This window comes from Gorilla gorilla, chromosome 17, assembly GCF_029281585.2.
Source record: "Gorilla gorilla gorilla isolate KB3781 chromosome 17, NHGRI_mGorGor1-v2.1_pri, whole genome shotgun sequence".
Classification (NCBI taxonomy): Eukaryota; Metazoa; Chordata; class Mammalia; order Primates; family Hominidae; genus Gorilla; species Gorilla gorilla.
The window spans coordinates 95,307,556-95,379,644 of record NC_073241.2 but is presented as its reverse complement, the minus strand read 5'-3'; the positions used below and the strand labels follow the sequence as shown (position 1 = coordinate 95,379,644).

At 35.1% G+C, this 72,089-nt stretch overlaps 1 long non-coding RNA gene across 1 annotated transcript; it reads left to right on the top strand.

Annotated features, from left to right (window-relative positions):
- Positions 1-43,268: 43,268 nt before the first annotated feature.
- LOC129528211 (uncharacterized) lies at positions 43,269-71,806 on the top strand. Its single transcript, XR_008673434.1, has 3 exons — positions 43,269-43,650; positions 48,426-48,521; positions 70,550-71,806. It is a non-coding gene; the product is annotated as an uncharacterized lncRNA (long non-coding RNA).
- Positions 71,807-72,089: the final 283 nt, after the last annotated feature.

Below are 72,089 nucleotides of genomic sequence, written 5' to 3'. Positions count from 1 at the left end.
GGAGGAGTTTATGGGGATCTTGGTCAGTGTGGTTAGGCCATCTGTGTTTACTAATTGCCACTCATGACATTAGGCTCCTACCCTCCCACAGGGATGGGAAGACAGGGATTCTTTCTTGATTATTATATTTCAAGGGGATGGATTCCAAGTAAATGAGAAAGAAAATCTTGTATTGTAAAAATGGCAACAGATTATTTTATATTTTAAAGGAGCCAAGAAAGGATTTGTAATAATAAGTTTTATAAAGTAAATGCTCTCAACAAAAGAGAGGTAGGAGCCTAGAGTCAGAGGGGGGGAAAAAAAAAAGCCTGTCTAAAATTTAGTCAGGCCCAAGGGAATGGTCAGGCTATTTTGATCAAAAGGAATGGGAAAGAAACGAATATTCAAGTTTCCTTGCCATTTATTAAATGATTTAAAAGTATTATGTCTAAAAAAGTTTTTAGAGCTTCTAAATTTATCATCAAACTTAGACAATGTTTAACAGATCACATCAATGCTGTGGAAAACTAATTTTAGTGACCAAATCTATTGAATTACATTTTTTTATGAACATGACAAAAAAAAAAAAAAAACCTGAAACAAGCAATTCAGAAAATATCCTTTTAAAAACCTATTTTGACAAGTGCCATTTCATTTCCATTATTTTTAACACTTGATGATATATTGCTAAATGTGTTTAAGTATACTTGATGCAGTTATGAATTCTCACTCTAAATTTTTACAGCTAGTTTTCTGCTGTCAAGTATTTTTGAGGAGGTTAGCTGACACTTTAAGAATGTGTAATAATAGCCCAGAGCTCAGGTTAATGAACTAAAGTCATTATATTGGCACAAATTCGTGTATACTGTATTGTATGTCTTTCATTAGAAAACATTGAGAAACACAGAATGGTTCTTTTTAGTCTATCACAAAAGAAATATTCTCTTTTCCTTATGGACTTAATTGATTTGGATGGTCTGGTCTGTGTGTACCAATGCTAGATATTGTTTACAAAAATACAAGATTTGAAAATCTAAAACTTAAAAAAAAAGTCTAATCCATACTTGAAGAGCCATTTAAAATGCAAGCAGTGTATTTCAAATTGATCAGTAGCAACACAAAAAGAATGGCAAAAAGGAAATTTTCATAAAACTACTCTAATTACCATGTTGGATGCTTAAAATGTAAAGTCAGTGTAATATGTGCACACAATACCCAAGGTAGTGCACTACTCTCTGCCTTGAGGAAGAGTCAATTATTTTGTTGCTCTCTTACCCTAGTAGTGATGAAAAACTTTTCCTAAGCTGTCACATAAAAGGTTGGTAAAGTGGCTTAATAAAATCCTGGCCAACGGGCCACTTCAGATTGGATGAATCCTAGCAAAAGAAATACACAGAAAAGAGAAATAAGGTAAGGCTCTTATAATTGAGTTTTTTAATACATTATCTTGGGTTTCTTCCAGTGATTTGGGAAACGATTGGAATCACAAGGTTAAGAAAGAATGAAATCAAGAGATCTATAGAATTTGATTTTTAGCTGAAAAGAAAATAGCATTTTATATGCTAACACACTCAGTCATTCACTTGCCCGTTTATGAATTATTTTATCAAAAATGCATAAGTTTCTCTTATTTTTCTGGCACTGTGCTGGGTGTGTGGGGCCCTTGTCTTCATCCTCCAGAAACTAACACGTTTATTGAGAGAGATAGAGTGTCCATGCCTTTGAGGATGACTACTGCAGTGGACATCAGCAACTAGGCAGGGAGCCAGGGGAAGGGCACATAACTAAGCTGGACAAATTAAGAAAAAGACAAATAGCAAAACCTGAAAGGTTATTTAGAAAAACTGGAAATCTGCCCTTTTCACTTATAACACTTTAATATATGGAAGGATAAGGCTTCTATGGACAGATCAGATTTTAATAATAGTGGCCTAAAAATGAAGTCAATGTCCCTAATGTTAAAAGTGGCAGAAAGAAAAATGACAGTATATTTGTCAATTTTTGTTTGCTACATAATGAGTGATCTGCTTTGCATTTTAGTCCTGTGACGTTCTGTTGGGACATTATCTGACTGAAAACGTTGGTGGGAAGTTGAGCTGGAGTTGACTGTAGTGTTACCAGCAGCAAATCTATATGGATGTGCAGCAATCTCAATTCTTGCCTCCTCAGAAGAAAGAACTCAACTGAGGAGCATGAAGCAGAGTGAGAGACCAAGGCAAGTTTTACAGCAGAAGTTGACTGCAGATAAGTGAAACCAAGATAAGTGAAACCTAGAATAAGGAGAGACTACTTACATTGTTTTTAGTTTTTAAGATTTGGTTTTGTGTGCAAAGCAATTCCCACCCTAGTAGGTCTGTCAGTGTTTCCTGCAACGCTTTTTACATTATGTTCATGCTCCAGGTAAGCAGGAAGCTCAGCAAATCTGCCTATACTTCTTGGCCACTAGATAGCATGACCTTCCTGCTCTTGCTACGGCCCTGCTTTTGCTTAAAAGGGATAATGATTAACTCCGACTCAGCCAAGTTTCCAGGTGACAGATACATAGATCTATTTTAATCTTACAGCATATGTATTAAACAAAAATGACACTAGAAATGCAAACATATGACACTCTATGAACCAGATATCAGCTGAGGATGATATAATTTCTTACAGTACCAAAAACTGACCTGAAAGAAACTGTCATTGTATGAGTATAGAAACATTGTCTTGAGACCTGAGTAATGTAATGCACATAAGTTTGGTTAATGGCCTTTATTTCTTATGAAAAGATACCAAGACAAGCTCCATTGCCTTGTTTTTGTTTCTGCTTAAACAGGTTGGAAGTAAATTTAAACACATGAAATAAATTGAAAAGAATATTCTTTATTGAATTTGTTGAATATTTCTTGATTGAAATCAAGTTTAGTGATAGTTGGACTTAAATTTCTATTTTAGTCATGCTAATTCTAAATGTAACAAGCAACGATCAAGGTTGCTTGGAGTCTGTGACTTTTGAATCCTTATAATAAATAGTAAAATTGAAAACTCATTTACTGGTATAGGCACTAGAAGGTTTAGAAAGGTCAAGCAAGACAAATATTACCACCATGGATATATGTGTAGATACACATAAAAATAAAATCTAATATTCTTATTGGATCTTTGAAAATATTATTTATTCTGGGTATTATGGTAGGGGGTTTTACAAATGTTCTCTCATTAAATCCTCACAAGCATTCTGTCACTTAGTGATATCTAAGCGAGGAGACTGAAGTCCCAAGAATTTAAACGAATTCCCTAGTTGTAACATATCCATATAATGCTAAGCTGGGATTAAAAGCTAATTTTGTCTGTTCATAGAATCAATGTTTTTTGGGTTTTTTTGTTTGTTTGTTTTTGTTTTGTTTTTAATTACACAGGTTGCTTGTAGCACATTCTTTGACAATGCTTTTCCTGCATAAATTGTTAATGTTCTAATACCAGCTCTGTGTATCTAGCCCCACTGAGCTTTCTTACTTTGTATATTGTTGTTTGGAACTTTCCAAAATGCTTTCCATATGGAAAAAGCAAAACAGTAAGCACTTCATTATTTTTGTTTTATTGATTTAAAGGTCATTATGAATTCCAGTTATTTTCTCTACAGTTTTGCCTATTCACATGTAACTTTCCAGTCATTTTTAACCTTTGAAAAACTTATGAAACTTACTATAATTTTTATCTGATTTTATAGTCTTTGAAGCATGGCTGTATTCCATCTCATACATATATAACTGTTTAAATAGTTTAAACCAAATATTCTCATGTTTAAAATAAGTTGAATCCAATTAGAAACAGGCAAGTTAATTTAAACATAGTTGGAGGCATTACCCCACTCATTTATTAAGCTGATTTTATGGATTCTGAACTGACTTAATTTTGCTGTTGCCTTTTATTAGAACAGTAACCTATTGATATGGAATATATTGAAGAAAGAAATTTGGATACTGTGCTGCTGGGCAGAAACACTAAAGGTTGTTCTCTCCAAATTCAGATTATTGAGCAGCTTTTTTATTTTCAATTTTTCTATTTGCTCAAAATGATAACTGTGTGCAGGGCCAAATGTAGAACAGGATCAGCTTCCACAGCTCACTTTCCCGCTTAGGAAAATAGTGCTATATTTGGAGACTAACAATCAGTATTGGTTTGAAGGAAGCTTGGACAGAGAGTTCAGTATATTTGCCACAGTAAGTTTGCTGGCAGCCAGCAGTTTTGTTATAGAGAACTAGGATTAATGACACATCCTGAAAGATTTACCATTAAGGTATTTAATTATATACCAGAAAGAATGAGGCCTCCAAACTAAACAGTTCTTAAGTTATGAATGCCGAAGGCATTAAAAAGAAATGGCTATTATTTTCTCTTTGACTGGTGTTATTTGACTTTAAAGGGCAACCGCAACACTTATGCACAGAGCCTTTTTGACCGGTGGTTGTTGACTATGATTTAGTAGATTGGACAAATCTAATGTTTCTATTTTTTTTCCTAATTGGACTTACGCAATTTATGCATTGATGCAAACTGTCTTTTTAAGTGCTTAAAAAGTTTCCAAGCATTTAGAAAACTGAAGAAAGAAATCCCAGTTTTATTTTTTACCTATTTTTACAACTAGTCATAAAGTGGCTTCTGTATAGAGTCATACAGAAACATTTAGAATTTTCAGTTACATAGTTTACTTCTTTCAACTTGTTGACTTTAGGAAAAAGAATCACTGTAGCACTCTGTGATTTAGATTTTATATCTTTAAGATAGAAAAATAAAAACAAAATTTAAGGTAAACAAAGTCACATTTATAAATGAAGACTCTAGTTACTGATGGTGATCACATATCGATTTTAACATACCCATTGTAGAAGCAAGCAAAATAATAATTAAATTAATAGGTCAAATATAAACCCATAACAATGAAAAGAGTAAGAGCGGGGCTACCAAAAATTAGATTCAACAAATATTTGGTGGGGAAAAGCAGAAGTAGAGTGGTAAATGATGGAGACTTTTAAAAGAAACCAAAATCTAGAATGAGTGTGAAGATTGTCAGCTAATGCCACAAAAATGCACACTTAATGCCCATTTATTTTGTGGTAAGCACTGTTCTAAGTGTTTACCAACAATTAACTAATTTCATCATCAAAATATGCATTATACCTGTGCACTGAATCTTGTTTTTTTGTTTTGTTTTGTTTTGTTTTTTTGAGGCAGGATCTCTCTCTGTCACCGAGGCTAAAGTGCAGTGGATAATTGGCAAGCCACGTGTAGAAGAATGAAACTGGATCCGCATATCTCACCTTATACAAAAATCAACTCAAGATGGATCAAAGACTTAAGTCTAAGACCTTATACCATAAAGTTGTAGAAGATAACATCAGAAAAACACTTCTAGATGTTGGTTTGGGCAGAGTTCATGACCAAGGACCCAAAATCACATGAAATAAATAAATAAATAAATAAATAAATAAATAGAACCTAATTAAAATAAAAAGCTTCTGCACAGCAAAAGAAATACTCAGCAGAGTACACAGACAACCCACAGAGTGGGAGAAAATATTCACAAACTATGCATCTGACCAAGAACTAATATCCAGAATCTACAAGGAACTAAAACAAATCAGGAAGAGAAAAACAAATAATGCCATCAAAAAGCGGGCACAGGATATGAACAGACAATTCTCAAAAGTACATACACAAATGGCCAACACACAAAAAAATGCTCAACATCTCTAATTATCAGGGAAATGGAGATGAAATACCACCTTACTCCTGTAAGCCGCAGGTTTTAGATGGATATTGAAAGTTCAGACTTTGACATGTTGTATTTAAGTGATAACGACATATAGGTAATTTCAAAATTCAATGAAATCACACAGGATGTGAGTGTAGGTAGAGATTAAAAAAAAGGTGTTATGGTCTGAATGCTTCCCCTCCAAAATTCAGGTGTTGTCAATATGATAGCAGTAAGGGGTAGGGTCTTTAAGAGGGGATAGGGCCATGAGGACTCCCCTTCTATGGAAGGGAGTAGGTGCCTTTATAAGAAGAATTGACAGAAGGAGCTTGTCCTAGCTGCCCTTCCACCTACTGCCATGTGAAAATGACAGAAGAAGACCATCACCAGATGCTGGTGCCTTCACTTTGAACTTTGCAGCCTCTAGAGCTGTGAGAAAACAAATTTCTGTTCTGTGTAAATTACCCAGTCTCATTGTTTTGTTGTAGTAGCACAAATTAACCAGACAAAGAGATTCAAGCACTGAACTCTGAGGTATTCCAATATTCAATACCCAATGTTTGGATTAGAAAAGGGAGAAAAATCTAGCTAAATATTTTGAGCGAGACTACGTAGTGAGGCAATTCAAATGCCTAGAGAGAATGACATAATTTAAAGTAAAAACAGAAAGGAAGAGCAGATGAGTATCTGTTTCAAGACTCAGGCAGCAAACATTAGTGTGGTAGGATTGTCAGGTAAGATGAGGACAGGTAATTAATCATACAGAAGGAATAAAACAGTGTCAATACAAATAACCGCTTTGAAAAATTTGCAATTAAAGATAGAAGATAAATTGGAGAATAGATAGAAATATTAGGTCAGGATACTTGAAGATGGGTGATATACATCTCATTTTGAAGAAAAGAAAGAATTAGAAGATGCTTTTCAAAGTAAGGAAGAACAGTGACTCAATTATAAGAGCAAGATTCAGGCCCAGCGCATTGGCTCATGCCTGTAATCCCAGTACTTTGGGAGGCCGAGGCAGGAGGATCATTTGAGTCCAGGAGTTTGAGACCAGCCTGGACCACATAGCAAAATCCAGTATCTACTTAAAATACAAAAACTATCATGGTGTGGTCGTGGGCGCCTGTAGTCCCAGCTACTCAGGAGGCTGAGGTGTGAATATTGCTTGAGGCTAGGAGGCAGAGATTAGCCCTAACCTCATCATTATAGCAGAAAACCAGTAAAATTAGTTCAAAATTATAATTTTAAAAAACAGTAAAAGCATATTATTTAGACATATGAAGGACTCTACCTAAAAGAACTGCTAAAAATAAATGTAATGGTTTCTGAGGGTCAAACCAGGAATGTAATAGGATGGTGCAAGAGACTCTTGATTTTCATTATAAACACTTTTGTTTAATTTTTTGACCATAAATGTATATTAATTTGAAGAATGTTTTTATTAATGAAATCTCTAAATATATATTTTGCACACCTACTACTTGCTTAACTCTGTTTATGAGGTTGGGAATAAGATAGAAAACCAAAGAGAGAGATAGTCCTTGATTTATAATTTTATTCTTTAAAACAATCCTGTGCTTAAGGTTTGCATTATTTCTCTCTCTCTTTCTTCTTTTATTTTCTTTCTTTCCTTTACTCTTTTAAAACATGAATTAAAGGAATTAATGAAACTCAGTGAGATTCAATAACTTGCAGAAAAGCATATAGATATGTGGTTGACATAGCTTTGGGTTCTTAGTAATCCAAGGCAGATCTATGAATACATTTTACTCAAGAAATATTTTTATCTTTAATGGTTTGATTGTCATAGGGCTATTATTTCAGCCCTATATATCAGAGGTTAGATATATTTTGAAACTAGTGTGGGCTCCAAACTTTCTTAAAATCCATTGTTTTCTGTGTGAAAATGCTTTTTCCTGACTTGTAATATGATGTGGTATTTAGAATTTAGCCTGTGGAAAAAATTGCACGTTCAAGGTAAGAAAATATTTTTTTTTTTAAAAAAAGACATTCATCTCACTTAGAAAGCAAAATGTAAGTGCATTATTGAAGTTTTTATACATTAAACAATCTTTTAAAATATTTTTATTCCAAAATATGTTATGTAGTTATAATATTGTTATGGGCTGAGTTGTGTTGGTAAAAACTTAATATGCTGGAGTTCTAACTCCTCATGTGACTGCATTTGGAGATACAGCATTTTGTTTCAGTGATATTTTCTAGTGCAGCCTGAACAGACTAATACACACAGCAAATGCAGGAAAAAAAGCTGTAAATTTTACCTGAAAAATCAAACAAGATAATCTTTATAATATTCTTCATTCATCAAAGTTACAGAGAGTTGTAAAAGCAGTTTCTATATAAATTATGATTATGAAGAATAAGGAATAAAGTGATTTATATTCTGTAGTCTTTGGCTATTCTGAGAGTATCTTATGATTCCTAAATGGGCTCTGAATTCATTTTAGAAGTGTAAGGTCCATATGTAGATAATGTCAGGGGTAACATTACTGTCTCTCAGTTACCTTTACCCTAGAAAGATCTGAAGAAGAGACAATACTTTTACTTGGGGGAAAAAAATAGTAACTGATGATACCTGTTCATTGTGTCCTTTTATTTAACAATTTAGCTAGAATCACTTGAGCTATCAAAGCAAAAAAAAGTCTTATGAAAATATAATTTTTCAATTCAAAAATTGCATTTCCCTTCCTTTATCTGAAAAGAAATAAAACAAATTTTGTTTGGAAAGAAATACATGTTAAGAATTTTCAATGATTGATGTTTTCTTTAATTTGGCAAAAGTAAATAAGTCTAAAAGTAATGAAAAATGGTGAAATATACTTTATTTCAAAATCTCTAAACATTCTAATTTATTTATTTATTTAATTTATTTATGTGAAGTCAGTGAATAAGGAAAAGAAGGAAACAGCCTAATAGAGCATCCTTTATCTACTGTTTCATTACTGGACTAAGTCAAAATATTCTCAAAGCCAAGGCCTTCTGCATCAGGATTGATGTGCATGGCAATAGTTCTGAGGTGAAAGGTCTTTGTTAGAATGAGATTTGAATGTTGCTGGACTGCTATTTTTTGTGAGAATAATAATGGTGGTCAAGCTATAATTCATCTTCTGAATTAGAAAGAGAGATAGTAAAACCATCCCACCCTTTGACCAGGAATCAGAGGCCTCACAGAAATTATTCCACATGTACTTTTCTACAGAACAGTAGCTCTCAAGAGGCAGCCTCTAGACTGGCAGATTAGTATCACCTGGGAGATTTTTAGAATTGCAAATTTTTAGGTATTGATGCAGGACAAGCAAGCTCCAAAGTTGGGGCTTAGCCCAAGAGGGTTCTTGGCTTCACTCGGGAAAGAATTGGAGTGTGAGCCAATGGTATTAAACAGCAACTTTTCTTGAAGTGGCAGTGCATAGCAGCAGCAGAGGCACTGCTCCTTGCAGAACAGGGCTACCGCATAAGCAATGTGCCCAGAGTAGCAGCCCAGAGATAGTTCTGCATTCGTATTTATACCCACTTTTAATTATATGCAAATTAAGGGGCAGTTTATGCAGAAATTTATAGGATGATAGTGACAACTTTCAGGTTATCAGGTTGTTGGTATGGAAAGGAGCAGTAACTTCCAGATGTTGCCATGGCAATGGTAAACTGACATCGGACCCCAGTCTTTTGTCTTATGGGGAGGTTTTTCCACATCAGACCTGTTTTAGCTGCTCCTCAATTTGGTCAGTGTTCAAGCCCAATGTCTGGAGTCTAGTCCTAACTTCTACCTCAGTACCACCTTGATCTATAACTAAATCAGAAACTTTAGGAGGTGGAGCACAGCCATCTGTATTTTAATGAGTCCTCCAAGTGATTCTGATATACCTTAAATTTTGAGAATCACTATTGTAGAGTAAATAGTATTCCCAATGGTTAGATGGTTATTAAATCAAAAAGGGAAACCTATTTCCATTGGCTTATCTTCTTTTGAGACTTAGTCAAAAAAAATAGAAGCTCATGTAGTACCAACTACATTTCTTTATCTTGCAAAAAATGCTTAAGAAAATTTGGGAAAATATAAATAATCACTGCATAGGAATTAATGTGTTCTGTGATTCAGATTAAAACTATTGTACACTGTGTAGGAGAAAGTTCTGTATTTTGATTATTTCTAAATGGAAACAGACTCAAGAACACATTTAAAGATATGCAATGTGATTTCTATTTTATTTCACAAAGAGATGATGATATTGTTCTTTTCAAAAATCCCCCAAACTAAGACCAATATTTTGTTATTGTTCTTCTCTCTTATGTTAAAGTAATTACAAATAGCATTTTGAGAAATAGCCCTTATACAAGTCACTCCACATCTCAGAAGCCTAAACAGGCAACATGTACACAAGGACTCCTTAATTTAATATTGCAATATGGCCTTGATGGTTCTATTTCTGCGTCAAAAATAAGATTTTGTACTGTAAGCTAGGATTTGAAAGTCCCACTGTCTACTACGAAAATGACAAAACCAAACAAAAAAACCTATTTGAACAAAAGTCTCTGTATAACTCTTCCTGCCATTGATCTGATTGCCCTATTTTATTTTTGAAAATTACTCATAATTGATTATGTTGGAGGCTAGTTGCTGCCAAGAAGTATACAGGCACAACAATTCAAGGGTGGGAAAGAAATTTACAAGAGAGTAAATTTGTCCAGGATGCAGGTAACTTCCCCAAAGACCAACTGAAGAGAAATCTCTGAAGAAAATCTTATAATCTAAAAAGGTAGCAAGCAAGGCTTTGAAGAGATTTCCTTTCTTTTTATTTTTTTTCTTCATTCATTTATTCTTTGAGAGGAGTCTCGCTCTGTTGCCCAGGCTGTTGTGCAGTGGCATGGTCTTGGCTCACTGCAACCTCTGTCTCCCAAGTTCAAGAGACTCTCATGCCTCAGCCACCTGAACAGCTGGGATTACAGGCATGCACCACCACGCCTGGCTAATTTTTGTATTTTTTAGTAGATATGGGGTTTCAGCATGTTGGCCAGGCTTGTCTCAGAATCCTGGCCTCAACTAATCTGCCTGCTTCAGCTTCCCAAAGTGATAGGATTACAGGTTTGAGACACCACGCCCGGCTGAGATTTTTTTTTTAAATATGGTTTAAATTCTCTTGCTCCTCATGTTATTTGCTTTGAGAAAGAAAAATTGTTACTTGTTCCTTTATTGCAAATCTTTTGGCAAGGCCAGGATCATTTGAGTAGTGTCTATAGAAGAAAAATGTGGGTAGTTTAAACTCATGCTTAGGCAAAGAGTTGCAGAGGAAACAAGAGCTGATCAGCTTTGAGCTTTCTTCTCATCCCTCCCTCCAAACTCCCATAGCTGCTAGATGAGAATCTAGAATGCTTCCTTCCATGCAGCTTCTTCCTGAAATTCCAAAGCTCATGTGCCGAGCATAACAGTAGCTTAATGAGTTGACACAAAAGAGGAGGATAAATTCCACATAACAGTAAATCTGTGCTGTGACTTTCCACCCTGTATTTCACTCAGTCATGTTTCCTTGAATTATTTCAAGGTGATGCAGATCACCCTTTAGTCTTTGGCCCCTCCACAATATGTACTGCGAGAATAGCCAGTAGACCCAAGGAATAGGAGCTTAAGCAAATAAACAAACATGAAATGACAAATAGATTATACATGCCACCCAGTAGCAAACATGTTAGCATAGAAAGACCTAGATTTTAAAACAGGTGTAATAAACCCACTAAAAGAGGTAAGGAAAGATGTTAGCAATATGAAACCAAAACAAAGAATCACCAAGACCATAAGCAAAAATAATAGGTACAAAAAATAATGGCTAAAATAGCACCGTAGATAAGATGTATAATACAATGGATAAAGAGTTCAATTCTCTCAATTCCTACCTAAATGAACAGTCAACCACTGAATTAATTCAAGCTGGGGAAAAAATTTTCCAATTGCATTTTTTGTTTATATTAATCGTTTTGTCACCATCTCCCAATTACCCTCTCCAAGATCCCCTAACATCTCTGTTTTTACTTAATATAACCTAGAGTTTTATTTAGAAGTTAACGTTTAGATCATTATTTTTGTCTTACATGCATATTCTCATATGATTGTTTTAAATTTCCGATTATTATAGAGACATGTACAATTTTGATTTTTATTATTTTAGAGCTTTACTTTTTTTATAACAGATATTATAGCAGTTTCAGATCCTCATCAAAATTGGCTTTTTTAATATATTAAATTATACATTCATGTTTATTTTATAATTTCACTGCTAACATATTCTACACTTTGAGGAATGATTTCAAGAGTGATTCTAGATGCTGAGAAGGCTATTAAACAACTATGAGCGAAAACAGCCCCTGAGAGTTAACCAAGAAAAGAAGTCTGAAAGGAGAAACACTCTAAGGAACTTTAAGGCATCTATGACAGGAAGGAGCAAGGTTTGCTTAAGAGCTAAAGGAAAAAAAAAAAAGAGAGAGACAGACAGAGAGGGAGACCACGATAGCTGGCATGAGAGAAAGGCAGGAACCTCCTTATACTATACAAAGGCTTATAGGATATTTGAAGTTTTATCTTATTCCTAAAACAGTGGGAGCTGTAAATAGTTTTTTACAGGGAGAAGGTTGAAAGTACTACAGATATCTTTTCTAAGCCAAGAAATATTTGGAAATGTCATTCAGACATGTATAACGTAGCTGAAGAATAAACTCAATAATACTAAATTCAATAACATAAATATAAATATAATCTTATACCTTTGAAATATATAATGAATCTACTTCCCGGTGTCCCTGGGGCATGTAGGAATCATTGCTACACACTATTACACCATGAAGAACAAACCTTCAAAAATAAAAAACAAATATGCAAACAACAATTTGACAGCAGAAAAAATATTCCCATATAAATAACACTTTATTTAAAAGGAAAGTCAGAATAGCAATATCAGCCTCTTCTCATGCTATTCCTTTCCATTGCCAGAAGCTGCTTCAGAAAGAAGCATGCATTCTTTGTCTGTTTTTCCTCATTTCTGACTCACTGAACTCTGGTTTATTGCTCAAATTATTTAAATTAATCTCTTTTTGTTACTAACAACCTATTACAGGACAAATTAATTGGTCTCTAAATACTTACAGTCATTGACCTTCTGGAGTATGAGTTATTGATAACCATCCAAAAATCTTCAAAATCCGTTTACCTTTAAATTTCAGAGTATTGCTTTATCTGAGAATATTTTCTTTGCTTATTCTGATTACTTTGCTAATTTATTTGATGTATCCTGCTTCTTCTTCGAGCTCAAAAATTTTTCCCAGATTTCAGATCCCTCTTATTTTAACCCTATATTTATTAAAATAAACACTACCTGCTTATCTGGATTCATTTGACTGTAACTCTTTTGGCGATTAAATGACTAGGATTTGGAATATAGCTAAATTGTGATAGATTAACAAAGTAAAAATATTATGCAAATGATAGAGATAAAAAATATGTTCACATATAGATAAAGGCTTATTTCAGAATATAAAAGTAATTCATATATCAGTAAGATAAACGCAGACAACTCAATAAAATTGGTCAAAATACTTGAACAGGCATTTTGTGATAACCAGAGAACCAAAACACATATGAAGATATGCTCAATTTTATTAGCCATTGGGGGAAATGCAATTGAAACCCCACTGAAGAATGGAAAGGACAGATAAAATGAAATATTGGTGAAGAGACAGAGCAACCGAAACTCTCATATACTGCTAATGGGAGTGTAAATTTGTACATTCTTTGTGGAAAACTGGTAGGCAGTATCTTCTAAAGAAGAAGGTACACATAACTTGTGATCAGGGGTTCATATATATTTAAATGCATTCAAAATATATTCACAGTGCAGAGATATTTACCAAAGGAAGCTATAAGAATGTTTAGCACAACAATATAGGCAATTTCTAAAACACAGTAAAATTCAGGTGTCCAGGAATGGTAAAATGAATAAACAGATTATGTTTTATTTATGCAGTGAAATAAAAAGAAAGCCAACAAGAATGATCGATCTAGAATTACTGGCAAAAATGTAAGAATTCCACAAACACAATGTCAATATAAAGAGTCCAGACACATTCTCAACAACCTGGAGACTGGAGACTTTTATTCTAAGTGAAGTAACTCAGGAATGGAAAACCAAACATCATATGTTCTCACTCATAATGGGAAGTAAACTATGAGGAGGCAAACGCACAAGAATGGCACAGTGGACCTTGGGAACTGAGAGAGAGAGCATGGGAAGGGGGTGAGGGATAAAAGACAACAAATTGAACGCAGTGTACACTGCTTAGGTGATAGGTACACCGAAATCTCACAAATCACCACTAAAGAACTTACTCATGTAAGCAAACACCATCTGTTCCCCAATAACCCATGGAAATAAAAAATAATAATTTTGAAGAGGGCAGACACATGAATTTATATGATATATGATGGTATTTGTATGACAGCATTCAAAACAAGCATAATCAATCTATTATATTAAAGGACTGTTTTACCCCTTTGGACAGAAGTTTAGCTATTAATGGAACCCCAATTCTAACTGCTTTTCCAACTCTGTTACCACGTTTTGAACTTACAATTGAATGAATACATCCCTTATTATCAAAAAATCTTTTCTATCTTGACTCACCTATTTCAGATGATGTAATTCCATTGACATTAAAGCAAAAGACAGACAATTTTGCTCATTTTCCTAGCACCTCATCCATGCCATTGCCAAATAAAATGTATTTGAATAAAATAGCTATTTATTTATTTATTTATTTATTTATTTATTTATTTATTTATTTATGTCTTCCCTCAGTCCTATTTATTTTATACACTAATACCAGATAGCACTTCCTAAAATACTACCTTGATTATATAAGTCCATGCTCACAAAGAGGAAATGGATCACAACTTTATTCAGTATCTAGACTTTATTCTTCACTTTAATGTTCAGAGCTCATCACAGTAATGTTTCAATTTGCCTTACCTGCCTGATTCATGATTCTCCCACATATAGCCTGTAACACGTGGGAACTGGCCACTGGCACATGAATGTAAGCCAGCCAACTGTGTCATTCTTTCTGCCTAAAGTGCATTATAGATTTCTCAGTTTTACTTCTGCAGTGTAAATAGTGCTCCTTACACAGGTATTTTCTGATTCTTTCTAATAGAAATATAATTGGTATTTTAAATCACAATTCTATTATGACTGTCTTACTTTTAGTAATATAGTTTTCTATAATTGTTATTTTTATTTATTCTGTTAGAATAGTATTTCTCAAACTTTATCCTCTATCACAGTGACCTGGAGAGCTTGTAATAAAACATATCATTAGGTTCCACCATAAAAATTTCTGACTTAATAGGTCTATGGTGATATTATGATATTTTCATCTCTAGCAATTTCATAAGTGATGCTTTTGCTGTCTGTGCACTACACTTTGAGAACTACTATATTAGCATCAGTCACAAAGGCATAGGTCATGTCTTATTAGCATTTGTTTTTCCTAAATTTATAACATAAATTTGCCTAAATTTGAATGCAAATTTTAGATAAGCACATACATACATGCCATGCAAAAATAACTTGAATTATAAAATATTTCATCCCTTATAAGCATAATCATAATTATATTGAAATGAGATCACAAAAGCTTTGGAATTTGTGAAATAAAATTAAAATAAAACTTAACATAATATATGATTTCCATTAAAATCACATTCAATTCTATTTTGTTTATAAGACTTTTGATGAAATAGTACACCCATTTTAAGATTACCTAGAATGGAGTAGAGTTATAAGCAGTTACACGAAAAAAAAGAATCTTTATGAAAGTAGATGTGTGTTTACAAAAGCAGACTTTTACTCTATTTATTAGAGTCTAAGAACAAATATCCAGGTACAAAATATTTCTCATACATAATAAAATATTTTGTGCAAATAACAGGAAATCAAATTAGTACTGAGGATTCAAAAATCAATATTGAGTAATATGGCAACTTAAAATAAATATATATTTTGTGAGTGTTTTATTTTCAGTACTAAGTTAAATTACAATTTGTAGTCTACTTATGTAATGAACATTCATATGTTTGCATCATCAGTTTCAAAATAAAACACAAATAATTTTAACAGGTTATAAAGAGAGTGGCAGTAACAGAAATAAAATCAAATAACAATGATATATAATAAAAACAAGTGAAGATCGTGGAAGGAGTTTTCCAAATGTAAATATGAAATGCTTAATAATTCAGCATTGAATCTAAATTACTTTTTAAAAATTGTGTGCCAAAAGTCCATGAACATCAATTCTAATGGCAATATAAAGCCAAAAGAAAAAAAGAAAAAAACAAACAAACAGAGAAACAAAAAAAAACTTTTAGAACTGTGTGTGTGGAAGGAAAGGCAAAAAGGTGAATTTGAAGAGAAATAGCACAGATCAACTTAAAAAGACAAGGCTCTCAGGCAGTGGCTCATGCCTGTGGTAATTTGGGAAGCTGAGTCAGGATTGCTTGAGGCCAGGTGTTCAGGACCAGCCTGTGCAACCTAGCAAGACCCCATTTCTACAAAAAATTTATAAACAGCTGGGAATAGTGTTCCCAGCTACTGTAGAAGCTTGTGCCCAGGAATCCAAGGCTGCAGTAAGGTATGATCATACTACTGCCCTCCAACCTGAGTGACAGATTGAGACAGTCTCTAAAATAAATAAATAAATAAATACTTTGTTTAAAAAGCCAACATATATTGGAAACTTACTCAAAAATTATGCCCAAATGTATCTTTTACATAAAACATATTTTTATTATTCATGAACTTTTTCTGGGCTCCTACTTTATGTCAAGTATCATACCAGAAAAGGGAAAGATAACACTGAGCAAAATCCACATGCTTTTATCTCATAGTGATAGTGTCCCATTGTAATTGAAGAATTTACATTGAGATCTAAAGAATGAGTTAGAATCAATGCACTAATTTTCTAATACTTTCTTTGTCAGTAAATTTGAATTTCATTAATGAGCTAAATAAGCTGGAAACCTTGGTTTTCTTATATATGTCTCAATTACCCCATTATGCCAATATTTTATATTTAATATGTGTGCCTGTGTGTGTGTGTTATCTCTTCACCTCCATTTTTACATTTTCACAATTCTGGAACAATTTTCTGTCATCTTTGCCTGGTCTAATGCAATATTACTAATAAATCTTCATATATTCTGGCTTCCCTCCAATGTTATCTACAAATGTAGCGAGAGTATAATTTTTTTTTTTTTTTTTTTTTTTTTTTTTTTTTGAGACGGAATCTCGCTCTGTCGCCCAGGCTGGAGTGCAGTGGCGCGATCTCTGCTCACGGCAAGCTCTGCCTCCTGAGTTCACGCCATTCTCCTGCCTCAGCCTCCCGAGTTGCAGGGACTACAGGCGCCCGCCACCACGCCCGGCTAATTTTTTTGTATTTTTAGTAGAGATGGAGTTTCACCGTGTTAGCCAGGATGGTCTCGATCTCCTGACCTCGTGATCCACCCGCCTCGGCCTCCCAAAGTGCTGGGATTACAGGCGTGAGCCACCGTGCCCGGCTGAGAGTATTATTTTTAAAATGAAAGTGTGATCTTCTCGACAACTTCTGTTGAATAGTTCCAAGTGCAAGTCTTACCCTTTTGATAGCTTCCTATTGTTTTTAGAAAATGCTCTACAATGTCTTAAGACTTGCACGGTCTCCATTGCATCTGTCACGCCAGGCATTTCATGTGCTTCTGTTGCCTCATTCTTTTAGATATAGCCAAAGGAACCTATTCTTTAGATTTCAGAACCCTTTGCTTTCCACAATATCATAATTCTTACTTCTGTTCATATTTTATATAGAAATAAGTATTTGAAAGATGATTTTCCATACCTCTGGGCTTAAAGTTATTTTAAATGGCTGCCTGCAAAAAGGAAGCCATTCGATTTTTTCTCATTTAATTTTTAAAAATACTTTTATTTTGTTAATTTTTTTATTTCTAAGTATTATGGATACATAATAGTTGTACCTTATTATGGGGTACATGTAGTATTTTGATACAAAAATAAATATATAATGGTCAAGGTAATTGGGATATTCATCACCTGAAGCATTTACTATTTCTTTGTGATAAGAATATTTCAATTCCACTCTTTGAGTTATTTTGAAATGTACAATAAAAAAATTGATAATGACATTCCCCATCGTGCTGCTGAACACTAGATTTTATTCCTTCTATCTAACCATATTTTTGTACCCAGTAAGCTTCCCCTTATTGTCCCCTTCTCCCCACTACCTTTCCCAGCCTCTGGTAGCCATCATTCTACACTCTATCTCCATGAGTTCAACAATTTTTTTTTTTTTGCTCCAAATAAATGAACATGCAATATGTGTCTTTCTGTGTCTGACTTATTTCACCTAACATAATATCCTCCAGCTCCATTTATGTTGTTGCAAATAACAAGATTTCATTCTTTTTTAATGGCTGAATAATATTTCATTGTGTATAGGTACCACATTTTCTTTACCCATCTTGGCTATTGTGATTAGTGTTGCAATAAATATGGGAGTGAAGATACCTTTTCAATATACAGATTTCCTTTTTTTTGGATATATACACAGCAACGGGATTGCTGGATTATATGATAGTTCAATTTTTACTTTTTTGAGGTGTCTTCATACTGTTCTCCATAGTGTCTGTACTAATTTACATCCCCACCGACAGTATTTGAGGATTCCCCAAATAATCCAACTAAAACATAGGCCAAAGATCTGAATAGATATTTGTCAAAAGATGACATACAAACAGCCAATGAGTATATAAGAAAATGTTCAACATCACTAATCATCAGAGAAATGCAAATCAAAACTACAGAGAGATATCATCTCACTACAGGTAAAATGGCTTTTGTCAAAAAGACATGAAATAATCGATGCTGGCAAGCATGTGAAGACTTTGTTTTTTAAGAACAGTTTTAAATTTACAGAAAATTGAAGAGATAGTAGAGAGTTTCCATACATCCCACACAGTTTTCCCATTATTAACATCCTACATAAATATAATACGTATATTACCATTAATGAAACAAATTTGATATATTATTATTAACTGAGATCCATGGTTGTTTCTAATTTCTTCACTTTTCACCTGCTATTTTTTTTTTCTGTTCTAGAATTCCATCTAGGATCCAAACTGCCATTAGTTACCATGTCTCCGTAGGCCCCTGTTGGCCATAGAAGTTGCTCAGACTTTTCTGGAATGAAAAATTCTAGGCTCATTTTTTCTATTTCTTGCCCCGGTAATAGAACCAGCAATTTTTCCAAGGAGCCCTGGATCCTTTTAGTGGAGAATGGTATTTGAAACCAAGATCTCGGTCCAAGGTGTGCTTGTTGCTACTGGGATTTTTGTTTTTGTTAGTGATAGCAGTTTTGAAGAGTACTGAGCAGATATTATGTGGGACACCCACTATTGAGATTTGTCTTATGTTTTTCTCATATTAACACTGTGTTTAGGAGGAAAACCAAAGAGGTAAAGTTCTATTTTCATTCCATCATATCAAGGGTACATACTGTCAACATGACTTATTACTGTTGATGTTGGCTTTGATCACCAGGCTGAGATAGTGTTTATTATGTTTCTCTACTCTAAAGTGACTCCTACCACCGCCTTTTCATTACTGAATTCTTTGGAAGGAAATCACTATGCATAGCACACATCTAAGAAGTCGGAAGTTATGCTTTTCCTACTTAAATACAGACTAGAGAAATTATTTGGAATTCTGCATGGGAGATGTTTCTTTCCTTTATTAATGAATTTATTCAGACATTTATTTATATCATATAAACTTATGGATATTTAACTTATACTTTGTGTTATAATCCAGTTATACTTGATTTATTTTATTGTTGAAGTTTTTCCAGCTTTAAACGCTGAAAAAATATTCCAGTTGGTTACTCTGAACATTTTGACATACCACCGTCAGTGTGTTTAGCATTTTCTTACTCTGACATTAGAAATCAATATCTAGGGTCCTAGTTGTGCTTGTTGCTACTGCAGTGCCATTTCTTTTAGGCTTGTTGGGTTGACAGAGCACAGAAATATATGTGTGTATACTAACCCCTGTATATACACACATCTATAAATACAGATATAATAATCTGTGTCTGAATCATTCTTGACTTCATCCTTTGTCCATCTGTCAATTCCCACTCCAACTGTAAGAAAGTTGTTTTCCATGATCTTGCATCCATTTACATAATTATTTACTGTTATGTGCATGTGTAGTGGTTTCAAAGTGTTTAAGCCATAACTTGTAGAAAACATCTTTATCACCTAGAGTACAGTGCTTATGTGAGGTTCCTTTTGCATTTCATCTTCCTGACTGACTCAGTTCTAAATTTACTTAGGTCAATGTCATTGTTCCCACCTCCTTCAATAAGGTTGTTTCATAGTAAATTTTCTGTTGCCATTTGCATAATTTCCTGGAATCCTCTAACCTTCTAAGTGATTTTTTAAATTTGTACAGATTAGAATTTAATCTTTAGCTGTACAGTTCTATGGGTTCCACAAGAATGTCACGTGTAGATCTTCACAGTCTTTACTGCCTAAAACACCCCTCTGCTTCACATATTCACCCCTCTTTCTCTTTCTCTCTCTCTCTCTCAAATTCTCTGTATCCAATGATTATTTTATTGTCCCAATAGTTTTGCCTTTTCAAAAGTCATATAATTGGAATAAAAAAAAAGTAGCCTTTTCAGATTGGCTTTTTCAAATAGGAATACAGATTTAAGGTTCTTCCAATTCTTTTTTGGCTTTATAGCTTATTTCTGTTTATCCTGGAACAATAATTAATTGTATGTATGTATTATGAAAAAACTATTTTTCTGTAATATGGTATTTAATTGTATGTATGTATTATAGAAAAATCAGTTTTTACAACAGAACACATATAATGCATATCCTATTAAAGGATCTTTTTGATACAATAGAACACATATAATAGAACACATATAATACATATCCTATTAAAGAATCTTTTTGTTTCTTCCCATTTTTAGCCATTATGAATAAAGCTACTATTAACATTCACCTGAAGGTTTTTCTATGGGCACAAGTTTCCAAATCTGTTGGTAAATTACTTTGGAGCACAGTTGATTGATTTTTGATAAGACTATGTTTATCTTTGACTCCAAAGTGGCTGTACCACTTTTCATTTCCATCAATGAGAGTTCCTTTTGCTCCATATGGTTGCCAACATTTGGCGTTGTCAGTGTTTTTTGAATGAGCCATTCCAATAGGCTTGTAGTGGCACCTCATTATTGCTTCAGCTTCCAGTTTCCTGATGACATATGATGTTGAATATGTTTTCATATGCTTACTTATTAAAATTGGCAATGCCTTTCAGGCCTAGGACAAGGTTCTACAGAAGACAATATATGGTCTGAATTAGCATGCAGTATATAGTGTTCTTTTATTTTTTTGTAGCCAGGACTCATGGGTTCAGGAATCAACATGTGGAAATAGGTGTGGTGCCACTCACTATCTCCCCTAATGACCCAGTAACAAAATGTTTGTTCCCTGTTCTCAATACTTTATGATCTGCTGGCCTGGAAGTGTCATTTCCGGAGAGAAAAATGTTTCTACCAGAAGATACAACAATGATTTTATTGATCTGGAAATGAAGACTGCCATATGTTCACTTTGGGTCCCTCATGCCTTTGAATCCACAGGCAAAGAAGAGTATTACTATGCTAGCTGGGGTGATTGATCCTGATCATCAAAAGGAAATTGGACCACTGCTTTACAGTGGTAGTAAGGAAGAGTGTGTCTACACAACAACAGATCAATTAGGGTGTCTCTTAGTATTATTAAGCAGGTCACTGAAGCAAATTCAGGTAGGACTACTAGTGGCCCAGACCCTTCAGGAATGAAGGTTTTGAGGCCATCAGATAAAGACCCACAACCAGCTGAGGTGCTTGCTGAAGATTAAGGAATACACAATGGAAGAAGAAGCCTTAAATGTAAGTTATGAGCACATGACCTATTACAGAGATGAGGACTGTTATTTGTATAAGTATTTCCTCACTTTTTATGAATATGTATGTGGGTGTATATGTGTGTATATAATATATTTTTCTTTCCTCTCTCACTTCCTTATCACGTAACATGAACTGTATAGACTTCATATTATGGTGTATAAGTTTTGTTAATTTTACATCATGCATTTTAGTCTGTTAGTGTTGCTATGAAGGAATGCCCGAAGCTGGACAATTTTTGAAGAAAAAAAAAAACAGTTTATTTGGCTCATGGTTCTGCAGGCTGCATAAGAAGTATGGCACCAGGATTTGCTTCTGCTAAGGGCTTCAGGCTGTTTCTACTCATGGTGGAAGGCAAAGGGGAGCCAGCATTCAGAAATCAGCTGGCAAAAGAGAAAGTGAGGGCAAAGGACATGCCAGACTCTTTTTAACAATCAGTTATTGCAGGAACTGAAAGTGACAACTCACTCATTCCCATGAGAATGGCACAAGACACTCGTGAGGAATCCATCCCCGCAACCCATATATCTCCCACCAGGCCCTACCTCCAACATTGAGGATCAAACTGTGACATGATTTTTAAGGGTCAAACATCAAAACTATAGCATTACAGTATTTCAGTTACAGGATAGCAAGAGGAGTAAATGTCACATAAGGGCTTTACTTCTTCTGGGAAAGGGACTAGTGCGTTTTCAGTTGCATGTGGGACAATTTTATTATGTTTGCTGGAACTGTAGTTATGTTATTGCATTTATTTAAAGATTAAGTATGTTTTAGGGAGATGCATATGGGTGCCAAGTTGACAACGTGTGCACTTATGATGGTTAAATTGATGTGTCTGTCAACTGTATTATGTCACTGAGTGCTTAGATACTTAATTAAATATTATTTCTGCATGTACCCGTGAGGTTGTCTCTAAAACATATTAGTGTTTGAATCCATAGAGTGAGTAAAGCAGCTAATTCTCCCAAATGTGGGTGGACATCGTCCAATCCATCAAGGGTCTGAATAGAACAATATTGCAGAAAATGAGGCTTCTCTAACTTTGCCTGCTTGAACTGGGACATCAGTCTTCTGCCCTTGCAATGGCAATATTGGTTTTCAGGCTTTCAGACTTACACTGGTATTTATAGTATCAGTTTTCCTAATTCTAAGGTCTTTAGACTTGGACTGGAACTATACTATCAGTTTCTTGAATCTCTAGTTTACAGGGAGCAGATCTTGGGACTTCTCAGCCTGCATAATCACACAAAATAATTCCCTGTTTGGATGGATGGATAGGTAGATAGATAGATAGATAGATAGATAGATAGATAGATAGATAGATAGATAATAGAGACATATAGATCTGTCTCCTATTGGTTATGTTTCTCTGAAGAACCCTGATTAATATATCTTCACTTTTCTGGCAGGTACAAAAGAAATTGTTGATTTTCAAATTGCTCAGCTTCTTTCTTGTTATAAGTATGAGGTATAATGATTTCCAAGATCTTTCCATATCCGAGATGAAAGCAAAGTCTTGCTCACCATATTCAGTACCAAACATAGTTTCCTGGCCATTAAAGGAAATTCATAAATATTTATTGAATGAGTGAATAAATAAATTAATGTATTAGAGGAGATAGGATTAAGAAAATGCTAAAAGCTAGGTAGTGAGATATACAAAATACATTCAAGGAAATAAAAATATGTATAGTGATGAAATAAGAAGGAGCTAGAAATAGGAGGATAGGAAAAATCTATTTCAAAATGATGACTACATCATGGAGGCATTGTCAGAGCTATAACTTAAAGTGCTTGGCAGGTTAAGTTAAAGGGTTAATACTTCATTTTATGAGCTGTGGAGACTCTTTAAAGGCCTGGGAACTCAACATGATCTGAAATGTTATTTGTTAAACATAGTTTTACTGGTTTTATTTGGAGAAATTATGATAGGAAAACCACTTGGGAGATTATAAACGCAATAGAAGATGATGATGGTATGAGGTAGGGTATCATGAGTATCAGGAGAAGTACAATAATTCATGTGATATTTAAGAAACAGAATTAATAAAACTAAGAGATGGAAGAAAAGAGGAAAAGAAAGGTAACCTAAAATATTAATAATAACTTCTCAGTTCCTCAGTTGGACATTGGATTGGAAACTTAGAGATCACTGAAACTAGAAATATAAGAACATGTTCAAGTTGAGTTCTGGGGTGGTAAATATAAATTCAGTTTTGTACATCTTGCTTTTTTAGTATTATTCTGGATGTAAACGTATGAAGCTCAAAAAACATATCTGGGCATAAGATTGAGGTTTGCAGTCATCATCAGATATTAATTGAAGTAACAGAATAACATAAGAAAGAGCCCTGTCAAATGTTACAGTTAAGACAGTGAAAAAAAAAAAAAAGAAACAATCCGTGAAAATAGAGCTTATGAGCTCTTCTATTTGACAAAAGGAGAGTTAAGGGGAAAACCAGGTGATCACATAAAGAATCAAAATAACACAGAGAACAAGAAAAGGAAATAGGTTAAGAAAGAAATTACCTGTAGAAAATGCTACTTACTAGGAGGCCTGTTAAGGTTAATTTGGATTCAACAGCAGTAACTTAACAGTTTTGCAAGGCTAATTTTAGTGTAGAAGCAAGTGTGCAGTGAATTGTCAATTATTTGTACGGTGATGAATGAAGCTAGTAAATATAAGAAACAATATACTAAGGAGGGAGACTCATAAAGCAGAAAAGTAGACTTGGGTATGCTTAATGCGGATAAGAATGTCAATTAGAGATTGAAATACAATTTAAGCTTTTAAATGACTTCTGATTAATACATTCTTTAATAACTTCTGATTAGATATATACTGTAATCATACTTTAGCAGTAGTTGATTCATTCGGTCACTTTGTCATCCTTAAAATGCTATTTTCACTTGGTCTCAAGAAAGCATACATTGTTTTTTCTTCTTCTTTTGCCTTTTAGTCCTTGCTACTGATTTTCTCTAAGATTTCTGAATTTTTAATGTTAAGGTACATGAGGCACCAATCCTTCAACCTCCTTTTCCCTACTCATTCTCATTGCTGTGTGGATTTCATCCAATATCGTGTCTTTAACTTCTATTTATATAAAAATATTTCCTAAAAATTTTCATTTAGACATTCTCTCTGAAATCTAAAATCACATATAAAACTAACTACTTAGCTTCTCAACTTCAATGTTTTAATAGTCACCTTAATTATACTATAGCAAATACTTTGTGAGGTTTTATGCCAAATCTCTTCTTATGGTCTCAGCAAATGACAACTACATCCATTCAGTTTTTCATGCAAGACCTTGAAGTTATGATTGTTCTTTTCTTTTTCTCCCCATATAATAATAGCAAATACATGAGAATCTTGTTGGCTCTTCCTCCAGAAAGCTATATGTTCAGAATCTGACCACTTCTCATAATCACTAACATTATCACCTTCTTCTGTGTACAAGTCAACATCATACTACAACTGGATTAGTGAAGTAGACCAAAAAATATAAACAAAGCTTTTCACGGAACCATTTTTGTAATAGTAATGTCCATCACAATTGAAGAAATAGTTAACTTGTGGAATATTCATAAATCGAAGAGATCATGGCAATGAAAATTCTACCAGATACTATCTGGATGAAGGTCATAAAAATGGTGAGTAAAATAAAATAAAAGATGCAATATAGTTTTATCTTAAAGTTCAAAATGTGTAAAATTTAAAATAAATATTGCTCAGGAGCGCATAACTATGTAGTGAAAATATCCAGTTAGGACTTCTACTTCCAGTTATAATGTAGTGACTGCTACTGGTCTCAACTTTCTAACACAAAGAACTATGTATAAAATTTGACATATGAGGAGAATGCTTTAAGGAAATTCTGAGAGACAGAAAACTCATGAAAGGAGAGGAAGCGCTATATCACTTCCATTTTTTTCCTGGGAACAATTTTATGACTGCAGTCTGGACAGCTGGAGCCAAAACAGACATATATATGTATGTATGTATACACATATATATATATACACATATATATTTAAGGATCTGAGAATAAAGGTACTGAAGTGGCTTGAATCATTGGGTCAAGACACCGCAGAAGAGACAGTTGAACATTGTGGGGATCCAGAAGTCTATGTCCAAGTTCCCCTATGAGTCTTTGTACCCAGACTTGACCGTATATATGCAGAGTTTATCAGAGATTATCTGTTATGGTGATAAAAGGAAAACAGTAATGTTAGGGGTATATCAGTGCTCAGAGACATTGATGTTCCAGCTCAGCCAGGCTGGAGATATGTCATTAATACCGAACTCATGAAGCTGATTGGCAAGAAAAGCTATACCTTGAGAATAAGGAGCAAACCCTAGAGGAAGGTCTGGTTAATAGTCATAGAAATTAAGTAATGTAGTTTGGGTAAGTGTCCCCACCTAAATCTCATGTTTACTTGTAATCCCCAGTGTTGGAGGTGGGGCCTTGATGAAAGATGATTGGATCATGTGAGTGGATTTCTCGTGAATGGTTGAACAACATCTCATTGCTGCTGTTCTCATGATAGTTAGTCCTCATTACATCTGGCTCTTTAAAAGTCAGTGGCACCTCCCTCCAACCTTGTTCCTCCTTTCACCATGTTATATGCCTGTTCCCCCTTTGCCATCCACCATGACTGAAAGCTTCCTAAAGCCTCTTCAAATGCAGAGGCTTCTATGCTTCTTATACAGCCTGCAGAACCCTGAGTCAATTAAATTTCTTTTCTTTCAAATCACCCAGTCTCAGCTATTTCTTTATAGCAATGCAAGAATGACCTAATAAACTAGGTAACCAAAACCCAAATTTATAAAGATTTTAGAAGTTTAATAATACAAAGTTAAAATAATTCTGAGCTTTCCACAAATCAAACATAGTAAACCATCAAACGAAGGCTCATCAAAGTCTAGGTTCACAGCCAGTAATCAAACTACCCACCAAAAACAAAAATTAAAACTCTTTGGAAGAAATAAGGGAACCTAGAGCCCATATATCATCCAAAACATCTTAAATAGAGTTCAAAAATCACTAGCCATTTAAAAAATAGGAAAGTACAACCAAAAAGAAAAATGGTAGTCAATATTATCCAATCACAAGTTGGCACAGATGTTAAATTTAGTATAAAAAGATGTTTAAAAAGGAATATAAATATTTTCAAGGACTTACAGGAAAATATGGTCTTTATGAGTGAAGAGATAAATAAACTAACTGGAGAAGCTAAAATCAAAACTAAAACATAACCAAATATAAATTTTAGAACTAAAACTAGAATAACATAAGTAAAAATTTCCCTAAAAGTGTTTCAACAACAGATAAAAGATAGTAGAATACAGTGTAAGTGAATTTGAAGATAAAACAATAGAAATAATTCAACCTGAAGGACAGAAAGTAGATGTATTATATTAATCAGTTTTCTGTAAAGGGACACAAGTAATAGGATATACAGATATAGATACAAAGGTATATATAGATATAGATATATGGGATATCTATATATAGATAAACATAGATGTATAGATATAGTCAGGGTTCTCTAAAGGGATACAACTAATAGGATATCAATATATCTATATCTATATATCTATAGATATCCTTTTAGATATATTCTATGTATATTATATCAATAAATTATCATACAAATAAAGTAGTATTAACTCATGCGATCACAAGTTTTCACAACAGGCTCTCTGCAAGTTGAGGAATATGGAAGCCAGTCCGAGTCCCAAAGCTGAAGAACTTGGAGTCTGATGTTTGAGGGCAGGAAGCACCTAGCACAGGAGGAAGATGTAGTCTGGGAGGCTAAGCCAGTTTAGCCTTTTCACGTTTTCCTGTCTGCTTTATATTCTAGCTGCTCTGGAAGCTGATTAGCTGGGTGCCCACCCAGATTAAGGGTGAGTCTGCTTTTCCCAGACCACTGACTCAAATGTTAATCTCCTTTGGCAACACCTTCACAGACATGCCCAGGATGAATACTTTGCACCCTTCAACCCAATCAAGTTGACAGTATTAACCATCACATGTGTTGACAAAAAAGTAACAGATACTCAAGGTCATGTGGAATAATACAATAGTTTAAAAATTACATATAACTGGATTTTCAAAATGAAAAGTGAGAATGAGACAAAAAATATTTTAATAAATGGTTGATTTCCAGTTTCGATTGTTGATTCCCAATTTTGATTATCACCATAGTTTTTTAGAAGGTAGGAAGTTAATGCTGGCTTCAACATAAGAAGTGTAATTCTCAGGGCTCAACTTGGGATTCTAACCATTATTACACTATTAGGGTAAGACTCTTCTGTTCATTCTACACTATATGTCATGAATTATGAATACTGGTGAGAACAGACACTGTCAGCATGAAGTGAGTGCTGGGTACTGTCTCTAATTCTTTTGGGTTGTTGTTTCTCTGGCCTTGGATTGTTTGCTCATACGTACAAAAACTTATAATTACTCTGCTGCATAGTCCAGGAGGACCTTCTGGAGAAGTCTAGGAGGCCCAGTTTGTGCAGCTCCCTCCTACCTGTACTCTGTCCTGTGAACTCTCATTGCTTGGTCTTTCTAAATTTCTTTCATCTCTTTAAGTCAGCAGTCTTCTGGTCTTTGCTTTTGTTCCCTGTCTCTGCACTGCACCATGGAAACTCTATCAAGGCTGTAAAATAATAGAACTTCCATCATTTTGGGTTTTTCCTCCCATCTTAAGGGATCAATATCACATGTTTTTTGATGTTCAGTATCCTGAAAATCATTACTTCAAATATTTTACCCAGTTCCTTTGGTCGTGTTAGGCAGGCTGAGAAATTCAGTCTTTGTTACTCTATATTGACCAAGAGCAGGAATCTAGGAAACTTTTAAAATTTAAAAATGAACATTATTGGATACAGATAAACCATTAGAAAATTAAAGCTCGTTAACCCACTGATAAAATATGGAATATTAAAAATAAATACTTATTTAATCCTAAGTAGGAAAAAAATAGAGGAGGCACAAGTAAAAAAAATTCACAGAAAATAAAACCAAAATTATCAATAATTACATTGAATGTAAATTGACTAAAAGATCCAATTAAATGTCACAAATTATTAATTTGGATTAAAAAAAAAAGTCCAGTTATATGTCACGTTTATATTTAAAGATTTAATTTGAATAGAAAATTGTGAGCATGCTAAAATTAAAAGAATGGACAAATTTTTTAACTAAACAGAAGTACTTTTTTAGAAAGTTAAAACAATATTAAACAATTTGATCAAAATGACATTAACAAATATTACATTTAATAATTAAAGAAAACACTAATTAAAGTACACAGAAAACTTTCATGAAGATAATCTGTGAGCTGGGCTATGAAATGATGCTCAATGAATGTCAAAATACTGAAATTTGACAGAGTATGTTTAGAAAATGGAAAAGTTACTTGAAAAAATATAAAGATATGTATTTCATGATAAAAAACATTAACTCAAAGAAATCTGCAGGGCTTTACTGCTTAATTGATGGATTCTATTAAACTCTAAGATATTAAAATACTACTAGTCATGTATAAACTCAGGAAAACTAAAAGGCTCATATAGCTATATTAAGAACTCAATATTTATTTTTATTGAATAAATATATTTAATAACAGAAATAATTATATATATATATACACTTATGCAGTGAAACTTAGCAATATGTGCTTCTCTCTGTCTCTCTGACTCCCTCTGTATCTCTCTCACATACACACATACACACATGCTCATACAAACTGAATAAATTTTGGCTTTGACCTACCAATTGGCCACTAGTTCTACAGACCTATTCCTGTGCTTCTGGGTTTGTAGAGTCATCAAATAGGCCATTGTGCTGTGAAAAAACGCTAGTTGTTCTTTATAATTTGAAATGATTATTTTGAGTGCTTGCAGGGTTTCACTTTTGTGACTCCACAATACTGAATACTCAAGCAGAAAAGAAGAATACATGAGATTACACACATGCCATGATAAAAGATACATTCTATATTCACTATGGATTTGAGATTACAATTAGTTTTCAATAGTCGTTAAATAATAATGTGATGCAATACAATCCCAATTATACACGCAGCAGGATAATGAGGACTACTCTCTGGGGAGAATAATCCATTCACTGATATTGTGCATTATTTGCTGATTCAGAAAAAGAATGCTGCTGTATAAACACCTTCTGAAGAATTTGCCTTTTCTTTCATTACTAAATGCAACTGTATTTCACAAACTAAAGAATTAGTTGATAAAATAGTACATAATTAAATTAATTGGTATCTCAGAATCATATTAGACAATGTAGATACAAATTAAGGTTGATATATGAGTATTCATGTTCATGTATTTATTCATTATTTGAATTTTATTGAGCAAATATTTAATATCTACTAAATTCTCTGCACTGATCTAGGATAAAGTATGCAACATAAGGTATGGTTTATGATCTATGAATATTAAGTATAAAACATCACTTGTTTCAATAAGAAGACTTTTCCATTTAAACTTGTGTGTGCATTGGCAAAATGTAATTTATGATAATATATACATGAAACTCACAGGATGTAAGTTCTTGTTTAGTTTCATTAATTATTGTGTATTTTTCTGTACAAAGAATCAGATATTAATACATTCCTTACAAAATCTACTTTTGTGACCAAGGCATTTTGCTGCCTTTTCTAAAGTGAGACCTTCCTTTTTTTAACTTTCTAAGTAGAATTTCCCTTCCTTTTTTAATGTAAATGTTAAAATTTAACATTTTAAACACCAGCACAATAATCTAAGCAATTATGTGAATCTCTACAGATGGACCCCTGGTGAACCACACATCCTGGTATCCACGTTCATGCATAGCCCCTCTTGCATTTATGCCCATTCTTTCAGTATTTTGACCAATATGAGAGAAGGTGATACTAAATTTCTTCCAAGGCTAGGAAACCAGACACCTTGTAGCTTCCACCAGTATCTCTTAATACACCTGCTCTGAAGAACACCAGCTATAATGTAAGAAATCTGACTACACTGTGACAATCATATTAGGCACAAATAGAAGCCAGAGGAAGAAAAAGAGATGTTTAGCAAACTCTAAGCTTTTGTAAGCATCCACTTGTGGTATAAGGTGTGTGAGTGAAGTAGCTATGCTGGACTTCTAGCATGATTCAACCTTCACATGACTCCAGTTCTAGCTGCCATCAGATGGCAACAACATCAAAAATACAAGGCAAGAATTGCACTGCTGAGCCCAATTAAACTTCAGAATCTTCACAATACATTATTGTTGAAGTAATAATTTTTAGATTACTTTTATGCAGCAATATATTACCAACATGTTAGTTGATATGGTTTGGCTCTGTGTCTCCACCCAAATCTCACCTTGTTTTGTAACAATCCCCACATGTCAAGGGCAGAACCAGGTAGAGATAATTAAACCATGGGGCAATTTCCACCATGCTGTTCTCATGATAGTGCGCTCTCATGAGATTTGATGATTTTATAAGGGGCTTCTGCACTCATTCTCTCTGCTGCCCACCCTGTGAAGGGGTGCCTTCTCCCATGATTGTAGTTTCCTGAGGCCTCCCCTGCCATGTGGAACTGTGAGCCAATTAAACCTCTTTTCTTTATAAACTAACCAGTTTCAGGCAGTTCTTTATAGCAGCATGAGAATGGACTAATACAGTAAATTAGTACCAGAGAGAGTGGGGTGCTGGGTAAAAAGAGACCCAAAAATGTGGAAATGACTTTGGAACTGGGTAAGAGGCAGAGACTGGAACAGTTTGGAGGGCTCAGAAGAAGGTAGGAAAATGTGGGAAAGTTTGAAACTTCCTAGAGACTTGTTGAATGGCTTTGATCAAAATACTGATAATGATATGAATAATAATGTCCAGTTTGAGAGGGTCTCAGATGGAGATGAGGAACTTGTTGGGAAGTAGAGCAAAGGTGACTCTTGTTATGATTTAGCAAAGAAACTGGCAGCATTCTTTCCCTGACCTAGAGATGTGTGGAACTTTGAAGTTGAGAGAGATAATTTAGGGTATCTGGCAGAAGAAATTTCTAAGCAGCAAAGCATTCAAGAGGTAGCAGAGCACAAAAGTTTGGAAAATTTGCAGCCTGATGATGCAATAGAAAATAAAACCCCATTTTCTGGGGGAGAAATTCAAGTCTCCTGCAGAAATTTGCATAAGTAACCAGGAGCCAAATGTTAATCACCAAGACAGTGGGGAAAATGTCTCCAGTTTATGTCGGAGATCTTCACAGCAGCCCTTCCCATCACAGGCCCAGAGGCCGAGGAGGAAAAATGCTTTTGTGATTGGGGCCCAGGGCCCTCCTTCTGTGTGCAGGCTAGGAATTTGTTGCCCTGTGTCCCAGATGCTCCAACTACGGCTAAAAGGGGCCAAGATACAGCTCAAGCTGTGGCTCTAGAGGGTGCAAGCCCTAAGCCTTGGCAGCTTCCATGTGGTGTTGAGCCTGCAGGTGCACAGAAGTCAAAAATTGAGGTTTAGGAACCTCCAGGTTTCAGCCCCCACACAGAGTTCCCATTGCAGTACTGCCTAGTGGAGCTGAGAGAAGAGGGTCACCGTCTTCCAGATCCCAGAATGGTAGATCCACTGACAGCTTGCACTATGTGCCTGGAAAAGCCACAGACAGTCAATGCCAGTCCATGAAAGCATCTAGCAGTGGGGCTGTACCTGCAAAGCCACAGAGGCAGAGCTGCCCAAGGCCATGGGGGCCCACCTGTTGCAACAGTGTGACTAGGATGTGAGACACGGAGTCAAAGGAGATCATTTGGATCTTTAAGATTTAATGATTGTCCCATTGCATTTTGGACTTGCATGGGGCCTGTAACCCTTTTATTTCGGCCAATTTCTACCACTTGAAATGGGCGTATTACCCAATACCTATACCCCCATCGTATCTAGGAAGTAACTAACTTGCTGTTGATTTTACAGGCTCATAGGCAGAAGAAATTTGCCTTGTCTCAGATGACAACTTGGACTTGGATTTTTGGATTATTGCTGGAATGAGTTAAGAATGTGGGGGATTGTTGGAAGTGCATGATTGTTTTGAAATGTGAGGACATGGGACTTGGGGGTGGCCAAGGGTGAAATGATATGGTTTGGCTCTGTGTCCCCACCCGAATTTCACCTTGAATTTTAATAAGCCCCATGTGTCAAGGGCAGGACTAGGTGAAGATAGCTGAATCATGAGGGTGGTTTCCACCATGCTGTTCTTGTGAGAGTGAGTGAGTTCTCATGGGATCTCATGGTTTTATAAGGGGATTTCCCCTTCACTGGGCACTCATTCGCTCTCCTGCCACCCTGTGAAGAGGTACCTTCCACCATGATTGTAAGTGTCTTGAGGCCTCCCCAGTCATACAGAACTGTGACTCAATTAAACCTCTTTATTTTCATAAACTACCCAGTCTTGGGCAGTTCTTTATAGCAGCATGAGAACAGACTAATACATTAGTTAACAATGATAATGATTCAAAGTAGATTTCAAATAATATTAAATGATAAAACCACATGTAATTAATAGAAACATAAACACTTTGGACTTTACTATAATTTTCAGTTCATCTTTGTACAATATAACATTCTTTTCTCATTGTCAGAATATTGAGATAAATATAATTTTAAAAAATTAAGTTTTTTAATTCTTTAATTAAAAAATTAATTTTTCAGACTTTAGAATTAACAAACAAAGGAGCAAAATATGATTTATACCATTCTAATTTTAGAAAAAGAGGCATGAAGTTTTTTTGGTAAGTCTACACTTTTGTGTAAACTCTGATCAATTGGAATCCCTGATTTTTCTACTACAATAGTTTCAGAAGCTGTCTCTAGATTCAGATTGTAAAAAATGCCATAAAAGATGATCAATTGCTATCATTGGGTAGAGGCTGTAATATCACATGTACCATGTGTTTTTCTATCCGAAACACCCCAAATAGCTTTTTTAAAAGAAAAATTTCCATCGGTATTCACTTTTCCAAGCATGTAAGCAGATGTTACCGTTGTAGGAATGAGTTAGGGCCATCTTTGGTCTTTCTACACCCAGGAAAACTTTGGTAAGAATAGTTATAATTGGCCCCATCAAATAGGATGCCTTCTCCTGCTAGCAACCATAAATATATAGTTCAGAGGAGATAAGCCAATCCCTTTATTTAAGGCATTTCAAGGACAGCATAAGAGAGTACCAAGATAAACAAATGCCCATTGGAGTGTTTTACTGGAGTACAAAGAAAGAATATGGCCCAAGTTGAAGCATCGTTCCCTTTATAGTCGTTACTATAACTTTATTTCCCTATTCTTTATTTGGCTCTCTAAGTGCCTGTCTTCTTACTATATGCTTTCTCTTTCTTATCTTTTATTTATTTTTACTATTTAACTAAAGATGCTACTCCTCATTCCATATGCCCTAAATAAGGCTATTATGTGATGTCTACTTAGAAATCAACCAAGGAGTATGCAAAAGTGCAGGAATAAAATAACTAGGGCACTTACAATTATTTCACAGATGTCACCCAGAAGTCTAGGGGACTAGGTTTATAACAGGCTTAAGATACATAAGTGAGTGACGAGAGGCTGGCTAGAATATCACATTTCTATCAGGATAAATATGCCTCAAAGGAAAAATATGTGTTATGAAATATAACACCATCTAGTGAGAACAAGTAAAATGTTAGCTCACACTGTATGAGTCATTGGAATGTATTTTGTGGTCTTCTCTTCTTTTGATTAATAATATCACAATAAACTAAAATTTTGATGGCCAACTTGTTTTGAATATAACAAAATGAGGTGGTAAATAATCTTTTTATTTATGACAACAGACAGTAAGAACATAATTAACAAGTCAAATTCAAATCTAAAATGCTGATTCAATATAATCTTTGTAATATTCTGCTCTAATCATAGAAATTATAATAGGCTGAATTATTTGCTTTTGAAAAGGCAATCTTTCATTAGATTATTTTAAATAACCCTCATTTGAATCATTTAATAATGTTACCCTTTTCTGCCAATTTACTCATGTTAGAAGGCAGCACTCAGCCAGATCATGAGCTTTTACCCTAACTCAATAGGGTCAGAATTATAATTTCAATCTTCCAACTTTAAAACAGGAGGTTAAAATATTATGTTGAATAGAATGTTAAAAATGTTTAAATGCAAAAATTGAGGTCTTTGACCTCAATTTTTCCTTATTAAAAGAGTTTCTCTATCTTTTCCGGTTGAACCATAATGACCGTTCATTACAGAAATTAACCTATTAGCATACAAGCACATTCAATTCAGCTGATTACATTTTTCCCAGATTAAACCTGAAAAAGGGAGAGAGGCATTATATATACGTATATATAGTCACCATTTTAAGCTTTAATCTTCCTTCAAGCAAAAAGAAACACAAAACCTGTATGGTTTGCTACTAAAAATTATTTTTAATCGAGACAAACTTATTGTATATTGTGTAATTAAAGACACATATCAGCAAGTAGTGGACACTTCAACTTTGGGAATGGCAACTATACTACACCTTCTATGAACAACTCTTAGGGTATCTTTATTTCAGTTCTATTCATCATCTTTTGGCCTTGGATGCTTCTGAAGATTTCAGTTGTTCTCTTGCCATTTGAGTTAATTTTATTTTTCTCTTTAGAAAATAATTTGGCAATTTTTTGTATGTTTAAATATATACCTACTAAGTGATAACTGCAATTACGTTCCTAGCTATTCACCCAAGAAAAATAAATATTTACAAACAGCTGTATACAAATATCTATAGCACCTTTGTACACAATCACCCAAAACTGGAAAGAGACCAAATGTCCTTCACCTGGTGAATAGAAAAAGAACATGTACTGCGTCCACAAAATACTATTCAGATATAAAACAGAACTATTGGTTTATACAAAGACATCACTTTATCTCAAACACATTTTGCTAGGCTCTTTCAAACCAGATTAAAATGCTACATACTGTATCACTCCATTTATGTAGCTTTCTGGGAAAGGCAAACGTATAGGCATAGAGAGCAGGTTTCCATTGGTTTGTGCGATCAGGTGTGAGGATGACTTATATAAAGGGGCAATATAAGTAAAGTTTTTGTGGTGAGGTAAGTGCTCCGCAACTGGATCATGATGGTAGACACAAGACTTTATGCCTTGTTAAACTTCATAGAAATGTATAAAAACAAAAAATAATTTTATCATACATAAATTTAAAAATTAATATTAAGCATACTTAAAAATAAAAAGTATACTTCTCAGTAACATTTTTTGTTTCAAATACAAGTCATATGGATTTGTAAACTGTAATATGTATTGGCCAAAGTGAATAGGTAAAGAGCCTAATTTAGTAGAAATGAGTTTTATCCCATGTACATAACCTGTTTCAAGATAGACTATTTCTTTTGAAATGGGCCAAGTACTGATGTCCCAGAAATCAGACTAGGATGAGATACTGTTTCATTTTTACTGTTCATCTTTATTAATTTCATCCTGAATGTAATCCCATATATTTATTAGTTTACTACTCCTCCTGGAGTGATGCAATGAAAGCCAGGTCATATCTCAGAAAATCATAGTCTGTATTTTAGATAAGGAAATAGATTTATCTGCTTATGCACGTCAAAGAGACGGAGTTGCCTTTTCCTTCCCCTCCTTAAAGGAGGAATAGAAACCTTTGCTCCTTGAAAGGCACTTGGGTTCTCACCCTAGCCTTTGGAATGTAAATGCATGTCACCAAGGACCAGACAAGCCTCTATGTCAGTGTCTTTCGCTTTTATGACCTAGACACATATCCAAAGTTGCAAGCTTCATTTTCCCTTGAAATGAAAACACATACTTCCAGAGTTAGGTAAATCTCTTAGAAATTCTTATAAAGTTTTTTCACTGACTGTATAGCTGGAAATTAACTTCCCCAAGGCTTTGATGCTAGCCTAAGATTCCAAGTTTTCAGCAAAATTTATTCAGAAAGCTGCAACTTGAAGAAGAACAAAAATAGTTTATTTATATCCGACAGGTAATCTATCTAAGGTGACAAGTATAGAAATGAATAGGGAAGGAAATTTAGAGGAAAGTTTAAAGAATGCTCTCTAATAGGTATAGTGATATCTCATTTTGGCATCAATTTATATTCCTTTAATGGCTTACGGCATTAAGCAGATTTTTGTCGGCTTGTTTGAATACATTTTCTTTGGTAAAATATTTGTTCAAAACCTTCATCTATTTTTTATTGGATTGCTTGTTTTCTTGTTGATTAAAAAAATTTTATATACTCTGGAATGAAGCTTTTTGTTAGACATGTAAATTGCAAATATCCTCTACAGGTCATTTGCTTGCCTTTTAATTTTATTAACAATATATTTTGGATGGAAGCTGTCTAAATATTTATTGATATGTGCCTGGAATCTCTATTCTGTTTCATTGACCTATATATCTATTCTTTCATTAGTATCACACTGACTTGATAACCCTAGCTTTATAGTAAGTCTTGAAATTGGTGGTGTGTGTCTTCCAACTTCTTTTGCAATTTATCTTAGCTATTCTACTTCCTTTTCTTTCCATTTAAATTTGTGCACCTCATTTTTTTTTAAATTATAAATCCAGAAAATATTTGGATTGAAATTTAAAACTAAACATTATTGAGTTTTCTATCTATGCACATAAAATATCACTCCTATTCTTTAAACCTTTAATTTCTTTTATCTTTGTCTTATAGTTTTAGGTGCATAATTTGTGCACTTATGTTGTAGAAGGATGCTTCATAGATAGTGCTTTTTGAACTTCAAATTCTAATTATTAATTTCTAGTGAATGGTAACACAACTATTTTTGTATAGGGATCAGTGTTTTGAGAACTTGTGAAAGCCAAGTCATTTTTGGAGCATTTAGGTAGATTCTTCGTATTTTCTAAGTAGACAATAATGTCATCTGTGAATAAAGACAAATTTCTTTCTTTCTTTACAAACTGTATGTTTTATTTCTTTTTCTATATTTTTATACTGGATATAATTTCCAATATAATGTTGAACAGGGATAGGGAGAGATGCATCCTTGCCTTGCTCTGAATTTAATGGAGACAGCATTCAGTCTTCAACATTAAGTAAGACACCATTTTCAGAATTTTATCTAATCCATAGAATTTATCTGAGGTGCCTTTTATCTAATCAAGGATGTCCCCTTTTTCTTCTTGAGTGTGGAGAATTTCTAATCAGTAGTAAATATTAGATTTTGTCAGTATTTTTTCTGTATAAATTCATATGATTGTATAATTTTTATTCTATTAATATATTGAATTACAGCGACTGATTCTGAAACATCAAAAGACTTGCATTCCTAGGATAATCATCACTGAATATGATTTATTACAATTGATGAATCTACACTGACATATTATTATCACTGAAAGACCATAGTGTACATTAGGATTCACCCTTAGTGTTATAGACTCCATGTTTGTGTACTGTCATCCCCACAGAATTTCCATCTTTAAACTCTAACACCAATAAGAATGATATTTGGAGATGGAACTTTTGAGAGATAATTACATCACAAGGGTGGAGCCCTTATGATGGGATTAGTGCCCTTATTAAAAGAGACAAAAGGGAGTCAGCTTCTACTATCTCTCTCACCACCACATGAGGACATAGCAAGGAAACCATTTACAAACTAAGAAGAGAGCCCTCACTAAGCACCCAACCATGCTGGCACCACGATCTCAGTCTTCCAGACTGCAGAACTGTAAGGAATAAATTTCTGTTGTTTAAGCCACCCAGTCTATGGTAGTTTTGTCCCAGCAGTTTGAACTGGCTGAGACAGTATTGTAGATTCTATGGGTTGGACACATATATAATGACATGTAACAGTTATTATAGTGTCATGCCAAGTAAGTTCATTGCCCTCAAGATCCTTTGGGCTCTGGATATTCATGTCTTCCTCCTAACAAACCTCTGATTTTTCTTAATGTCTCCATAATTTTACATTTTCCTGAATGTAATATGTGGGAATTATACAGGATGTAGTCTTTTCAGATTGGCTTCTTTCTTAATAATATGCATTTAAGTTTCCTCCATGACTCTTCCCACTTGATAGCTTATTTCTTTTTAGGCCTGAAAAAATATTCCATTGTCTGATTAAACCATAGTTTATTTATCCATTCACCCACTGAACAACATTTTGCTTCCTAGTTTTGGCAATTGTGAATAAAGCTGCTATAAACATCCAAGTACAGGTTTTTGTGTAAATATAAATTTTCAACTCCTGGGTAAATACCAAGGAGCATGATTGCAGAATTGTACAGTAAGAGTACATTTAGTTTTGTAAGAAACTGTCCAAATGGCTGTACTACTTTGCATTTCAACCAGCAATGCATGAGAATTTCTGTTTCTCAACATCCTCACCAACGTCTGGTACTGTCAGTGTTCTAGATTTTGGCCATGCTAATAGGTATGAAGCAGTATCTGCTGTTTTAATTTTTATTTTTTTAATTTTATTATTATTATTATTTTTGCGGAGTCTCACTCTGTTGCCCAGGCTGGAGGGCAGTGGCACGATCTCAGCTCACTGCAGCCTCCACCTCCTGGGTTCTAAGCGATTCTCCTGCCTAAGCCTCCAGAGTAGCTGGGATTACAGGTGCATGCCACTACGCCCAGCTAATTTTGTATTTTTAGTAGAGATGATGTTTCACCATGTTGGCCAGGCTGGTCTCGAACTCCTGACCTCAGGCGATCCACCCGCCTCGGCCTCCCAAAAGGCTGGGTTCACAGGCATGAGCCACCATGCCCAGCCAATATCTACTGTTTTAATTTGCATTTTCCCTGATAACAAATGATGTGAAACACCTTTCATATGTCTACTTGCCATCCGTAGAACTTCTTGGTGAGTTATCTCTTTGGGTCTGTGGTCCAATTTTTAACTAGGCTGTTTATTTTCTTATGTGAAATTTTGAGTTCTTTATATATTTTAGCTAAATCTTTTATTAGATATGTCTGTTGCAAATATTTTCTCCATCTCTAACTTGTCTTTGCATTCTCCTGACAGTATCTTTTGAACAGCATATATGTATATATTTAATTTTCTTGAAGTCTAGTTTATCAGTTCTTTCTTTTATGGATCATGCCTTTGTTGCCACATGTAAAAAGGTATTGCCAAACCAAAGACTATCTACGTGTTCTCTTATGTTATCTTTTAACTATTTTATAGTTTTGTGTTTTACATTTAGGTCTGTGATCCATTTTGGATTAATTTTCATGAAGGGTGTAAGACTCTGTTTAGGTTTTTTGTTTGTTTGTTTTTTGCATGAGGATGTCTAATTGTTCCAGAATCATTTGATGAAAAGACTGTCTTCTAAAAATTATATTGCTTTTGCTCTTTTATCAAAGAGCAGTTGGTTATATTTATGTTGGCCTGTTTCTAGGCTCTTTTCCATTTATCTATTTATCTTTTCTTTTGCTAATAACACACAGTCTTGATTCTGTAACTTTGTAAGAGAAAAACTACAAAACTTTAATGAAAGAATCAACACCAAACTAGTTAAAGAGTTATTCCATGTTCATGAATAGGACGATTTAATATTGTCAAGATCTCAGTTCTTTCTGCTGGATTTATAAATTCAATGCAATCCCAGTAAAAATCCCAGTAAGTTATTTTGTAGATATTAACAAACTAACTCAAAAGTGTATATGGTGAGGCCAAAAGTCTAGAATAGCCAAGACAATATTCAAGGAGAAGAACAAAGTTGAGGGACTGACATTACCCAATTTTAAGAATTATGATAAAGCGATTACGTGGGAGTTTTGTGTCTCAGATAATTTTTTTACTGCTCATTAACATCCTTTTCTTTCAGATTGAAGAACTTCCTTTAGCGGTTCTTGTAGGGCAGGTCTGGTGTTGATGAAATTCTTCAGCTTTTGTTTGTTTGGAATAATCTTTATTTCTCCTTCATTCTTTAAATATATTTTAACAGGATATAATATTCTAGGGTAAAGGGTTTTTTTTTTTATTTTCTTCAGCATTTTAAATATGACATGCAACTCTCTTCTGGTCTGTAATGTTTCCATTGAATGTCTTCTGCTAGATGTACTGGAGCTTCGTTGTATGTTATTTGTTTTTTTTTTTCTCTTCCTGCTTTTAGAATTATTTCTATATCTTTGACCTTTGATAGTGTGATTATTAGACACCTTAATGTAGCCTTCTTTGGGTTAAATGTGCTTTATGCTGTATAACCTTCTTATACTTAAATGTTGACGTGTTTCTTTAGGTTTGAGAGTTCTCCAATATTATCCCTTTTAATAAACTTTCTACCCCTATCTCTTTCTCTACCTCCACTTTAGGGTCAATAACTCTTAGCTTTGCCCTTTTGAGACTTTTCTACGTCTTGGATGCATGCTTCATTCTTTTTTATTTTTTCTCCACTGTGTATTTTCATATACCCTGTCTTCAAGCTCACAAATTATTTCTTCTGCTTAATTAATTCTGCTATTAAGAAACTGTGATGCATTCCTCAGTATATCAATTGCATTTTTCAACTCTAGAATTTGTGCTTAATTCTTTTTAGTTATTTCAATTTCTTTTGTACATTTATGTGATAGAATTCTGAATTCATTCTCTGTGCTATCTTAAATTTCTTTGATTTTTCTTAAAACGGCTACTTTGAATTCTCTATCTGAAAGGTCCTATATTTCCGTTTCTCCAGGATTGGTTTCTGGTGCCTTATTTTGTTCATTTGGTGAGGTTATGTTTTGTGGATGGTCTTGATGCTTATAGATGTTCATCAGTGTTTGGGCACTGAAGAGTTAGGTATTTACTGTGGTCTTTGCAATCTGGGCTTCTTGTGCCCATCCTACAGGGGAAGGCTTTCCAGGTATCAAATAAACTTGAGTCCCAAGCCCAATAACACTCTGGTTTTGTAGATTTTTAGAGGTACCACCTTGGTGGTCTTGGATGAGATCTAGAAGAATTCCCTGGATTACCAAGCAGAGACTCTTGTTCTTTTCCCTTACTTTCTCCCAAACAAAAAAGAGAGAGAGAGACTCTAAAACAGAGTTTTGCATTATCAAACCTTCAGTTTCAGAAAGCTAAGCACACACACACACACACACAGAGACTCCATCTTGGAGGCCTTAGCTTTCTGGAACTGAAGGTTTGATGATGCAAGTACCCCTATAGCCAACACCACCACCGGGATCTACGCTGGGTCAGACTTGAAGCCAGTACAGCATTCGTTCTCATCCAAGACCCGCTATAACTACTACTGAGAGGTGACAGCATGGTGGCAGCCCTCACAGCCCTCGCTCACTCTCACACCTCCTTGGCCTCGGTGCCCACTCTGGCCGTGCTTCAAAGGCCCTTCAGTCCGCCGCTGCACTGTGGGAGCCCCTCTCTGGGCTGGCTGAGGCTGGAGCCGGCTCCCTCAGCTTGCCGGGAGGTGTGGAGGGAGAGGCGGGGGCGGGAACCAGGGCTGCTCCTGGGGCTTGCAGGCCAGTGCGAGTTCCGGGTGGGCGTGGGCTCGGCAGGCCCCAAACCCAGAGTGGTGGGCCAGCACCGCCAGCCGTGGGCAGTGAGGGGCTTAACACCCAGGCCAGCAGCTGCGGAGGGTGCGCCAACTCCCCCAGCAGTGCCGGCTCGCCGGCACTGCGCTCGAATTCTTGCCAGGTCTTAGCTGCCTCCCTGCAGGGCAGGGCTGGGGACCTGCAGCCCGCCATGCCTCCCCCTGCCGTGGGCTCCTGCAGGGCCCAAGCCTCCCCTACGAGCACCACCCCCTGCTTCACAGCACCCGGTCCCATCCACCGCCCAAGGGCTGAGTGGGTGCACAGCACGGGACTGGTGGGCAGCTCCATCTGCGGCCCCGGTGCAGTGCGGGATTCAGTAGGTAAAGCCAGCTGGGCTCCTGAGTCTAGTGGGGACTTCGAGAACTTTTATGTCTAGCTAGAGGATTGTAAATACACCAATCAGCACTCTGTGTCTAGCTCGGCATTTGTGAATGCACCAACCAGCACTCTGTATCTAGCTAATCTGGTGGGGACTTGGAGAACCTTTATGTCTAGCTAAGGGATTATAAATGCACCATTCAGCACTCTGTGTCTAGCTCAAGGTTTGTAAATTCACCAATCAGCACTCTGTATCTAGCTAATCTGATGGGTACTTGAAGAACCTTTATGTCTAGCTAAGGGATTGTAAATACACTAGTCAGCACTCTGTGCCTAGCTCAGGGTTTGTAAACACACCAATCAGCACCTTGTGTGTAGCTCAAGGTTTGTAAATGCACCAATCAGCACTCTTTATCTAGCTAATCTGGTGGGGACTTGGAGAACCTTTATGTCTAGCTAAGGGATTGTAAATGCACCAATCAGCACCCTGTCAAAATGGGCCAATCAGCTTTCTGTAAACGAGACCAATCAGCTCTTTGTAAAATGGACCAATCAGCAGGATGTGGATGGGGCCAGATAAAGGAATAAAAGCAGGTGCCTGAGCCAGCAGTGGCAACCTGCTGGGGTCCCTGTCCACGCTGTGGAATATTTGTTCTTTCCCTCTTTTCAGTAAATCTTGCTGCTGCTCACTCTTTGGGTCCACACTGCCTTTATGAGCTGTAACACTCACAGCAAAGGTCTGCAGCTTCACTCCTGAAGCCAGTGAGACCACGAACCAACCAGAAGGAAGAAACTCTGGACACAACATCTTTAAGAACTGTAACACTCACCGTGAGTGTCCACAGCTTCATTCTTGAAGTCAGTGAGACCAAGAACCCACCAATTCCGGACACACTACTACCTGGCTACCACCTATGTTCACTCAAGGTCCTAGTGCTTTGCAATCAGTGGGTCACAAAGACAGCCAGGTTTGTGTTCTTCTCTTCAGGGCGGTAAGTTCTTCCAGGCCCCAGGCAAGTCCAGAGATGGTGTCTGAGAGCCAGCAATTGATGTGCAAAACCTTAGAAATTTACCTGATATTCTGTTCTATTGTGGCTAAGCTGGCACTTAATTCACAATACAAATGTCTCTCTGCGCTTTTCTCCCCTTTTCACAAGCAGAGGAGCCTCTCCCTGTGACCACCACCACTTCCAGCCCATGGGGGTTCTGCAAGGCCACCACCAATGTTTACTTAAAAGTCCAAGGGATGTACAGTTAGCTTGTGGTGAATGGTGCCAGGCTTGCAACTTACTGTTCAAGGCAGTGGGCTTCCCCAGGGCAGGTCAAGAAATGCTATTTAAGAGCCTAGACCTCAACTTGGGGACCATAAGAGCCTAGTTGTTGCTCTACCCCACTGTGGCTGAGCTGGTACCTAAGGTGCAAGACAATAATCACCTTTACTTTTCCCTCTGGTTTTATCAAACAGGAGTCTTTCACCATAGCCACCACAGCTGGGAATGTGCTGCATCACACCTGAAGCCAGCAAATCTCAGAGCCCAGGGTCCATGGTGTGTACTACCTTGGTATCACTCCTGGTTATTCAGGACCCAATGGTTCTTTAGTCAGCAGTGGATGAATCCTGCCAGAACTGAGTTCTTCTCTTTAAGGCATCAGGTTTCCTTTTGGCCCAGAGTGTGTCTAGAAATGTCATCCAGGAGGGAAGTCCTAGAATGAGGGCCTCATGACTCTACCTGGTTCTCTATTCTACTGTGGATGAGCTAGTATCTAAGATGCAAGACAAAGTCCTCTTTACTCTTCACTCTCCTCTTCTCAAGCAGAAAAATTAGGCTATTTTTGTTTCTGTGAGCTGCACTGCCTGGGGTGGTTAGAGAGATGGTGCAAGCACTCTCTTAGCCACCCCAGCTAGTGTTCCCCTACCTCATGTGCCACCCTATGTGTTCTGGATCTGAGCCAAGCCTAGCACTAGAATTTCCCTAGCTATTGTAGCCATTGTGTCCAAGACTTCCTTTCAAGTTTACCTAGGATCCCAGAGCACTTTGGCCTATGGTGGCGAGGCTTGCTGAGAAACTGAAGTTCCAATGGCTGTGATACACAGTTCCCTTCTGGCTAGGTCTGTCCAAATGCTCCCTCCATGACTGGGTGCTGGCTGAGCCCCGCACGGCCTTGCCCTCTGTCATGACAGGGCAGCGCTGAGTAAAGTCTTTCCATTGCTGAGCCCTCCCTCCGCAAAGTGCATAGATTCTCTTTTGCTGGGGGACAGGTAACATTGGCCATTCAATATCATATTTCCTATCCTCTTCAGTGATATAAAGCTAAAACTAGGTACTATGATTGCTCACCTGATTTGGGGTTCTTGTGTTGATGCTTTTCTGTGTACAGATAGTTGTTAAAATTTGGTGTTTCAGCAGGAGGGATGAACAGTGTAGGCTTCTACTGAATCATCTTGTTCTGCCTTCTGGAAAAATTTATTGCAATTTTCAAGTATTTTCCCCATTCTCTTACACATAGGATTTAATTTTGTTAGACTACTTGATATTTTCCTAAATATATTAAATGCTTTTTCCTTGTTTTTTTTTCCAATTCTTTTTATTCTTTCTGTTTTACCTTGAGTAAACTGAAAACATTTTTTATTGCTCTATTGTCAAATTTAGTTGTTTCACCAGTCCATTGAATACGTTGTTAAACACAAATCTTTCTATTTTATTTCAAGAATTTCCATCTCATTCTTTTTTGTAATTTTTATCTCTTCTAGAATTATTCATCAGTCCTTGCATACTGTCCGTCTTTTCTACCAGATCCTCTACCATATTAACCATAGTTATATTAAATTTCTTGTCTGATTTTTTTCTAAGAAGTAGCTCATATCTGAATCTGGTTCTTTTGATTATCTTCTCTCTTAACCATATGCTACTGGGTTTTTCTCTCAATTATGTATCATAATTTTTTTATGAAAACTGAACATCTTGGTAGACGGTATAGATTGAAGTTAATAGATTCTATGCCAGGAAACTGGCATGCCTTTTCATCTACCAGAACTTTAGAGTGAGTTATTAAGTTGAAATAGATACAGTTTTCTCTGTGTTTGAGAGTTGATTTCACTATGGTTACTCTTAGTGCTACACAGGTGTGTTAGTCCTTTCTCACGCTAGCTGATAAAGACATACCTGAGACTGGGTAATTTATAAAGAAAAAGAGTTTCAATGAACTCATAGTTCCACATAGCTGGGGAGGCCTCACAATCATGGCAGAAGGCAAAAGGTACATCTTACATGGTGGCAAACAAGACAGAATAGGAGAACCAAGCAAAAGCAGTAACCCCTTAAAAGACCATCAGATGTCCTGAGACTTGTTCACTACCACGAGAACAGTATGCAGGAAACTGCCCCCGTGATTCAATAAACTCCCACCGGTTCCCTCCAACAACACGTGGGAATGATGGGAGCTACAATTCAAAATGAGATATGGGTGGGGACACAGTCAAATTATATCAACAGGCTTCATATTGCATTTAATGTTACATTGTGTTTAATTTAAGGACTGTTTTGCCAGGGAGTTTTTCTCAATGTCGACTCTACCCTCAGCTTTACATCTTCACTTTGTCCCAGGCCTCAGAGCAGTCTGTCTTCATGCTCCTCACCCTTCCTATCTATAACTTGCTGCTTGACACATTCCAGACTGGAGATGAGGTACAGGTTCTAGGTTGTTGTAATTAAGCCCATTCATAGGTAGGCACTGTGATCCTGGATCTTTGGGGTGAGGTCTTCTCTGTGCTTGCATTGAGTCCTGGCTGTATGTTGTTGCCCAGCTTGTATTCTTGCCCTCCCCCATATGCAGATGGTTTGTTCCTCTTCCACAATTTAAAGGTATTTTTTACTGGTTTCTGAAGGGTGACAGTGTTTGCTGCCTGTTCTCCAATAGTGTTAGATTTTTTGCTCCGTAGGAGAGCCGCAGTGCAGTGGAAGCATCTGGTGGAGGGGATGAGGCATGGAGCAGAGTTTCCATTTCTTACCGTGGCTTCTGTTCTTCTAGCATAGCTGTGTACCATTAAAAAACAAAAAACACAAACAAACACAAAAAAGCTTCTCAGGATTCTTCTCAATGACTTTTGTCAGCATCTGGTGATAACATGTGGAGGAAAGCCGGAAGGAGTACTCATTTCCCTAATGTCTTCTATCCCTAGAGTTTCTCTATTCTCTAACTAGTAAACACGTATCCTTTTAAAAATCTATTTTAAAATGTCAGATAATTTTTTAGTATGTATTTGGCAGCATCTGACCCTGCCAGGTAAGCAAGGCCTCATGCCTAGTCTCTTTGTGGGGGCAGTTGTCTTTCCTTAAATTTTAAAAGCAACAGTTCAAGATATTCACTAAATGAGAATACAATGTCATTTTAAAGCTACCATTCATTGTACAGTTACATAGCTAAGCAAAGCAAATAAGATGAGGAATATGTCACTTACCCCAGCTTCAAAGAGTTGCAGTATGTACACGGAGACAATCACAGAAACAGACATTGAGTACAAGGTATTACATATCATAATCACATGCAAATAGCCAGGAATATGTGGAAAAAGGGAATATCCTATTATTAGATGTTTAATTCCATTGCACTGTTGGACTCTAGCCTGATATCGGAGTCTAGTCTAATATTAGTTATCAATTTAATCTATGACAAGGGTTATGCTCAAAAAGATTATAAAAAATTCATGTTAATTTTTATGCTGAGGTGACTGGAGATAACTCCTTTTCCTCTCTTTTTCCTATTCAATCATAGGCTCTTTTCCAAAGAGGAGTGAACAAGAAACTACCAGAGAGATAGGGGAAAAACAAAGAAAAAATAGTATTTCAGAAGCTCAGAAAGAACATTTTGAGAAAAAAAATTGTCCAGTGTTTGGTCTGTACATTAGGACAAATTGATTCTATGGCCATATATTATGTCTTATCGTTTAATAATACAGAGTTTTCCCTATTTTCCAACCTTCAATAAATTCAGAATTCCAACCTATCATTCTGTAGTTTTCCAGAGCAAGCTATTTCCTGACATGAAATGCAGAATGCTCACAAGTTGAATAGTTTAATTATTGACATATAATGCTGCTCAGTGATTTCTACATGCTGATTATCTTTATTTGCTAACCAACATATTTTCTATCATTCACAAAAGTTCTTAATGACAGGAGATTTTTATAATGGTAGTTGTCTGCAAAACCTTTGGAGATCAAGATATTTATATTTCACAAATACAGCATTAATGTAAAAATTCAGTCTTCGTGTATCTTCTTGTCAGGATAAAAAACTCAAAAAAAAATTATAACTCTTAAAAGATAGTGAAGCACAGCAGCCTTTGAAGACCTCATAAGTGAGAATCATGTGTGGATTGCTTATCATTTTTTCCTCCTAGAGAATTACAATACAGATAATGTTATTCCTTTTAAAATCTATTTCTGAATACATCGTGAAAGAAGAGGAAAAATGAAATAAAAGGATAATTATTTAAATTTTTCAGTGTAGTATATACCTGTGAAATGGAAAAAACACAGATATCTATGTGTTGAAAGTACATAATCAAGGAGTAGCTAAAAAAAAAAGAAAACTGAAAAAAAAAGCAAAACCTGGAACTAAAAATAAAATAATCATACAGCAATTAATTGTGGAATTTGGAAATTATCAGTAAGAGAACTTTAAAAATAATATCTCATAGCTTTATAAAAGTAATATTTAATTTATATAATTTTTTTTTTTAGAAAATACAGACTATTATGGAGTAGAAACATTACCTAAACATCCATGCAGAGAAAATGACAACTAATATTTGACTATGTCTTCTGTCTTCTTTCCAGGTATGTTTCTATATGTGTAAGTGTGGTATATACACTCATGTATAACATACATTTATTTCTAATCATTTCAATATTGCATGTAGTATTTTATAATATTTGTATTAGTATTGTGCTATGTTTTTGTATGTGTATATGTGTATAAAATGCCTGTATCTAACTGACACATTACATATTATTGCATCTACCATTTTGCATCAGCTTTTACTTAGCTTTATGCCGATAGCATTTTCAAAATCTTCATTTTCCAAATTTTAAATGTTATTTTTTGAACGAATGTTTAGCATTACCTTGTATGGATATACTAATTTTATATAATCATTTTCAAACTGAGGCACATTTACTTCATTTCCAAGTTGCATAATATTTAAGGTGTTGCCATAAGAACATAAGTACTCACTTTTCTGTGGGTGTATCTAGTTAGTCATAGAATGATTATTATAAATTACTGTGTAAAAATGAATATGTGTCCGGGCGCGCTGGCTCATGCCTCTAATCCCAGCACTTTGGGAGGGTTAGGTGGGAGGATCACCTGAGGTCGGAAGTTTGAGACCAGCCTGACCAACATGGAGAAACCCCGTATCTACTAAAATACTAGTAAAACCCCGTATCTACTAAATCTACTAAAAATACAAAATTAGCAAGGCGTGGTGGCGCAGGCCTGTAATCCCAGCTACTCGGGAGGCTTAGGCAAGAGAATCGCTTGAACCCGGGCGGCAGAGGTTGTGGTGAGCCAAGATCGCACCATTGCACTCCAGCCTGGGCAACAAGAGTGAAACTCCATCTCGAAAAATAAATAAATAAATAAATAAATAAATAAATAAATAAATAAATAAATATAAATATAAATATGTATCAGGTTCTTGATACATATTGTTTGAGAAACATAATAGCAGTTTTCACTCTCACTTAAAAATATGAAAATTAGCATCTATATTTCATTTTAATGAAGATTTGCCCGTTCACTTGGAAATCAGATAATCCTCAGGACAAAAATTGTATGGTATGTACTTCAATTATCTCAACCAAATTATCTGTCTCCACCCCTCCCATCAGTCAGTGACCACAAAGTTCATGCAGACATGCGGCAAGCAGATGAATTATTAATGATATTGACATGCATTTAAAAAAACAATACCAAGTACCACAACCTAAGTTATCCTATAGATATACGTTAAGATAAAAAAATTTTAAGATTCAATTTACATTTACTTTATATGAGTTAATTATAGGAAAATATTATAACAAGCTCTGCGAACATATATTATGCAGTAAATCCTTAAAGTTAATTCTATTTTGAATTGGTTAAATGTGGTAACTACAAATATTTTATTAAAAATATAATACTTGAGCAGCCTATGGAAAGAAAAAAATTAAAAATAAACATTGGCAAAGATAGTTTGGCTGCTCAAATACATGACAAAAAATTAGGCTGATACATTCAAGCATTCTGTACACCAATATTTGCTGAGTATCAGATCCTATAAGAGAACTACTGGGTACATACTAGGTACCAGGTTCTGTGTAAGACTTGGGATAATTGTAAATGTACAGATAGCCTTCATAGTCTCATGCCACAATCTAATGGGGGACGGAGATAATCAAAAATGCATAACAATTATATAATAACAGTGGTGGTATCTATTATAAAGAACAAGTCAAAATAAATACAGTGTGTTATATGAAGGTATAACAGAAAAAATTTGATCTTGACATGAGAGGTTAGGAAAGTAAAATTTACACTGAATGCTGAAAGCTGCTTAAGAGTTAGGCACAGAGGAAGGCAGGAACTTCTCAAGAACCAGAGACAATCTATGTAAGAATTTTGAATCAGAAAGGACCTTGATGTATTTGGAAAACTAAAATAAAGTGCACTGCTCAATGTAGTGAGTGAGAAATATAAGAGATAAAATCGTATCTCGAGAGCAAGAATTTCAATCACAGAAGTCATTAAAGGCCATGTTGAGAAATTAAGAGTTGATCTTTAACAAAAAAAGGAGGCTGTTCAAAAGTGTACTTTAAAAAATTAAAGAAAGAAAACCTATGGAATCTGATGGAAATTTCACAGAAAGGATGCAGAACTAAACGAATATCTTTTAAAATTCTGAACTCCATACAGCATATATAACAGTTTTTACTTCACTCAGTAACAATGGTAAATATATTCCTCCAAATAAGCAATGTTTGTATCATTTAAGAGAAATACTGTATATTAAAAAATGGCTAGGAGAAGGCAGACCCTCTTTCAGATACAGGAACCAATAATCTTCATCACTCAGACACATTTTTTAAATTAAATTTTTGTTTCTGTGAAATTCCAAATTTTTCACATTATTTTCAAGACTCTAATTATTAACCTAAACATTAAACCATAACATAGCAAATATCTACATGACTCTATTAAAATTTTCTGTGACATATTTCATATATACAAAAAGGTATAACTATTGCATGACAAATAAGACTTCTGCCTCCAGTTAGATTGAAGTTGATGACAAAACACTCTAACAATTAACAAAATCGGAAAAACTTTTTTTCTTTAAGTGTCAGAGAGTTGTGGTTACAATGGAACTTAAAAGATCTGCAGTATAAAGGACAAGCCTAGGTGAGAAGATGGGGTACAGGGCCTACTTTCCTCCCTGAGGATCCCTAAAGGAGCCTTAGCAGGGACAGAATTAGAGCACCTGTCATGGGCAGAGGACCCAGATGAGTAATTAAAACCAAGAAGACATGGAGTACAGTTATCGTTTGTCTATTTATTCACTCTGTTCCTCAAATCTTAGACTTGACTTTTCTTTATTTCAGAGAAAATCTCAACTATTATCTATGCACATGTTGGCTTTCCTCCTAATTTTTTTGTGTTATCTTCTGATTCTCCAATTAGATAATTAGATATTTCTCTTTTTCACACATTGTCACTAAAACTCTTCCATAATTTATTTTCCTGGTGGCCAACTAAATATCTGTTGACTGACTGGTTGGTCCACGTCCATATGATCCAAAACTCTAGGTCAGACAAAAAACAGTGTCCTCGTTGAATATGAATTAGTGGAATTATATGGAATTTAAAGAAGCTTTAATGAAACTGTTAGAAAAAGAGACTGTTTTTGACAAAACAGAAGCAAGTAACCTGTTTCACAATTACTGGGCACTATTTGATTGGAAAACTATTAATAAGTTTTGGAAATTTTTATAGTTACCCTTATAAATGCCATCATAAATGGTTTAAAGACTATATTCTTAAAGAAAACAAAGACATTCTTCAAAAATTGCTAAGAAATAGGTTGGCCTGCAATTGAGATGCTTATGTCAATATCAACTTTTTATCTGGTGTGCTGTATCGAACTCTTAGTTATTTGACAAAGAATTTTATATGACTAATGATTATCAAGTGGTATTACATGGTTCTTTTTGTTAATATTACCCAAGCATTTTACTAATTCAGAAACTTTTCACACAATTCAATTATATAAAATATTGGATTAAAAACTTGTGTACAATTTTAGGTTAATAAGCAACAAAACAAACCAGTGCTGCATATTGTGTTTTCATTTTCAAAACGGTAATTAGAGCATGACTCTTTGTGTAAATTACAGATTAATTAAATTTCACAAGGGTTAATTTTATGCTCATAATACTTTATTTAAGTGCTTTGCCACATGCAGTAGCTCATACCTATAATCCCAGCACTTTAGGAGGCAGAGGTGGGAGGATTGCTTGAGTGCAAGAGGTTGAGGCTGCAGTGAGCCATGATCACACCACTGCACGCCAGCCTGGAAAACAGAGCAAGACCCTGTCTGGAATAAATAAATAAATGTTTTATATAATAGTAATAATAATTCACAATATAGAACAGAACAAATTTAAATTAGAATATAAAAATTTATCAATTGAATATCAATCCCAGTAAAATGAAAGACTTTAAATTTTGCCTGCAAATTAATCTGAAGTTATTATTTTGCTTATAAATACTAAGGAATCTAAAGCATGCTAATATTATATATATATACATATATTTCAATGATAAATAAGAACCAAAATAACTATTCAAAATATTAAAAGACCCAAGGTAAAAGAAATTAATTTTTATAAGATGTTGCTGAGAATTTTTCAATCATTTATTCAAGAATTCTTTAAGCATTTTGGTTAATTCAGAAGCCAACAGCAATATAATAAGTTTTTGTTTTAGAGTCAGAGAATCATGGATTAAAATCTCAGCTTTTAAAATCTACCATATCTTTTATCCCATAAGTGCAATTTAATTTATCTGAGTCTCAGTTTCTCATTTATTCATGAGAATGAATAAATAAAATCAAAGGGACAAATATTAATCTCCTATGCATGTGTAAAAATCAATTACATTCATTTTTATGAAGTATCCAACAGTAGGTTCAACCTGTAGTGAACACTGAGAAATATTTTCATTTGAATCGATAAACATTTTATCATGGTTTGCAAAGTTATTCACATATTTTTTAAAAATCTCAGAAGTTCTAAACGTAGCAAGAATTAAACCTAAGTGAGTTGGCAGAACCTTTCACTGAAAACACAGGTGGCAGAGGAGTAATTAACATCAACAACTTGTGTTTCTCCAGATTGTAAAGCTGAGGGATTACTTACATGTACATTGGTATGAAAATAACTTGGTTTACAATAGTGAAATAAAGGAAAGCAAAATATGGCTCGGAAGATAAGGATAGTCTCTTTATTAAATGGTGTTGAGAAAGCTGGATATCCACATACAAAATAATTAAATGAGACTCTTATCTTACACTATACACAAAATTCAACATCATGTGGATTAAAGACCTAAATATAGACCTGAAACCGTAAAACTCTCAGAAGAAAACATGGGTGGAAAGCTCCTGTGGAAAGCTCCTTGATATTGGCATTGGCAATGATTTTTTTTGGATGACGCACCACACCAAAAGCTCAGGCAACAAGAGCAAAAATAAGCAAGTAGGATAAAGTTAAACTAAATATCTCTGCACAACAAAGAAAACAATCCAAAAAAGGGAGCATAAGGACTGATAGAAAACATATCTGAACCAAATATCTCATTAATCAAGGGACTAAATACAAAAATATATAAGGAACTCACACAACTCAATAGCAAAAAGGAAAAACAAGCAAAGAAACATTCAAAAATGGGCAAAGATCTGAATAGACATATTTCCAAAGATGTCATACAAATGACCAACAGGTATGTTTAAAAAATGCTCAACTTTATCAATCATCAGAAAAATACAAATCATAACCACCATGAAATATCACGTCACATCTATTAGAATGGCTGTTATCAAAAAGACAAGAGATAATATGTAGTCAGCGAGGGTGTTGAGAAAGGGACTCCTTATATGCTGTGGATAGAAATGTAAATTATGTCGTTATGAAAAACTGTATGGCAGTTCCTCACACAATCAAAAATAGAACTACCATATGACCCAGCAACCCCTCTGCTGGATATATACCCAAAGGAAATGAAACCAGCACTCTGTAGAGATCTCTACAGTCCCATGCTCATTCTAACATCATTCACAATAGCCAAGGTACAGAACTAACCTACATGTTCATTGATGAATGAGGAAACAAAGAAATTGTGGTACATATATATAATGAAACATTATTCAGCTTTACAAAAGAAAAAAAATACTACCATTTATGACAACATAGATGAAACTGATAGACATTATGCTAAGTGAAATAGGCCAGACACAGAAAGAAAAATACTGCATGATCTCTCTCATATTTGGAGTCTAAAAATAAGCTGAATACACAGAAACAGAGAATAAAATAGAGCAGTGGTATAACCAGAAGCAGGGAGGAGAAGGAAATGAGAAGTAGGTCAAAATGTGTAAGTTTGCAGTTATATAGATGAGTAAACTGAGAGACCTAATGTACTGCATGAGGCCTGCAACTTAACAATATTGTGCAGCATAATGAAAATTTGCTGAGTGTAGACCTTGAGTCCCATTTCCTCAAAAGAGAAAGTAATGTTAACTATGGAAGGTGAGGAATTTGCTGACTAATTTGCTTGGCTAATTATTTCACTGTATATGTATACCAAAACATTATTCTATATACCTTACATACATGCAATAAAATAAATAAATAATAAAAATGTAGTAAATCCAAATTTGAATGTACCATGGGTATAAAATACACAATGCACCTTGAAGACTCAGTATGAAAAAGAATGCAAAGCAACTCATTACATTTATAATACAAACTTCATGTTAATAGATTAATATTTTAAATACATTCAGTTAAACATAACATGTCTTTGTCTCTCTTTAACTTTGCCATTTCAAGAAAGTTACATAAATGGAATCATCCAGTATATGATCTTTTGGGACTGATTTTTTTTCACTCAGCACAATACCATTGAGATACATCCATGTTGTGCTTATCATTAGTTTATTCCTTTTTATTGCTGAGTCTGTTCAACATTGACCTATTGTAAGATATTTTGGCTTTTTTGTTTGTTTGTTTGTTTTCTTGAGATGGAGTCTAGCTCTGTCTGCCAGGATGGAGTGCAGTGGCGTGATCTTGGCTCACTGCAACCTCCGCCTCCCGGGTTCAAGCTTTTCTCTTGCCTCAGCCTCCTGAGTAGCTGAGATTACAGGCGCGTGCCACTACGCCCAGCTAATTTTTGTATTTTTAGTAGAGATGGGGTTTCACATGTTGGTTAGGCTGGTCTCGAACTCCTGACCTCGTGATCCGCCCACCTCAGCCTCCTAAAGTGCTGGGATTACAGGCGTGAGCCACCACACCCAGCCAAATTTTGCCTCTTATAAATAAAGCTACATATGAACTATCAAAGAAAGAAGAAAATGCACAAACTATCCACTTTGAAATTTAAATGACAAAACATCTAAGCCAACAACAGAGCTCAGTACTTAGACAAATACATGTGGTAATCTAGGCCTACAGTGCTTTCTAATTCTGGCTCAGTCCTACTCTCAGTAAGTTCCATAGCTGGCTTTGAGAGAAAGGGGGCCGGTCTATGGTACACTGTATTTTCCTTTCTTTTTTTTAACCTCTCTTGTTATTCAACCAGCACAACCCTATTCTTTCTCCTTAATTTTATTTCATGAATGCTCAACTTCTCATGCTTTGACCCAAAATTTAAATCTCTCTAGTGGCTTTTAAAAAACTCTTATTTTCCATTTCCTTTTACTTCATATTGGGATAGAATGGTTCCTAGAGGAACGGGTGAATTAATCAGCAAATGGTCAGCAGGTGAATGTTAAACAGACTCAGAAATAATAAAAAGGTATAAATTAGTGATAAGCACAACATGGTCCCTGGGGGACAATCTGAGCCGATGTCTTATCTTCAGTTTACTCTTTGAAGAATAAGGTTTTTAGCATTTAACTTTCTATTCTAAGCTATATCCCATATTTTTAAAAAGCTACTAAATTTTATAAAATTCCATCAGTATTACATAACATAATTTTCTTTTTCAAATCTTAAGAACTAGACAAAATCCTTTATTTGAAAAAAATGTATGTACTATAAAGATTGTTAGAGAAAGTCACAAATATTTCTTGAAAATCCTGTATGAAACACATAATGATGCAAAAGGATAGATTATTGATTAACTTATTTCTATTGGAACTGCATTTAGACTCAACATGCTTAATACAAACACTAAATTTATGTATACAGAATTTCAGGAGCATATGACAGTAAATGTCATAAAGAGTATTACTAAAAGCATTTTTTAATAGCTAGATTATTCGGGTATGTATATTTGAAAAACATAATATTAATTAGAAACTGCTCCTATCAAAAGATTAGGAGCATAAGAGGCCAATTCACTCTTGTCAATGGCTTTCCCTGGATTATCTAGAAGGAAAGCATGAGATAGGGATACAGATGAATGTGATTTACTGAAGTGTGGAAAGTTGTGCTTTTCAAAAATATCCACAATGGTATGTCCAGTCTCATATGTTCTTTTTGAACCTTCCCACATCTCCTCTCAAGAGTTGAAGTCAGCTTTTCTTTCCCTTGAGCCTGGGTGGGCCGGTTACTGCTCCAAACAAGAGAATGTAGCAGTGGAGATGCTATGTGATTTCTGAGGCTACACCGTGAGAAGGATAGAGCTTCTGCTTAAACACTGTTTTGTGAATAATGTCTCAGGGTGTATAGTTAACATGTAAGAAGTCTGTTTACCCTGAAGTTACCATTCTGGAGGAATTGTGTGGAGGGATTATGGAAAGTGATAGACTCCAAGGAATATGTCAGTTCCAGTTTGTAGTGTCTGTATGAATTGGTCTTCAAATGATTTCAGCCAAACAAATCTCTAATGAGTAGAACAGATAAAAGCTGTGCCCACCAACCTCTGCCCAAATTTCAATGTGCGAGAAAAGTAAGTGTCACTGTTTTAGAAGCTGAAAGGAAGTGAGAGAACTGGAAATGGTTGAGCAAGAATGTAATCTCAGGACATTGCCTGCCCCTAAGCTGATCCAAATGGTGTGATAACTAAAGTATAAATTGCACTGCAAAGTTTTCACAGATTGAGGTAAAGAAGCTAGCCTTTGTACCCCTATAAGGGTTAGTCATTGGCTTTAGGGTACCAAATATAAGAGATCTCTCTGATGAGGTAGCTTTAGTTGGTAAAGGGAAATAGTTTGTAGAGGGTTTTTGTGAGCTATTAGTAACCCATACTCACAGCAGCTAGGGGACCTCGGTGAGTCACCAAAAGCATGTGTTACCCCCAAGAGCACAAAATTGAGATAAATAAAAATGAGTCTAAGTGATAGCTGTTTGAGAGCTATCTCTGAATTAAAATATCAACATGTGGCATCATGCCATAGTGAAGAGAGTATAGGGTTACGAGACCAACAGTTGAAATTTGACTCTACAATTAAACTTGAGTAATTCACACAAGCTTTTCTTCCCTCATTCATTAAACATATATTAAGCATCAAAATCTGCCCAAGAATTTCCATCTGAGATCCAGCTTATACATTCACATACTTATTTGGCATAACTACTTGAGAAGATTTATTTTCAAACTGAAAATGCTCAAAAACATAGAGTTTAAGATTCTCCACGAAAACCCAGTCGTCTCCAGTTGTTCTTTATTTCCAGTTGTACAAGTCAGAAATGTAAGAGATATTCTTGATTTCCTTTATCCCCTCACCCTCTGTTTTGCCTTAACTATCTTTCAAAATCACTCTCCTCTTTATTTCTCTACCACTACAATCTAAATCCCAACTTTTGATCTCTCATCTGTAATATTCTAACAGCTTCTTAAATTGCTTCCTAGTTTTCCAACTAGGTGCTTTCACATCTGATCGTATTTCCTTTTTATTTTCTTTTTTATTTTTGGGAAAAGGTTTCACTCTGCCAGGCTGTAGTGCAGTGGTTCAATCACAGCTCACTGGAGCCTCAGTTCCTGGGCTCATGTGATATTCCTGCTTTAGCCTCTGGAGTAGTTGGAACTGCAGATGAATGCCAACAGGTCCAGCTCATTTTTAAAAACATTTTGGTAGAGATAAGATCTCTCTACATTTCCCAGTCTGGTGATCCATCCATCCTTCCTTCCTTCCTTCTTTCCTTCCTTCCTTCCTTCCTTCTTTCCTTCCTTCCTTCCTTCCTTCCTTCCTTCCTTCCTTCCTTCCTTCCTTCCTTCCTTCCTTCCTTTTCTTCCTTCCTCCCTCCCTCCCTCCCTCTCTCTCTCTCTTTCCCTCCCTCTCTTCCTCCCTTCCTTCCTTCCTTTTTTTTGATGGAGTTTTGCTCTGTTGCCCAGGCTGAAGTACAGCAGCACAATCTTGGCTCACTGCGATTTCCACCTCCTAGGTTCAAGCAATTCTCCTGCCTCAGCTTCCTGAGTAGCTGGTACTACAGGTGCATGTCACCACGCCCAGCTAATTTTTGTATTTTTAGTAGAGATGGGGTTTCTCTCTGTTGGCCAGGCTGGTCTTGAACTCCTGACCTCAAGTGATGCACTCACCTCAGACTCCCAGAGTGCTGAGATTACAGGCATGAGCCATTGCACCTCCAACTGGTGATCATATTTCTAGCATGCTTAAAACCATAAAAATATGCCCCCCAAATCTTCTTTGCACAAGTGTAATATTTGATACGGTCCACAATGGGAACGTGTCTCTCACATCTTGTGTCAGACACTGCCTTCCTTTCTGTGAGCCTGCCATATATATTTCCTGCATTTTCTCCAAAATTGAAGTCTTTGCCTGGAATTTACTTGCAAATTTATATCTTATTCATCCTTCAAGTATTGAATAAGTAGTTAATATTCTGCCTTTTCCCTCAACATAGACTAGGTTAAATTTCAATGTAATATTTTGGCACTATGTATCACTCATTTGTATTTCTTAACAAAGTTGCAACTTTAATAATCTATTTGTGTGAGTATTTGACCAATCTTTATGCCAACAGGCTGACAAAAAAATAAAAAAGAACAGAAACCAAGTTTTCTTTCGTTCCCCAATGTATCATCAGAATTTAGCACTATTTCTGGGAAATGATAAACATCCAATAAATATTTTTCAAATGAATCAATCAATGAAAATGAGATAACATTCTGTGATTTCAAAAAGTTGTATCTACAGTTAATATTGCTCTTTGGAAAAATCAAGACCACTTACTTTTTGTGAACAATCATTTTATGTTCAGTAAATCCTATTAGCTACACATGCACTTATTCCCTTTTCATGTGCAAATTAAGAAAATAGAATACAAATGCTTTCCAATGTGGGTTTATTCTCTTTCAGATACCTATTTAAATGGTTTGTCATCCTGAATTCTAGCAACATTGCACATTTATATTTGAAAGTACTTAGTGATGTCAGACATAATTATCAAGTAATCTGTAAAAGTATGTAATTACTTTGTGCTGACATAGCACTTGTGAAGTAATTGCTTGAGGGGGATGAATACTTGAGCACACATAAAAAATGAAATTACCTAATTCTGGGCCAAAAAGAAAAAAGACACAAAGGCTATTTGTTCCACGACAAAACTAATAACGTTATAATAAGAGGAAAAAAGAGGAGTGACATAGATAAGATAATGAAAAGAAGAGAAAGAACAGCATGTGTGTGTGTGATTCTGGAACTTGTCAATATTGGGCTGCTACACTAGATTAGTTTTCTCTCTCTCTTCCCTATCTCTCTAATAAAATAGCGGGTATTTAAAATGAAAGTGGAAACGTTATCTTCCTAGTTACTGTTTAAATATGTATAAATATGACATACAACATTATTTTCACACAATATATTTTGAAAAATCAAAATGTTGTAAAATGAAAACAAACAAACATGTAACTGCATAATTTGGTAACTTTCTAAATAGTCTAGAAGAATTTGACCTGTTTTGAGTCTTAGTTCAAGTAAGCAACTGTAAATGGCTCATTAACATTAGAATCCAGGAATGACACTGCCCATTCATCAGAGAATGTGTCATTAGGCAGCAGGGTCTTTGTCTAGAGCCTCATCTTTTCTAATTTTGAAAGGCAGTGGGTGTATCTCATTTCTTCATATTAAATGTCTATGATGCTTGTTTAGATTAGGAAGCATTAATATTTCCTCAACAAATGAAAATAGATGGCAAGCCAGCATCTTTTAAAAAATAAACGTATTTGAATTTTAAGGGGGAATACTGTTCACTTTGCTTAAATACATTTCTATATCTGTCTAATTTGTCAATGCTTAAATCTTAAATCAGTCATTAATCCAATATGATTTTGAACCTAAAGGTAATAAGCACAATTGAATTTCATTTTGCTAAACTTAGATGATAGAAGGTAAATAACTTTCTATTCTTTGATGTTAATCTGCATTTCAGTAATGGTTATGATTGTTCCCATATATCACACACTCTCTGTAAATTGGTACTTTGTAGCTCGGGAAAGATACATTTTAGAGGCTCCATCCTGGCGATAGAGCTACATTAAAAATAATGTGTCAGAAGAAATCCTGTGACAGCAAGTTACGCCCATATCCCAGTGCATTCAGTATTATAAAATATAAAAGTTAAATATTAAGTGAAACCATCTATTAGTCGAAGTTCTTCAGAGAAACAGAATGAATATGTGTGTGTGTGTGTGTGTGTGTGTGTATGCTGGGAAGTAAAAATCTTCAAGATGAGCCAGCAGGTCATTTATCAATTAAATGAATCCATTGTTAGTCAATATCTTTATTACAGATCCTTGACAAGTAGATATATGGAATACAAAATTATATAAATATAAAAGCCAACTGCTTAGTCGAATAACTTTCTTGCTAGAGATGTCCACCGCTGACTATAAAATTTAAGAAGTTTTTTTAATGAGTCCTGGGTAGGGAGTAAACTATAAAAGAGTGAGCGAAATGACTTCCAAGGAATAACATTAAAAATACGTATCAATGCAAACATATTTAGCATCTGTTATTTATACTTTGTGTTTTAAGGTTTTAAAATTTAAAATATATGTAGAATGGCTGAAGTCTTTTTTGAACTCACTCCTCTCTAGAAGTTCCATGCTAGAATGACCACCATCATGTTTGCCTGGATTATTTGAATTTCTTTTATTTCATAATAAGTTATATTTATTCTTAAATAACATCTTGTTTTGATTTATGCAGGTTACATCCTCTCATTAGAACACTATCCATAGTTATATAACTGAAGAGACTGGGCACCATATAAAAAGATATATAGGAAAGATATCTATTAGTCTAACAATTTAAAAACATAGGCTAGTTTTCACAATTACTGTTAAATAACTTTGTTGCTACATGTTGAGTTCGTAGACTACATTGCTACCACTTGTGCAGAAATACTACACGGAGCCATTGATAAGTATTGTAAATAGAAAATAAATGTGAATATTTCATGGTTCCTGAATAAAAATGGGAATACTCATTGATCCCCATGATAAAACTACAAAACAAATAAATTATAGACAAAAAGACTCAGACTCTAATAAAATTAATATAATAATTCCCTTAATTATTTTTGAATTTTATTTTCAATCATAGGCATTCAAGCTAGAAACTAGAAGAAAATAAAAGGACTGGCCTGGCATGGTGGCTCATGCCTGTAATCCCAGCACTTTTGGAGGTGGAGGCGGGTGGATCACTTGAGGTCAGGAGTTCGAGACCAGCCTGGCCAACATGGAGAAACCCTGTCTCTACTAAAGATACAAAAATTAGCTGGGCATGGTGGTGTGCATCTGTAATCCCACCTACTCAGGAGACTGAAGCAGGAGAGTTGCTTGAACCTAGGAAGTGGAGGTTGTAGGGGGCCAAGATCATGCCACTGCACACCAGCCTGGGTAACAGAGCAAGTTTCCATCTCAATAATAATAATAATAATAATGATAATAATAATAATAACAATGATAAATAAGGGGAAATAAGAATGAGTAGTAGAAAATGGAGAAAATACGTAAATCAAAATAAGACAAGTAAAAACATAGTAAAAGAATTGTAATTGTGTTCATTCGCATATTGAAAAATATTTAAACCACTAACATTTTTATTTCAGTATAATTACTGAACAAAAGCTAGAACTAAAAAACTAGGAATTTTCTTTTTCTTCTTGTGGTATTATTACAATAAATCTGTCTTACCAGATCAATTGATTTTGTTTTAATTTAAAAATTATAATCCTTAAACTCATATAAAACCTAGATTTTTTCAACTATCATAATTTCCTGTACTTAACCATACAATCTCCAATTATAAAACATCTTCTGAAAATGATGTGGTGTCGTAGCATAGTTTATGGTGTGTAATGCTATGATATTGTACAAAGAGAGAAAACATACACTACACCAGAAAACCTTGATTTAAATTTCCATGTTGCTGTTTTCTTATTGTTATGTATTTGGGCAAATTACTTAGTCTCTCTGTGCCTTAGATTCCTCATCTGTAATATGGGAGTAAAAATAATACCTGGTAAATGTGAGAATAAAATTAGTTAATACATAGGGAGACCTTAGAGTAATGCCTGACACAAAGTAAGCTCTAGAAAGTATAAGCTATGAATATTTCAAGAAGTAGTATCACAAATAGTTTTGGTATGCTTTTCACAAGTAAGCACACATTTTTCAGGATAGCACTGAAGTTCTCCCCCAGTGTAGCCCAGTCTAATCTTTTAGAAATGTTTATTTTATATATATGACTATAAGCCATTGTTTTGTGGTTTTTTATATTAATACACTTTTATATTGTCACCAAATTTTTAAATTGGAGTTTAGAATTTGAAATCTCTACACGAATTTGCTACCTAGGCTTAAAATATTTCTAAATTGTCACCTTGTTATCAATACCACCTTGTTATTTTGAAAACATGATTAATAACACTGACTAATTTCATAAAGTCACTAGCTTATTTTGGGAAAAATCTTTAATAACAGGGATACATATGTTTTATTGCTGAACTGAACTCACACAATGGACATGCTTAGCTCCCATACCTCATACCTCATGAAACATGAATGACAGACACATGCATGTAGAACCTAACCCTTCCATTTACCCTGACACTTCCATTTACAGACAGAAGTTTTGCTCATACAGGTTGGACCTCATTCTGCATGGTAGAGCAGGACTGTAAAAACAACTGTGCAAGCTGAAACTGTGCAAAATGATCTTAAAAACCAAAGGAGAATATACAATTGATTGTTCAGACACCTTTAGCCATTTTGACAAAACATTAAAAATTCTCATGTTGTCGGTTATGAACGCATGGGAAAATTTAAAAAAATTAAAGTTTATTTCACAAACTGAAATTTAAAATATTAGAAACATAGACAACTAGAATATTGTATTCTTCATAAAATTTTATCAAGACTAGGTGAAAAGTTCTTGCTTCCTTCTTAGCATATCACTTATATTAAGGAGAGAAATAACTCTGAATAATTTAAATAGTTGTAATGTTCGATTTTGTGTCTCTATTTTAGCTTGTTAGTTTTAAATCTTTTGTTATTCTTTTAGTGGTTGCACTACAGAGTGCAACATACCTCCTTGATTTATTATGTAATATATATGTAATATATATTATATATATGTATATGCATATATAATATACATAGGTATATATGTATATATGTATATAAAAATATATTACATACATTATGTATATTACATATATATTATATTACATATATTACATATATAGTATATATTACATATATATTATATTACATATATTATATATGTAATATATATGTAATATAATTTAGTTCTATTAGCATTTTTCAGAAAATGCAAGAATTTTAGAGCACTTTAACTCTACTTCCCTCTTAGGAATAAAACGACGTCAGACAATTTTTCATATTTAATGTCCAGCATTAAAGTATTACACATCTTACCAGGAAATAAGACTGCAGGACTAAAAACAGAGCAAAAAACAGACCATATAACATATCCATAGTAGGTTCAGATATCAGAATTATCAGGCACAGATCTTAAAATGTATATGGCTGATGTATGCCAGAAATCAGATGATATGATAAAGAAATACATTAGATTCTATGCTATGAAAAATATCAAAAGGAAATTCTAAACCTGAGTAACAATAAATTAAACTTGGAGCTGAAAAGATGGATCTAAGCTTTTTTAAATAGAAAAAATAAATTTATAAATTGGAACATCAGCGTCATTCTAGGTTTATTCCAGCAATAGCAGTTTACATTACCATTTTAAAATAAATTACTATAATTTGCCATATTAACAGAATAAAGGAAAAATGTGCATTTCAATAGATCAAAAATTCGATATCCAGATATTTATTTTTTTAATTAAAATTATAGCAAATTAAGAATGAAATAAAGCATATTCAATCTGATGAAAAATGTATGTGGGAAATAAAATTACAACATGATAATCCAGTTGTGCTTTGCTTCCAACTCTATCTGGCAAAACTACGTGGGTTAGCACCCAAGTCTGCTCTTTTTTTCTCCCTGTAATTATAATAGAAGCTTAATTAATATAAGTAGCTTTTGCTGCAATCCCAAACACTCCATCTGGTGGCTATTTGATAGAAAATTGTGAGAACAAAAGCACACAGTTTATCTTATATACGAAGTCCTATGCTGACCCTCAGTTTGCCACACATCTTGTCTTTCTTATCAAACATCCTGTCTTTCTTTTACACCTAACGGTAGGTGTAAAATATGTGAATTTTCATCAACCTAAGTGAAAACAAAGAATCTATCTATGAAATCAAGAAAGATCTTTTTTGGAGTTTTTCCAATAGATTGCGTGTATGGTAGTCCACCTTATCTGTGGGGAATAGGTTTAAAGTCCCCCAGGCAATGCCTGAAATTGCAGATAGTCCTGAACCTTATATGTGCTGTGATTTTTTTCCCATACATATACACCTAATATAAATTTTAATTTGTAAATTAGACACAGTAAGAGATTAACAACTAATAATAAAATAGAACAATATAACTATATACTGTAATAAAAGTTACGTAAATTTTATCTCTTTTACTCTCTCAAAATATATTACTCTACTGTTGTGTTGTGCCATCCATATTGTCACAAATGAGATAATTTTTCTCTTTTTAAGGCTGTATAGTATTCCATTGGGCGTTTATGCCGTATTTTCTTTATCTGTTCATCCATTGATGGACACTTAGGTTGCTTCCATATCTTGGATATTGTGAATAAAGCTAAAATAAACATTGGAGTGCAGCTCTCTCTTTAAAAACTAAAAATACAATTACCATATGACCCAGCAATGCCACCTCTGGGTATATATCCAAAGGAATTAAAATTGGTAAGTTAAAGAGATATCTGCACTTCCATGTTTATTTCGTCCTTATTCACTATAGCCAACATATGAAAAGATGACTTTCTTAAGAAAGACATAAATAGAAAATTTAAAAAGTAAAACGATGCTTCATTTGGGTACATCCAAATGTAAAAACCTTCTGTGTAAACAAAGAAATAAAAACAAAATTATAAGTACAATCTATTTATTGCACAAAGCATTAACGGCTATGAATATTTAAAGAATGCCTAGAAATCAATGAGGAAAATGCAAACAACTAAATAAGAAACTTGGCAAAGAACAGTGTAAACAATTCACATACACACAAAGTGAATGGGGAAAAAATTCCCCATTAACCAGAGTAAATCAAATGGAAACAATAAAATCTCATTTATTTCCCATCACTCTGGTTAAAATTCCAAAGTCTAACAATAATATATAATGAAGATTTGGAGAAATGGGCATTCTCAAACACTGATAGTGAAAGTACAATGGAACAGCCACCTTGGAAAGCAATTGATGCTATACAGCATAGTTGAAGATACATATACACTGGTAACTGAAAATATTGTGTTTCTCTTTGGAAAAATTCTGTAACCTTTTAGTTTCCTAATTTCAAAACAAATAATACTAGCATGTATTATACAAATGTTATAGGAATAAAATGACTAACCAAATGCAAAGCACTCAAAATCTGGTACTATTATTTTTATTATTATAATTAGTATAAACTAGGAGACACTAACACACAGGCATATGGAGACATTTGCAAGTGAGCATTGCAGGACTGTCAGCAAAACAAGTGAGTATAATCTAATTACTCATCAATAGCATGGTGAGTAATACAAATGAGTTATAGTCTCATGCTTAAATATTCTTAGAAATAATTTTTAATAATTTTTAAAAAAATTAATACATACCTGATAACTTCATTGAGGCTTAAATGGTATGAATTTGTTTATGATACTAATTGTCTTTACTGATAATAGGCAGAGAAATTCATGTTCAATATGATACTGTGAACCACAAAACCCAGACAAGTAAGGAGATTGATTTTATTCAGGCTACTGCAATGGAGAGAGCACTCTTTGTCCTAAGATCAGAGTGTCTCAGCTGAGCAGTCCCATATTAGATAATTATAGAAACAGAGGATAAGTTACAGACTGGATGATTTACACTTGGAATTGTTTTGTAAGTAGGAGAAGTCTCCATCAGTAGGCTGGACAGGAAACATTTTCCCTGTGTTTTGCTAGTTTAAGGGGACAAACATTTCTAAACTTAGCTAACAATTATTGGACAAAAGAATAAAAGTGGGCTGGAGGCAGAATGAGTTCAGGCAAAGGGGAAAGGTCTGCCTCAGGCCTTGTTATTCATACGTTGAAAATCTTTTAAAGTAGGCAAATAATACCACAAAGTGTATACACGCACACACCTGAATAAGTTCACTTATTTATGTGAACTTGAAATGTAAGGCTGAATATTTGACGTAAAATTTATGATAGACAATGCCTCTAGGGAATGAGAAAATGGAAAGTGTCTTCCTTTAGATACCAAAGTAAACTTCAGCTTTAATTCTAATATTTATTTAAAAATAAAACAGGAAGTATTTATGACAAAATCTTAACATTTTTTTCCTGATCAGTGAGACTATGTATGTCCCAAGAGAATTATTTTCATTTAATGTATTTTATGATTTTATGAAATTATGAAAATGAAAAAGCAAAATAATAAGTGAAAATAAAAGAAAGAAAAATGGAAGTGAAAAAAATAGAACAGAAGAGATGAGCAAGGGAACGGAAAAGGGTTAGCCCAAGAGTGTGAAAACGGGGGAAGTGTTACATAGAAGAACTGGAGTATTTCTGCTGTGGCATCGTGGAGGACATTTAAGACTTTTGTGAAAGTAAAAGTGACAGAAGTCAGGTTGGAGTTCATCAAGGGATGAGTAGAAAGTGAGAAAATGGAGACACAGCAAGAAATATTTGAGGAAAGGAAAGGCAGATAGAGAAAGGCAATTAAAAATGTGTGAGGATGCCAGGCGCGGTGGCTCACGCCTGTAATCCCAGCACTTTGGGAGGCCGAGGCGGGCGGATCACGAGGTCAGGAGATCGAGACCATCCTGGCTAACAGGGAGAAACCCCGTCTCTACTAAAAATACAAAAAATTAGCCGGGCGTGGTGACGGGCCCCTGTAGTCCCAGCTACTCGGGAGGCTGAGGCGGGAGAATAGAGTGAACCCGGGAGGCGGAGCTTGCAGTGAGCCGAGATCGCGCCACTGCACTCCAGCCTGGGGATAGAGCGAGACTCCGCCTGGAAAAAAAAGAAAAAAAAAAGTATAAGGATGCAAGGAGCAAGGAATAACTTCTTGTTTTGTTTGACTTTTGTATTATTTTCACGATGAGAAAAAATAAAGCAGCCTTTCTCCATCCTGGCTACATATTAGAACCACCTGGTGATTTTTAAAATAGCTGGTGCCCTGTCTTATTCTGTTCAGGCTACCATAAGAAAATACCACAGACTGGGAAGTTTAAACAACAGACTTTTATTTCTCACAGCTTTGGAGCTGGGAAGTTCCAGATCCAGGTGTCGGCCAATTCAGGTTCCTGGTGAGAGCTTGGTTCCCAGCTGGAGATGGATGGCTGTTAAAGATGTCATTCATGACACTGGTTAAGATTATAAGAACATGTGGGGTGGAGACTTACAGGCAAGGGATAGGGTGGGGTCAGTGGATGGAAAATTATGAAGCGAAAAAATCAGGGATTTTGTTAATTTTTACCAAAACAATTATTAATTAAAAATAAAAGAAAGGCAAGGTACAGTGGCTCACACCAGTAATCACAGTGCTTTGGGAGGTTAAGGGAAAAGAATTAGTAGAAGCTAGGAGTTTGAGACCAAACTAGGCAACACAGCAAGACCCCGTCTTAACAAAAAAAAAAATAAAAAAATATTAGCTGATTGTGGTGGTGTGCACCTGTAGTCCAAGCTACTAGGGAGGTGTGATGGTTAATACTGAGTGTCAACCTGATTGGATTGAAGGATACAAAGTATTAATCTTGGGAGTGTCTGTGAGGGTGTTGCCAGCAGAGATTAACATTTGAGTCCTTGGGGTGGGAAAGACAGATCCACCCTTCCACCACTAATCTGGTGGGCACTATCTAATCAGCTGCCAGCAAATATAAATTAGGAAGAAAAATGTGAAAGAGAGAAACATATATATATATATATATATATATATATATATATATATACACACACACACATATATATATATATATATATATTATTTAGTTCTGTCCCTCTAATAGAATCCTGACTAATACAGGAGGCTAATGTGGGAGGATCACTTGAGCCCAGGAGTTTGAGGAAAAATAAAAAAACAAACAGAAAAAAAACAAAAAGAAATACATTGTTAAACTTTATTTTCTGTTAACATTACTTTTACTTTCTTCATGGAGATCCAAGTTTCTAATCTATATAGCATTTTTCTTCTGTCTCAAATTTATTTTTCAGCTTTATTGACTTATAATTGACAAATAAATATCTTCTTTTAACACTTCGTGTAGATCAGGTCTGCTGGTGATAAATTCACTCAGTTTTTGTTTTTTGAGAGTTTCATTTCTCTTTAACTTTCCAGAGATGATTTTTGCTCAATATAGGATTCCAGGTTGATTTTCTTTTCTTTCAATACTTTCAATACTTTGCTGTCCTCTTGCTTGAATAATTCCTAATCAGAAATCTCTTGTAATTCTGATCATTGTTTCAGTATAGATAAGGTGTCCCACTTCGCCTCTCCCGCCTCCCAGATTCTTTCAGTATTTCTTTTAGGTTTTACACAGTTTGAATCTGGTATTTCTAGGTAGAGACTTTTTTGTATTTATTCTGCCTCATGCTCTCTAAACTTCCTGGATCTATGCTTTGGTGCCTGTCATTAATTTTGGAATACTTTCAACCATAATGACTTTCATCTGCTCCATCCTCTCTTCTCATTTCAGTATTACAACTGTATGTATGTTAGACTTTTGAAATTATCTCACAGTTCTTAGATATTCTGTTCCTTTTTATTATTTTCATTCTTTTTTTTTTCTCTTTGCATTTCTGTTTTGGAAGTTTCTATAAACATTTCTTAAAGCTCACTGATTCTTTAGTTGGTTCTGGAGCATTTTCTGACAAACCAATCAAAGGCATTTTTTATTTTTTGTTACAGTGTGTTTGATTTCTAGCATTTCCTTTAGATTATATCTTAGAGTTTGCTTTTCTGTGCTTATATTACTTATCTGTTCTTACATGTTTTCTACTTTTTCTATTAGAGTTCTTAATATATTAATTATAGTTATTTTAAATTCCATGTATGATAATTCCAAAATCTGTACTGTTTCTGAGTTTGGATTTGATGCTTGCTTTTTCTGTTAAAACTGTTAGCTTTTGTATTATAGCATACCTTTTATGTTAAAAGGCAGACATGATGCATCAGATGATAGTAACTGAGATAAATTTGGCTTCAGGGTGAAGCTTTATGTTAATCTTGTTGAGTGTGGCTATGTTTAACATTTGTTGTAGCTGTGAGTGTCAGACATCTCAATTTCTTCGTTTGTTGTTTTTGCCTCCCTTATTGCCTTTGGCTTTTACTAAATTTCTTATGTACAATTTGCAACTTTTTCAGCTATCATCCACTGTTATACTGGAGTCCTGTTTGTGTAAGACCTGTTTGTGGAGTCCTCTTTGTAAGGTGCAGGATTGGTGAAGCATCCTATAAAATTATGACTGAACCTCAGTCGTTAAATTGGTCGGAGTTTTTGGGATGTGACATTCACAAATGTGAAGGTGTTACTCAGAGGAAATGCCCTCTCCTACATGTAATAAGTATTTCATGCAAAATATTTTATCTTGGAGAGCATGCCTTTGTCATGGAGAAGGTGGAGGGACTATTTCACAGTGGTTACTCTTTTTGGCTTTTCACCATGAGAAGCTAGTGGGTGTCCTTGAAATAAAACCTTAAAAAAAATGGGGGGGGTCCCCTTGAGACTTAAGACAGTGACTCCTAGAAATTTCTCATTCTCATACTATTCTATACTCAGCCTCCAGCAATTTGTCAAAATTACCATTTAAGTGTTCCCAGCACTTTATGGCTCATTGGATTCTGCTCCAGGTAAGTTCAACTTGGCTGTGGTTCTCTGGATTTGCCTGTCTCTCCAGATTTGGGTAGGGGGTGGTTATTGTCCTATGACCTCAGTTTTCAGATATATCAAAGAAAAATCATTGAATGTTAGTTTTTTTCTGTCTTTTTCTTATTTTAAGGACATGAGTGAAGACTTCAGCTCTTACAGTTTGGATCTTTAGATGAATTCTTAATATCTCAATGACATAAACAAATTTGAGCCCCAGTTTTATTGGAAGTGGAAAGCACACCCTACTTGTGAGATTTGAGGGAAATAATGAAAATAATTTTTGTTTTAATTTGGCAAGGCATCTGAAACTCCAACTGTTACATGAAATGCTCTTGACAAAAAATTCCCTCCAAGGCAGTCAGTGTTAAAACAGTCGCAGTGATTACAGAACTCTTACACTGGTTTGCCATAAAAACTAGAAAGCCATTCCTGGATCTGGATAAATTCTCTGTTCCTCCTTTCTTTAACATTTGTAAAAGTCCAGTCTTTTATGCCTGTTTTACGGGCTATATTCGCTTGCCTACAGTAGGCAAGTTTATTAGTTGTATGCTATGCACTAGGCACTGTTTAAGCACTTAGGGCGAAAGAGTATACAACAGAAAGAAAAATCCCTGCCCTCATGCAACCTACATTCTCATGTAAAGATAGAGAAAAATGAGAAAAATACATAAAACGTAGTATGCTGGATACTAGTAAGATCTAAGAGGGAAAAAAGTAGAGATTGGAAACCTGAGGAAAGTAATTTTAGATAACATGACCAGAAAAGAGCTCTTTAAAAAGATAGTGTTAGAGTAAATGCCTGAAGAAGGTAAGGGCCTCAACCATGCATAAGAGTTGAGGAAGAATATTCCAGGAAAAAGGAAGAGCAAATGTGAAAGCTCTGAGTTAGAGGTGTCCCAGAGTTTTAAGGACCAATAACTAGGAAGCCAGTGTTGCTGGATTTGAGCCTAAAGGATGTACAGTCAGAATAAAAGTAATATAGACAGAAGACAGGGAAATGCTGGGTAGAAGAGTGTGGTCCCCAGTGAGGGCACCGCCCTCAAGCCGAGACCCACAGCCCAAAGTGAAAACTTTGCATCCCTGTTTTCCTGCTCCAATGTTGCCTTTTCCAAAACCACCCTGGCACACCCTGCCCCCCATCCTGTATCAATAAAATCCCCAGGCCCCACTGGCAGAGCAATGACAAAGGACAGAAAAGAAGCAGCAGCTTGACGTTGGAGAGAAGCAGCTTGACTTCAGACGGACAGCTTGATGGTGGGACCTCGGAGAAGAGTCTGGTTGGGGCAGCCAAACTCCTGCCACCTTCCCATTCCATTTCCTTTCCAGCTCTCCGTCCTGCTGAAAATCACTTTCATTGGCAATAAAATCCCCCACGTTTACCATCTTCAATTCATTCGTGTGACCTGATTCTTCCTGGATTCTGAGCAAGGGCTCAGGATACAGAGGGCTGTCACACTGAGCTGTTAAACACTTAAGCCATCCATGGACAGTGAAGCTAAAATAGTGCACTGTTAGCACATGTCCTCTCGGGCTCTGGAGGGTCACGGGCACCCCCCTAGATGCTGCCGCAGGATTTCATGGAGTTATGCTTCTGCCAGTGCCCAGAGCATTCATCTCAGCCCCTGAACCCGCTCGCCTGCATGCTCCCCACCCTGCGAGGGGTTGAGAGC